This window comes from Homalodisca vitripennis, chromosome 2 (genome assembly GCF_021130785.1).
Source record: "Homalodisca vitripennis isolate AUS2020 chromosome 2, UT_GWSS_2.1, whole genome shotgun sequence".
Classification (NCBI taxonomy): domain Eukaryota; kingdom Metazoa; phylum Arthropoda; class Insecta; order Hemiptera; family Cicadellidae; genus Homalodisca; species Homalodisca vitripennis.
In genome coordinates, this window is record NC_060208.1 from 179,722,093 (window position 1) to 179,794,181 (window position 72,089).

Genomic DNA, 72,089 nt, shown 5'->3' on the forward strand with positions numbered 1-72,089 from the left:
GTATAGTCAACGTGAATAATTATAAAAAAACTTTATATTGAATACACGTAAACTTAAACATAATTTAATTGCTCATAATACTGTTGAGTGTTGGTGACGGTGACGGTGACACTGACACTGATATAGTTTTTTTTTTTTAATCTAAATGCCTTACGGCTGACTTGGAATTACACTAAGAAGTCAATTTTCACTTAAAAGAATTTTTTGCACTGGTTTCATCTGCAATTGCCTTCGATCATTATTTCACTATTATGCTATACGTTTCTTTTTATGGTTGTCAGAAATTGATTTATCTCCTTATACAATCTTGCATCAAAACTAGATAAAATTTTTGTGAGTTTTTCTGAGGTATCGTCATCAGGTATTCTTCTAATTTGTTGGAAACATGACTTCCTTGCATATTCAAATTGTGGACATTTCAGTAGTAGATGATCCGCAGTCTCATTCACTCCTGCAGTGCAATTTAAACACAGAGGAGTGAAATACAGTTTCATTAGATGAAGAGTTTTGTTAACTGTGACATGTCCTATTCTTAGTCTGATTATATTAACTATTTCCCTTCTGCTAAGTCTCATATCTTGGTACCATGGTAGTAAAGGACTGATAGGTTGTACACTCCTATACCACCTGGCCTTTGTTGTATATAGCAACAAGTTGTTTTTTTTCTTCAAGTATCTTCCTCTTTTGGAAAGATTTGAGGTCAGTTAATGGAAGGGCGATGTCTTGAACAGATATTCCATTCACCACTGCCTCTTTTGCGAGCTTGTCAACCATTTAATTATATTTCAAACCCACGTGTCTAGGTATCCACTGAAAGGTTATTCTATTCTTGGAGTCTACACAGTTTTTTATTATTTCAAGAGACATGTTATCTTCTATTATGTCATCACATATACTTTGTAGTGATTTGATGGAAGAAAGAGAATCAGTTCAGATTAATATGTCACAGTTGGGGAGGTTATTCATAAACTGAGAACACATGTATAGAGCAAAAAGCTCAGCTGTATAAATCAATGCATTTGGTGAAAGTTTATATTTCTTTTCCACATTCATTTGTGGTATCAAAATTGCTGCTCCTATACCTTCGCCTGTTTTAGAACCGTCTGTAAATATTTTGATCCTGTCTCTATAGGTTATGTTGATCATTTGGTTAACTATCTGTTGGAAAACTTCCTGAGAATTATCTTTCTTAGTTAAAATTTTATCATCTATTGTATCATTATCTGTATAGAAATGTTTGCTAACTGAGGGGGAATTTCCCAATCAGTAGATCTGAATTTTTTCTTATTCATTTCAGGAAAGTCTGGGATGAAGTTAACCATGGAATCTATGGCCTCAATATAGAGTGGAGTCTTTTTACATTTCCAGTAAGGGTTGATGTTGATCAGTAGTTGTAGGTATAGGCATCTGTATCGATTTTGGTTATCAATATATGTGATAGTTTTATACACAAGTCTTTCTGTTAAAACTTTTCTTCGCAGGTTTAATGATTCTACAGCTGATTCAGATTGTAAGGCGATTATAGGACATGATTTGAGGGCTCCTAAAGCTATCCTTAGTGCTTGGTTTTGAATTTTTTCTATTTCAAACAATCTATGTTCTGAACAGTTCCCAAACAGAAACGAGCAGTAATCAAGTTTAGATCTAATTAAGCTTTTATAAACTGTAAGTGCGAAATGAGGATTAACACCGTTTCTTCCACAGGTCTGATCTTGATGATATTCAGATCTTTACTGCATTGGTTTATTAAGTTGTTTATGTGTTCATCAAATTTTAATTGATTATCGATCGTTATACCGAGCATTTTAACTCTTGACTCAATTGGGAGTTGTTGACCTTCAACTTTAAGATTTACAACATTGTTTATCCTCTTCTTTCTAGATACAACCATAGCTTTGCATTTACTCACACTTAAACTAAAGCTCATATTATTGAAAAGTTTATCAATATTAGTGAGTGCAGTCTGCATTTTAACCAGTACTTGATCAATTTTCTTATTACTTAAGTACAAAGCCACATCATCAGCATATTGTAGGGATATGACTCCTTCAGGCAAACAATTGTTTATTTCTGCCAAATATAATGAGAATAGCAATGGGCTCAAGGTGCTTCCCTGAGGCAGACCTTTACAAGTTACTCTAGATATGATGCCTTGGTTTGAAACCAAATTAAGTGATCTACCCACAAGCCACTTTTGACAATGAATGATAAACTTTTTGGGAACACCATAAATGTACATTTTTCTAAACAGATAAGGTAAATTTACACTATCATATGCACATGATATGTCTAGACTTGTTAGTATTAATGTTTCGTTAAAAGTTCGAGCAGTTTCCATATCCAGTATTAGGTTTAGTAGATAGTCGGCACATCCTTTGTTTCTTCTAAATCCATACTGAGTTGAGGGAATCAGATTGTATCTCTCTACATACCATTCTAGTCTTTTCTTTATCATACCATTCATCACCTTAATAAAAACGGAAATCAAAGAAATCGGGCGGTACGATTTCTCATGATCTTTCTCTTTACCTGGTTTAAGTAGAGCCATGACTTTGATATCTTTCCATTTTTGTGGTAAGCTTAGGTTGTCATTCCAAATATTATTATATACATTAAGTAGTACGTTTAAGGCCTCCTCAGGTAGGTGAGTTATCATACTATAGGAAATGAGGTCATTTCCTGGAGCAGTGTCTTTTTTCTTTGTTTTAAGAACTGCAATTAACTCAGTCATTGTGAAGTTTTCTTCAAGTATGTGATCTATATCCTTTATTTTTGGTGTGGATATCTCTTCAGCTTGTGGAACGTGACCTGGGACAATGTGTTTCATAAACTTCTCTGCTAGGTGCTGGTCTTCTTTGATGAGTGATATTTCATTATTGCTTTTGTTTGTTTTCAGTTTTCTTATGACCTTCCACGCAAATTTGCTATTTTTTTCTCACTTATGTTTGCACATAATTTATGCCATTCATTCTTTTTTGCCCTTTCAATTGTGTCTTTAGCTTTTAACTGAGCTTCTTGATATTTTTGGTAACTAACAGGGTTCATATCCATCTTGAATTTCTTAAAACTACGCCTTCGTTGAGCAATTGCATGAGTACGTTCAGCAGTCCACCATGATTTTGGTGTAATGCCTTTTTGGTTACTTAAACTAGGACTGTTCCATTCGGGTATTGATTTATCTGCTGCCATTGTTCATAATTTTTTCCAACATTTCTATTTGGATGTTTAAGGACTCGTCGACAATATTTTTCATATTTTCTTCCACTAATTTTGAATATTTTTGCCAATTTGCTTTCTGAAAGTTCTTTCTTGGTGTTTCTACCTTGGATGGTGAATGTTTAACAGAATTTAGAGTTATTACTATTGGAAAGTGGTTGCTCCCCATCGCATCAGGTAGGACTTCTCAGTTATCAAGGTGTGTGTAAAGTTCAGGGGTTAGGAATGTTAGGTCTATGGTTGACTGATTATGAAATAAGCTCGGAATGGTAGTGAAGGAATGGTCGTTAGCCAGTATAAAATTTGAGTTACTGAAATTCCTAAAGATGTCATTACCTCTTTTGTCAGGTTTTTTTGCAGTTCCAGAACTGATGGTGAGCATTAAAATCTCCACAAATCATTGTATTCCCTTGATCTAAGCTAAAAATATACTCTTGCCAGAAGGAGCAATTTATTGGTTTATTGGTACAATATACGTTTTATATATTTAATGATCTAAAAGAGTTTGTTATTGTTATGCCTAGGATTTGGATATTATTCTTATTATGTTCTTTGATTATTTTGGCGATCAGAGAGTTATGAATAACGAAAGCTACACCTCCACAACCACCTTCTCTATCAAGTCGTAATATTCTGAAATTGTTATCTCTGATCGTATCATGTGGACAAAGCCATGTTTCTTATAGGATTGCAATATAAATCTTGTTTTTTGTCATATCTTGAATAAGTTCTGCCCTTTTTTGTTTGATAAACCTTAAGTTCCATTGAATCAAATTTAATTGATTATTTTCTTTTCTGTTCATTGCAGAAGTTTCGTGGATTAGGACCAAAACACACTGTCTTTGGAATCTATTTGTTTGTTTTCTGATTTATTTAATGTGTTTTTATTATTGGATTGTATTTCCAGGTTTTTGAGACTCTAATAAATCTTTAAGAAGTTGTGCTAGTAAGTCATCTACCTTTCGTTTATTAATGACCCCTTCGCCTTGTATTTTGGTTCTCAATTCTTTAATTTTGTCATTTAGTAATTTTTTTTAATGCCCGCTATTCGCAGGCGTTTAGCGTTCGATTTTCGGATTTTTGTTTGCAGGTTGGTAAGATATATTGTCGATACTTGAACTGGAGGTCCTACTATAGGATTTTTCAGACAAGTTTTCCTTTGGTTTGACGAATCTTGGTTTGGAATTGATAGGTTTGTCAAGTGTTGTATTGCTGGGTTCCATTATATCACTGAGTCCTAGAAATCTATTACTTGAGAGCAGAAGGGAATGATCACTGACGGTAATTGATGGAGGTTGACTGTAGAATGCAGTCTGCTTTGTTATAGTTGCATATGATTTCCTCTGGATGCTGTATGGATTATGTTTTAGGTTATTTGTGGGAAGTGTTTACTTGCCGTCAAAAAATCTTCCCTATGGATAGACATCCTTTGCATAATGTTTTTTTGTCTCTCATATTCTTTGCATGACTTACTGTTGCTACTGTGGTTACCATGGCAGTTGACACATTTTTTTGACTGTGTATATTCACCATTGTGAAACCTCAGTCCGCAGTCTCTGCATATCTTTTCAAATTTGCAAGGGGACTTAGCTACATGGCCATATTGAAAACAGTTATAGCATTGCTTGATAGGCAACATGTACCGTTCAATGGGTATTCGCACATAATTTAGATACACAAAATCTGGAAGCTGGTCTGATTCAAATGTTAAAGTCATGAAATGTGTGTCTGTTACTTGTCGGTTTACTTACTTTGTAATTCTTTTGGCATGAACTATAGGATAGGGGTACTTACTCTCACCCATCACTTCTTGTTCAGTAATTTCAGGTTCGATATACACAACCCCAGTGATTTCCACCTTACTGGCTGGTATAAAAACATTAAAATTCTTTAAATGAACACAATTTACTTACTTATTTGCCGAAAAAGCATTTTCACAAATCACAGTTAGATTTCTGCCTGCGTTTAATATGGTCAATTTTACAGTCTCCATTTTTTAATATTTTGCCTACCAAAAATGGGTTGATTTTTCCCGTCCCTACTTTGTATGATTACTTCATACGGTCCTTTATTTGATTCGTTGTATAATCTCAACCGTCTAGTGTTAGGTTTTTTTTTGCCTCATGATTTGTTTCCAAACTGGAGGCATTGGGTCTAGGATTTTGTTCTGTTGGATTAATACAATTATCACTTTCACTGAACTTTCTTTTCTGTTGGCCTACATTAGTAGTGTTATGGTCTGATTGTACTGTAACATTTTCTGCAAAATCATGATTGACGTTTGTATTTTCCATTTCTAGACCTATAATCGAAGCAACCGCCAGTTGAGTTTCCATTTCCAATTTCTGTGATTCAATATCTCCTGGAGGGGAGTTTGCTGAACCTGACATCTTGTCAGGACCAACCTACCGTAATAAATAAAATGTGTGTAAATGTGACGTATAATTTCACAACATTTTAAAGGATAGAAATTTGATGCCTAATAAATGTCTAACTTTGCTAATAGTGGCACAGACACAACACACACCTCAGTTAAACCATAATTTTTTGAGGTTAATCAAATGGAAAATGATATTTAGGTAAGTTTTAAAAAGGCAACCACAGGTATAAAATCTAAAATCTCAAGATTTTATCTACAAATACACAATTCGACGTATTTAACTCAAATGATGATGTTCTTGAATATCACTCAATTATTCAATCTTAGCAACGCAACACAACAACGTTGTTGACACCGTGTAAACAATGATGAAAGTTTTGACTGATATAGTTGTATTGGCAATAATACATGACAGGCGATCAGACGCGATGTTTCTGTTTTGCATCACCAACCGACATTACCTAAAACATCCTAACCTCATTATATTTGTCATTTTATGTTTGATTGTTAAAGTGGAGGTAGTGGGCGTAGCGAAGACAGTTTGTTTATGTTTTATTATTTCGATTGTCTGATTTAGTTTGTGTTGATCCTCACTCCATCTCTATAACAGCATTTTAATATTTTAATTTAGTCTGTTTGGATTAGGTTTACAGTTTTATTTTAATATGAGCAAAAACCTGAGTGGTGGTGAATTTAAGAAGTGTGCTGCTATAAAGCAAAGTAAGGAACAAGCTCTTTTAAAGAAAGTGCCAAATATTGCGTCTTTCTTTGATCAAAGATTTGTTTGTACCTCGTCTACAGCTACTTCAAACGAGCACACTCTAGGCTTAAAATGTGCACTCTCAAGAATCGCGTGTGCTCACTACTTTGCCTAATAATGAAGCTTTTTTCTCAAACTGACTTTGAAATTAATAAAGATCAAGAAAATGTAGATGGGCATATAATTTTTGAGTCCAAAGTTGAAGATTTATTAGCTATTACTAGTAATATTGATATAAATGACCATGCAACGTGGGACGTCACTTTGTCTTCAACTGTTGATCATATTGCTATAAATACCCTCAAACAAAATTTTCAAGCTGATTTTTCTAGATCCGAGCGTTTATGCAATGACGGAATCAAACGTTCACTTTCTACAATGTTGTTCAATTGTACTCTTTCCAATGGACAGTCATATGTTAGAGACTGGTTGTTTTACTGTCAGTTATCTGATAAAGTCTTTTGTGAACCATGCTGCTTATTTCAACCCATCAACAAGAAAACTAATTTTTTACCGGGTTCAATGATTGGAAACATCGGAATGACTTAATTAAACAACACGAACAATCAACGGAGTGTTGCACAGAAGCTGTAGTGGTTTTTTATTTGTCCAAGTCCTGTTCACTTTTTTGTAAACTCATCTTATAGATGGGAAATTTTAAAGACATCTTTGGAGAAAAGTAAAACTTCTGTAATGAAATCCTTATCGGATATAAGTTCTGATGCCGTAAAGGCTCTTGTCAAAGGTTTTATCACTTAAAACATTACTGTAAACCCCACTCAGAAGCCTGCTGTTCAAGTGGAAGCTAAAGAGTTTGAAAATAAATTTGAAATATTCGAAATGCCTTTTCATGCCATTTCATGGAATGACATTTTGAAAAGGTTTGATAAAGTCAGCCACTATTTACAAAGTGAAACCCTTTGTTAGAATTTATATTGACCCCCCGATTCAATTAACCACAAAACATTGAACTATAACATTACATATGGAATATAAATACAAAGTATGGATTAAAAATAATCCTTATCTAAAATTAGTTACAAATAATTATGTTTAAAATAGTCATCGCACAGTATTAATCAGTTACTGAACTGGTAAATGTTAATAAGTATTATTATTACTGTCCGTCTATTTACATGTACTTTTTTGAATATAAATAGAAGCGAAGGTATAACTAAAGTCTGAGAATTACAATTTAATGAACAATATTTTACAATACTGAACAATAGGATGACTCAAATCCATTGGGAGAGATGAACGGCCAATAACAATAATTAGATTATGACACTGAAAAGTTTCTACTGTCCTGGGAGGTATATCATCCAGGATCTGGATGGGATTTTTATCCTCAAAATCAGACAAAATTTCAAAGCTTGCAAATAGAAATATTGAATTGAAATTGAAAATGTATTGTTTTTACTCAACGTCCAAGTCGCAATTATTATGAAAATGGTCATAGAGCCTCTACTTTTTACAATCCAATTATTTAGTATTCGACTATTTCTATTATACATGTGTTTAAATAATTAAAATAAAATACGATCGCACGAACAAATACCTGCCCAAACGACGTTTAATATTTATTACATTTGTATAAACGGCAATAGATTAATTTACTTTCAATAAAAATTAAATCTTTATTGAAATTAATTATATGTAGCCAGATAAAAAACATATTGTGCCGAGTTTTATAAGTGGCTTAATTACTTAATAATAAAACACTGTAATAAATCATGATCAATATATTTATTTCTGTATAGATTTATTGCTGAAAACTTTAAACGTAAATATCTTTACCCACATGAATAGGCTAATACACATTCCTAATGCTTGATTTTATGCAGATAATTTCTGTTTTCGACATTTATAAAGAATAATAAAACTTAAAATACAATATTGAATTTAATTAATAATAATAACTCTTTATACATATGAATATCTGAGAGACAGAGCTTTTCGGCCTTACTATTAAGGTGACATTGGCTCAAACCTGCCACCTAAGGTGAGTAGCAACACATGAGGAAAATGTCAGCTGTTTCTCAGCTGGAGGTTAACCTTCTCTTCCTGGGAAGTTGTTTTGTACGCTGTATGCTGTTATGTGCATGTACCATCGAAATGCAGTGCCGTACTGCAGTGTGCTTGAATGCATAAGTGAGGGTCTTGAGGGGCAGTGTCGTAACTCTGTATTATAAAAACAATGTTTCAGTCTGTGAGGTCTTGTGTACAATAGTTTTGCATGCATAATAATTCTACTAGTACTAATACCAACTCCAAAATGGAGTTTAGAATAGATTGGATCTTTCCTTCACTCCGCAAACCTTTTTTGTTTTGGAATATAGCAAGTACACTTACTGTTGCAGCAGTCGGACTCTTTAGTAAACTTTTGATTGGTAAGTATAGTTTATTAATCTAAACTTTTTTTATTCCTCTGGGGAGACAAGTTTTGGTAGAGGTTAAATTTGTAAATGCAAGTCATGAACTAAACATGTTGTGGAGGTCACTAACCTAGAAGGTTTGGGATAATTTGGTGGGATTATATTTTTTTATTGTTACTTTTAAAGCAGATGGGCATATCCAGATAATGTAGAAGGTGTCTTGTTGTATATTTATTTGCTGAAGCAGGAAGCATGTGGTCTGTACACTACACATTTCTGGGTTTTTGAGAAGCCTATTAGGGTAAATATTTATTTTATCCATTTCACATTAGGCTATTTGTTGTTTTTTCAAAAGGAATGCTTAAACGGTGGGGTAGGGTATGATAAACGGACCCGGTTTTTTATATAGAAATTGGCAAATGATGGCACATAATCATAACCATCGATATAATCAATCGATACTGAGTAATTATTTTGAGCAATTAAATTAAATAATCTATATTAACAGCTGTTAACACTTTTAGAAATCAGAAATTCTTTATTAACAGACAGAATAACACTGCAAAATAGCGTCAACAATATGTAATAGTGAATTAAATTAGGTGATTCAGAATAACCTAATTAAATTAAATATAAAAACAAAGTCAGATTGGGTACGGTCCAATAAGCGGACCCGGTTTTTTATATCGAAATTGGCAAACGATATTACTTAATCATAACCATCGATATAATCAATCGATACTGATGAATTATTTTTAACAACTTAAATAATCTATATGAACAGCTGTAAACACTTTCAAATAATACAAGGTATTATTTTAAATTTCACGTAACATTGTGTATTAAAATGGCCGTCAATCTTAGGAAGCTTCACGAAATTGCTTTAAAAGACGATAAAATATGTTTTTTATGGCTTCAGGATGTTGGGTTAGTACCTAAGAATCCATTATGTGATATTTGTGGAAAGGTAACAAATGTAACTGTCAGAGGAGCTAACATGGTCGTCTTCAGATGCAAAAAAAGAAGGTAATGGTGGACACAACTTTAGTAAAAACGTTTTCGTTCTGTTTCATTTAGTTAAAGTTATGAGTTTCCCTGATTTTGGTTATGTTCATTTATTATTTGTTATCATTAAATTCCATTTTAATTTAAACATATGATTGTTATTACTTTTATATCGATTGATAGTCTATGATTCGATATGCGAATATTAGGTATCGATGATTATATTCTTCGATATAAAAAACCGGGTCCGCTTATTGGACCCTACCCGTCAGATTAAATAAAATAGCACTAAAGTTTTTGTTAATACTAAAATAAACTAAAGCTTATACCTACAGGTGGCTAGTCTTAATAAAAAGCTCAATATAAGCTAATCTGACCAGAGCACTCGACAAAGTCCCTGACACGGTAATAAGCCCGCTGTACCAAATGCCGTTTGACCTCCCTCTCATAAAAAGATTTGTTTTTGTTTTCATAGAGTTTGGGAGAGCATTATATATAGGCTTGCCAGATTTTCTGAAGGCTCAACCGGGACAAAAAATGGGGGGGGGGCTGGGGGGTCCGCCCATCAGAAGAGCTGGGGTCTGGAAAAATATAGGTATATGCAGGAACAAGTAAATTAGACATTATATTATAATTTATAAATGAAAATGAATAAATTTTATTCTCGTTAACATGGCAAAAGACAAACACACATTAAAATAAATTTAAGATTAAGATTTTACATTTTGATTGTAATTTCGTTGGTTAAATAATTTTCAGCACTTCTTTCTTGCTTTTTATTTTGGTGTAAAATTCTTCACAGCTGAGGCCAACGTTAATTTTACAAGTCATCAAGCCTTTTACCGTTGACTCTTTCATCAAACCACGATCATCAGTCCACACATTGTTCATCAAGGAGAACACCCTTTCAACCGGTGCTGATGTCCCCGGCATGCAGAACATGTACTCAATAATTTTAAATAGGTTGTTTGCTGTTATATGGTTTTCTTTAAAGTGAGAAAACAACCTCAGCCATTTCTCTTCACTTGGAATACGCTTATCACTTAGAGCTTCTTCCTCTGCCCACTTCTCCCAGATGGATTGAAAATAGTCTTTGGCAAGAACAACTTCGTCAAACAAAAAGTCAACGTTCACTTTTAGATCGCCATGATTAGGAAGACTTCCATTGATAAGTTCAGCGGAACGTTTTCCCATGAAAGAACATTTTGTGTGGCCAGATTTACCCAGGAAAATTTCTCAGCGTGTCCAAAGCTATTCTCCCAAAGGTTCAAATAAGCGATGCATCTGTCATAAAATCCATCAAATTCTTGTTTAATTTGAATGCGATCTTGTTCATCAAGAAGCATGTATTTGCTTTTGGCTGTCATGGGGATAAAGTTTGACGCCTTCCTTTCTGTGAGATTTCTTTTTAGATTTTTAAAAGCTTCAGCGTTTGCGTAATAAAAGAGCCTAGGATAGGATCCAATTTCAATTAATCCGGGACGCGTAGTGAACTGGCCGGGACACCGGGATCGTAATTCAAAACCGGGACTGTCCCGGTCAAACCGGGACGTCTGGCAAGCCTAATTATATAGTTTAATGCCGCTGACTAATAAATGTCTTGAAAAAAAACTTGTTCTATGTGCAGGAATGGTAATTTTATTGGAGTGACATAAATTGTGACGATGTTGGTGATTTCAAATAATACACGTATGGTTATATTTCAATTTTACATAAGTAACATTTGATTATTGAAAATGGCAGTCAATTTTAGAAAACTACATGACATTGCTTTGAAAGATGTAAGACTTGATTTTTTTTTGTCTTCAACATGTTGGACTCGTACTGAAAACCCCATTATGTTAAATTTGTGGTAAAGAAATAACTAACTGTGAGAGGAGCATTTGGTCGTCTTCAGTTTTCCTAATTTTGGTTATAATAATTTGTTTGATCACTGTAAATATTAAATTCATATTTTAATTTAAAATATATGGTTGTTATTGAGGACTATAGTTACTATTATATCGATTGATAGTCTAGGATTTGAGATGCGAATATTAGGTATCGATGACTACATTCTTCGATATAAAAAAACCGGGTCCGCTTATCCAAACGGTGAATTAAAAAAGGGGATACTTTATAAAGAGGCCTACACTTGTTATACGATTGTTCTTATTGAAATATTGGGTAGAGTAGGATAAGCAGACCAGGCTCTTTATATAAAAACTATTCGTTAATTGTACTTTGCCGGAACGTTTTGATATATTCTCCAACTTTGTTGTCATATATAGTAATCATGTGAAAGAAATATAATAACAAAAATACAGTAAAAAAATTATTTAACAATAACATTAAAAATTTTAACCAACTTTAGTATACAGTAGATCTACATTTCAGAGACACTTCACAATACTTACAGATTGCACAGATAGCAGTGAGGAACCGCTTTTGTGAAATAGTGGAAAGAAATATCCCCATAAGGCATACAAAAAAATCACAAAGATGGCCTGCTGGAGAGTCTTGTTGGTAGTCAACTCAACTTCTCTGACCACTTGCCCAGAACGTTCAATTTCATATTCACCACTGTTTTAAAATATCCATAAAATGTTTACTTCTTGCTGTTTATTGTTTGCATTTAAAAACTGAAATGAATTATCAATATTTTGTATTACCAAAAGTACTGAACACATAAAAACCAAATTGTCAAATCGAGTTATGTTATAACTATTACAAATTAGCTATGTTTATATTGAAAAAAGGAATAATTTAGTGATGAATAAAAAACTATGTGTATATTTATTCATTGAAACAAACATCAGTGTACTTGTTACTTACTTTTTACTATCTCAAACTGTTAATGTATCAAATAAATTGTGAGACAAATAATGCAAGTGTATCGCTGTTGTACCTGCGTGCATTACTTTATATGCAAAAACTTTTACTTTGTTGTTTGAATTAATTTTAAACAGTATTGTTTACACTAAAAACAACTAGTAATAATTAACACAATGTTTTTGTATTCAATAGTTTAAATATTTCTAATCGATAATTAGGCCAGCTGATTCAATTGATGTGGTGGCTCTTTATTATAATGGAACTGTTTTGGAAAGCTCAAACATTTTTAGAAAAGGAACTATTAATTGAATAGTCTGACATTAGGCTTTGGCACCGGTGCTGCCTTGTGCTGTTGGTGACGAACGAAAAACATATCTCGATATATTACTAATTAGCAAAATATAATGATTCTGGAAAGCTTATCAAGATTGGTTAGAAGCTCAAACTATTACAAACTCACCTAGACATATTAATCTACATACCAAGAGGACAATGATCGCTACAATTGAACACAAAGAATTTAAATTCTAATTATGAAGTAAAAGACATATTTAAGTCTACTTTAATCCTACAAACGTCGATTGACCCATTTGGTGTCATTTGGGTTACATCATATGATCGGCACAGAAAGTTTTGATTCATATTTTACTGATAAAATATGAATCAGTCACAGACCTTCAAATTAATCATCAATTGAAAGCCTATTAGTAGTTTTTAATGTTTAGTGGATTTTTGTTTTTCTCTAATCATATTTCTAGTTGCCAGTTTTTGTGTTTTTCCAAAATATGATTTTGTTGTTAATTTCTGTACAGTGAAGATTGTTATTGCAGATAAATAGTTTTTTACTTTTGTTCATAAGGTTTTTTATTTAAATTGTGTACAGCACACAATTATTATACACTGTTGATTATAATACTTCAGCATGGCCGATCCTTGTACATCAAGTGATATTCATGTTCTAATGGAATATGTTGTGACTGACTTTGTTGAGTCTGAAGTAAAAGAGTTGTTGTATGTCACGAATGTTGAGTTTCGCTCCAGTTAACCTTCCTCTATATGCAGCATCTGAAATCTTACATTGTCAAAAACTTGACTTCTGAAATGCTGCACGTAAGTGGAAGGGAACAGGAGCTAAATTAAACATTCACATTGAATGAACCCTTCCCGCCATAGCTGCGTTGTTGTAAGTGGTTGTTTTTTTTTTTTTTTTTTTTTTTTTTTTTTTTTTTTTTTTTTTTTAAATAAAAACCTTCTACACGGTTTATTAGCTAATTCATTAAAAGACATTTCTTATAATTACTATAGAAATGATGTAACACATCAGGAAATGTAAAAAGTAAAAGAACATTAAGATGCCCAAAGAAATTATGAAATGGCAAAGAACACATAAATATAAAAGAGGGAAACACAATAATTAATAAACTTCACAATAGAAATAGAAGCTATGGTCAAATTGACAAAAGACAGTTCATGGTAGGAAAAAAGTCTTAAATTGTGAGATATGCAAATAATTCACATGCAATATATACTATTTAGGTGCACATATAAATCCTTTCTGGAAATTAAGTTATACTATTTTAAGAAACTGTTAAAAGTGGTTTTAATACATATTATGTAATGTAGTGAAAGTAATTATGAAGTATCCCCTATTGGCTGTAATAGCAATCTTTTACTTCTGGAAGCTTTACTGTGAAAGGACTATATTTTACCAAAAATCTCACTGGTCAAAATACACATTGTCAATATTCATATGTGATTCCTTCTCATTAATATGTTATTGTACAATGTGTTTAACCATTTAACCAGTTGTATCAACATTGGAATCCAGGGAATGGTTAAGTTTTCTGAATTGAATTAAGTACTTTGGGCAATTTGTTTGTAAACCTATTTTTAATACAAAATGAAAATAATTATATAATGTGTTGTTTCAGTTAAACTAGAGAATATTTTTTTGGAAGCATACAAGTTCATATTGAGCTGAAAAAAGATAACTCCAGCCATCAGCTGCTTCAGCTCCAAAGTGACAAACAAAAAATGTCTCTCAATATTGTACCTATTACTGTCTGGTGTGCCTCTGACCATTACTGCGAGCTGGTAAACTCAGCAAAGAAATATATCGTAGTCATCTCAAGCATAACTTCCTACTATCTTGTAGCCTAATGGTGTGAATAAGAACAAATTTGAAGATAATATAAGCAAATTTAACTCAGTTTATTACATTAAGCAATTTGCATTAATGTAATAAATAACAAAACCAATCTAACAAAAACTTGTCATTTCTTATGTATGTACTTAACCTACTAATAAATCACCTGGTAACCTCCGTTTCATCAGCTTTCTGATTTTTAAACAATACACAATCACATGACAGACTGACACTTTCATTCTGTAAAAATCATACGGTTCAATTATAAAATCAATAAATTAATTTGCTACAAATCTTAACTAGTCACGTAATCCACACTCAATCTACCAAAATAGTTGTCAATATAAGAGTTGAACACGTGAAAGCTGAATTGGATGCCATGGTTATGCACAAGGCACGGTTATGATACGTAGGACGGGTAGCTGATAACTGTACCGACTACAGTATGTTTTTAAAACATATTAAATAACCTATCAGGCACAGATAACACTGAAAAGCACAAAATATCAACAAGCACAGTATACAAATATATATATAACAACAAAATGACATTTTTATTGCCAATATTGAAAGCTGTGTTATTTGAAATTTCCACCACCTAGATTCAGGAGGACAAGCAGAATAGATTACTAATGTTGAAATTATGACGCTATTTGAACTAATAATTTCACTGATACCATAATTTGGAACAGTGTTTAGTAGTGTTTTCATTGCATTAGATAGTTTTTTGATCATTGGTGCAATTTAAATTTAAAATTAGGTAATAGCTTTGTCTATGCAATCTGCATTATACTAATGATCAAGCACTTTACAATAATAATTTTCTAAATTTTAAATGTAAACAAATGTTTCTGCCTCTTTGATGAACTTCAGCTGAAAGTATTAACAGCTGTTAAGTATCAGTTCACTTTGTATTACGTGTTGGAGCGCAGTCTGCCGGTTCAAAGATAAAACATTCCAAAGTCAACAACAGTTTATAAATAAAACCTTAATTAAATAAACTATTTAAATTGTACAGAGTTGTAAATATAAACCATTCTCAAATCCCCTTCAACACGCACAAACAATTTCGTCCAAATTGGTCCAGTCGTTTAGGAGGAGTTCAGTGACATACACACTCACACAAGAGATATATATTGTAAAGGTGTGTGTGTGTTTTTATTATTATAGTAGTACAGACATCAAATATAGCATTGTAGGTAATGTAGAAAACATTTTCTTCCAGTACTTTTTGTAGGATCTTCTGCAGAACATAGGTGCTTTTGTCTCTGTTAAATACCCAAAACTCATTTAGCAGATATTATACAGTAATACTCTACCAGAAGTTAATATTTTCTTTCTTACTAAATGGGGGCTACCTCTGCAGATCACTGAGGCTGTAAGGTTAAGTTAGTTTATTAACCATATAGTAGATAGTGTATCCATATTTTAGACAATACCTTGTATTGGTGGGAGTTATGTATTGTTGGTGCTATAGTCTTGTTCAAGGTCAGGCCAACTCATCACAGCAATAATGGTTTATCTTATCACTGTCTATTAGTGTTTCTTCAATTCATCTCCTTTATGACATGGTAGTACAATAGTATTGAATGCACGGGATTGTCCCAAAGATCTGAGCGCGGATTTAAGTAAAATATGTTGAAATAGTAAAGGCAACTTACTGATTTGAGGAAGATTGTGTAATCTGAAATTACGAAAAAGTATAAATTTCATCAGTAACGTGTATTAACACCTTGGAATGCAATAAGGGTGACTATCGCATAGTAAGAAATTTCCACAAATTAAATTTGTCTATGACTAATTATTCTAAGATTAGTTACTAGTTACAACATTCTTTTTCTCATGACAACTACCAATGTTCAAAATGGTGTCCTTTGAAGATCATTAATATTAAATTTAAAAAATATCACTATTTAAAAAAAATGCTAGAATAATCAAATTCCTTGTATAATGATAATAAAATCCATTTAATATATTTTAGTTTTTTAGCCATTTGACTAAAAGAATTGTTTAGTTAAAAGAGAAAATGTGCTTTAACAATATTGATTGAATTTTATAATTTATAGCCGATTAAATGGTTAAAAAGTAGCGAAAACTCATTGTTTTAAAACAAGCTTTTGCTCTGCATAAAAGATCGAATTGGTTACAGGTAAATTAAAACTATGATGGAGATCATATGGATTGTCTGGTAATAATCAAATGCAGCATATTTTTAAATAATATAATAATATAATATATTTAAATTTATAATTAAACATTTTTTGGCAAAAAATGGCATTTTAATTATATAGAACTTATACTACAGTTTTTTAAAATCAACGAATTGTATTTCTTAACCACCATAACCCAATAAATAATTAATCATTGCGTAAACCTATATACATTCTTGAAACTCTTGACTTATTGGAAATTATATATTAACTAGCGGGCCCGGCGCGCTTTGCTGCGCATTTCAATAATTTTTTGCAAAAGTTGCCCGCGGCTTCGCACGCAATTTCCCGTTGAAAACAGTACACTATATTCACTTATTCTTTTTCTATCACACATTCTAAACATTGCTGAGATAATTGATAGTCGTTCCATCGTGAGCCTCTTGGGCGTATTATGAAGGTATGTACCATATTCCTGCCTCTATCTAGCTGTTACCCACGGCTTCGCACGCAAATCTTAAGAACCGAAGTCCTTATATTACTTAGTAAATTTTTTTTTTTACTATAATAAATTTTAGATTAAATTAGTTATATCTCCGATGCCACGATTGAGCTTGCTTTGTTGTCTCGATCGAGAGAATATGTACACACGGAGTTTTGAGAACCATACTTCTGTCAAAAAAAACAACTAAGGTTGATTTTATAACATTCTTTATATTTGTAGCCAACGTAAGATAGTAATTATGATATCTGCATTGCTCTTCTGATCAAGCATGAGCATGGTTTATATTAAATAAATATTGCAGTTAAAGGTGAATTTTTACGTCAAATTTGAATTGTATTATCTGGATAGTAAAGTCTATGTTTAACAGTGATTGCAGAAACAGTTTAAACAAAATTTGTCGTTTCTCTTAAGCTTACTCTATGCTTTAAAACTATAAGTGTAATATATGTTTACAAAACAGCTGATTAAAAATTTGAAAAGACGTTAACATATGTTTGCTGCAATGCATTTCTTATGGGTATTTCTGTAACCAGTGGGGCGGAATCCTGAATCGGGAAAGGGATGGGCATAGCTTATAAACCTTCTCCGTGGAAAAATACATATACGTACAAATTTTCATCATGATCGGTCCAATAGTTCACGATTCCATAAAGGACAAACATACAAACATTCATTTTTATATATATAGATTTAAACAAACTCTCCAATAATATAAACTTTATATTATTGGAGAGTTTGTTTAAATTAATATATAAACCTATATATATTAAAAATTCTCAAGAAATTGATACAATTATAGTTTTCATAAAAAATAAATTAATATCAGACACTTTCTTGGTTTACACCATCCAGAAAATTTTGGTAGCAGGAACACAGTGAAATAGTTTATTTTATTTGTTCTTTAAATAATTGAAAACGGAATCCTTTTTAGAGCTGTAGCTCTCTTAATTTTAAAAAGTAAATTTATTTTCAAAGTAGTGCCGATTTTATACATTCATACAAAACCTAGTTTGGGAAATTTGCATATTTCATGGTTAAGAATGAAACACTGGTAGCATAGGGCAGTTAACACAATTATTTTCCTTGCCAATTCATAGCCAGAAATTCTATGCATGGAATCCCACCTTTGACTCAATTTTCTGAATATTGCACATTTTATATAAAATTATTAATATAAAGATAAGTTAATTATTAATATAAACTAGATTGAATTTTTATTGTGGAATCTATTTGTCACCAATTCTTTTGAGTCAACATAAATATAGGTTTAAAACTTGTTTTATTGTTTAAAAGAGAAAGTGCATTTGTTTGAATTTATTGGTTAACTGATACTAAAAAACACTTTATTTATTCAAACCTTGGAGGAAGAACCAACAAACCGACAGGATCTGTTTAAAAAAGTTTTGTTAATAGAAATTCATATTTTGATCTTCAGCAATTCTTTGTTCTGGTAATTATTGTGTGAGCTCTCTAGAGTGAGATCTAATTAGATCTGAGGTACTATCTATGTATAACCATACGTTTTAACGTATTTCAAATGTGTACAATTTTTTAACATCAAAATTTGCATTAAAACCTTCATTTAGCATGAACTATCATCATTTACCACACAGACTCAGTTGGCATGTGCAGGTCAGTTAGTAGTTTGCTACAGGTCACCATGCTTTATAAATGAGAGAACTTGGCAGGTGGACACTTACAATGGCCTGATCAATACAGAAGTCAAGGTTGGGATGGATAAGCTCTTCAAGCAACTGTAGGGTTTCCGAGACTACTGCTTCGTTGCGTATTAGGGTCAGGTATTCATCACCTTTTGCTGCAGTGCCAAGAAATTAGGGTTAAATCCTATAAAATGGAATCAAAATATTCTTTTTAAGAATAAAATTTGATACCATCACAATAATATGAACATTAGATATCATTTGACCTGTTTCTAAAGTGTTTTATCTTCACCACTAATGATTTTATGGTTTATTTGTCATTATTGTGTATAGAATCTTGTACATTGACCTGACACCACTATTTACAAGTAAAAATTATCCAAAAAATGTAACCTTTGGGAAATTTTATATGACTGTATATACACAACGTGTAATAGTAAGTTGTTTGGTTGGTTTTGTGTTGGTTGAGCACTGTGCAGTATCTTGGTATTCTCATAGATTTCAAGTTGATCTCAGAACATGTGAGCAGGGTTATTTCGAAAGCTAGGAGGAGCTTGTGATGTGGCTCACCTAATTTTGTAACAACAAATTATTTTTCTTTGGTACTTTTTGGATCTGTGGTAAAAGCTATCTTGTGTAAACTACCATTTTCATGAATAGGAACTGAAGTTATTTAGATATTATAATTGAGGCTGTTTGTAATATATTCTTTTCCTGAATTGTCTGATAGTTTCTTGACATGATTATAGTTGATGTAAAAAGAAGCTTTAACTTCCAGCTCTTTCAGCTAGACGTACTGTGGTAAACTTGTGTTTATACAGACTTCTACATCATTATAGCCTATCGAGAGTTCTTAGTTCTGGGGTATACTTTTCATATGGTTCCATTTGTTAGTTCTTATTTTGAAGTTTTATTTGATTTGATAATGAAATGTAATGAAGTTTGTAAATGCTTTTAATAATTTAGATAAAAAATAAAGTTGCTATAGAGTCTGAAAATTATATGCCAGTTGTGATTGTATTACTTGTATGCCCTTTCATCCTTTCAATGAATTCCTTTTTCGACCCCCCCAACAAACTAGTGTGTTCTACTATTCTTTCTTAGGGAACATTCTTTTTGATTTCATGAAAAAACTAGGTTGTATGCTTAAAAAATACAAACAGTCTCTTGATTCCAGACCACATAGAGTTCTTAGAATCTAATCTAGGTTGAGATGTCATTTCTGGGTCTGTGTTTCAATTGTGGTTGTATAAAACGTTAAAATTAAATATTTTTAAATATAACTTATTATGACAATTAAGTGGGCTATACATTGAAAGATATGATTGAGTGATATGTTTGCTGGAGTCTTTTTAGAAGAACTACTTTTCAGGTTAAAAATAATCAACTTTTAGGCAAGAATCGTGATTTGTTAGTTGACGACTCTACAGTGTTCATTGTTGGTGATGGAGTATTGGCTGCTGCAACATAATCTCAACTAACATATTATGCCTTATCTTGCAAATTGAGCAGAACGTGTGCCAAGAACTGGTTAGTTAATTGGCGTGATATGGCTCATTAAATGCAGAAAAAGGTAATAGGCAATGACTTAATTTATTCTAATCTTTCTTTCAATACAGTTCAATTTAGTGTTTCAGTGAAAAGGATTGTTGTAACACTGTATATACTGTACTCTTCTGTGGGTAATTATTCTTTGTCTTCTTGTCTATTCCTAGTATTCATAACGGAAGTGACAAAAAAATTAACATTACTGTATAGTTTCAACACTTTAAATAGGTATATAACAGTTTACAGGAAAATATTTGATTTTGGTGAACCTAAAATATTTACAGGTGTTAGTAGAAACATGTTTAGTAGAAAGGAAGTAGTGATACCATGCAACTCGTGACTGTATGCTGTGTTGTCAATTACGTAATAAAGGGCCATGTTCTTCATTGAGTGTAATTAGTTTATCCCATCTCCAATCAGTGACAGCCAGCCATCATTGTTTCATTCATTCATGTTGGCCTAATTACTGTCACAAATGTTTGTAAACACCCACTATCAAGTGAGTGTGCTCTACATTGGGATGTGTAGACTAATACTGAGTATCATTTCTTTCAAATATGTTAATTTTGGTCTTTGTTTATCACTGTAATCTGCTGAACTTTGATCGATATAATTAATCTTTTTTACTGTACCAATAAACAGTTAACCTCAGTTAATTTACTTTAGCAATTTAGAATATTTTCTCATGTTCACTGGTCTTTTTATAATGAATTGAAATTAATTAACTGAAATAATGAGTTGAATATGTATGTCCTTATAGATAATTATGTTGGTTACAATATGACAATAGCTTTATAACCATAGCCACTGGTATTACCTTTGGAAGAAGACAAAGTCCTTTCCATTTCAAATTTAAGTTAAGGAAAACTACGGTACCTAAAATCTGCAAGGATCTGGCAAAATACCAAAACATTAATTTTGTGTTTAATGATTATTATACTTCAACAATTTAATAATGTCCAGATTCCAATTAATTAATAACCAGATAGTAAAAATATATATTTTCATTAATATGCCATACATTAATTGTTCTGAAAAAAGTTTTTATAAAAACTGCCTAAACAAACCAACTAAATATAATAATACCAAATTTTAAGAATAATATTTTTATGAGTTAACTAGCTATTGCCTACAGATTTGCTTGCAATTTCCAAAATTAAAGTCATACTATTTAGTAAAAGCACTTATGTTGTAATATAATGGAGTCATATGAAATTTTTAAAACGTAATTGTATGTAGGCATACATCAGGTACAACTTTAGTGTTTATGGTTAAGAGGATCAGATTTTAACCTGGCATCTTACACTCTTACGTGTGTTGTATGTGTTGGAGCATTTTGGTTCAAATTAATTAGATTTTCAATGATACAGCTGAGTTTGCCTTGTACCCCGGTCAAGAAAATACAAATACACAGGTCTTGGAAACCTAAGTCAGTCAAAAAGCATTTACTTTTAGCCCTTGTAATATATTCAAGTCTAAGATATTTCCAGTGCCATAGTTGAATTTGCCTTATCCCAATGCAGAAATATACATACGTACAGAGGATTGAAAAGCCTGTTACAGTATAGGTGAAAAATCCTATCTTTTCTGTTATAAGGAAGAAATCCTCATTAAGTTTGAACCATTTCAAAATAATCATTTATAAGGTTTTGCATATTAGAAGTCTTGTTGTTTGTCATACAATAGTAGTCTGAGAAAGAATGGATTATTGAGGCATGTTAGTGTTGGTTTCTCTGTTAAATGCCATATCACAATGTAAAGAAAGCCCACCAATTTGGAGTACCTTATGTGAAAACATTCACAGCTTTATTTATTAAGGTTGTTTTTATAACGGCATTTAAAGAATACTTCCAATGCATTCATTCAATGGTTTAATTTCATCAGGCGCAATCTGGAGTAAAAGTTAGATATTAACTTTGTCTTCGCTATATACATTATTACTGATCAACATCAAGCGATCAGTAGCGATGCACTATAGTGATGAACTATAATTTAACTATTTATATTTAAATTATAGTCTTTTAAATATAAATTGTAAACCAATGTTTTTGTCTCTTTGGCGAACTTCAACTGAAAGTGTTTATTGTTTAAGTTAAATTTGGATTATGAAACATAAATATTACCATTTTTCCGAATTCTAAAATATTCCAGGTAACTTTTGTATCTTTCTCTTAATATAAACCTTCCTTGGTTTTCAATGTTTAAAAAAAAAAAACAAGAGCCAAATTGGTCCAGCCGTTGTTAAAATTTGCTCTTAGTACCACATTTTGCGATTCATTTGTATTTATAAGATTTACTGAATATAAGAAAGTAACTTACTGTATAATATGTTTAATAGACATTAAATTGTAACTGTCTATTCTTACTCAGAATCTAAACATCTTTTGATACAAGATGTTGGAATGGAAAAAAGATTCTGTATTGGCAATAATTAGGTTTTAAATATTCAATCAAGCATATTTGATTATTTATAACCATATATAAGTTATATGTAATTTATTTATTATTAGCACATAACATTTTACACTATTACAAATTTAATTGTAATGCCTTGTCATAAAATGAACTTACCAACTAAATAAATAATAACTAAAATAATTTTAAAATATTAAAACATACAATTAAAATATAAAAAAAAACAAACTATTAAACATATTTACACATTTTGGAAATTGGCTGAATCTACAAAATATCCATTTACTAAGTAATAGACCTTATCTTAGAGAAGGTTTTACATTTTGTTTGAAAATTCTTGATATAATAAATTTTAAAACGATGTGGTAAAGAGTTGAAATGCTTAATTCCAATATAATAGTGTTTGCTGAAATAATTTTGCCCTATGAATTGGGATTGAAAAGTCAATGGACCTGTATGGGTTCATGACGTAGAGACTATTGCTATAGATTTGATTTATTTGGCTAAGTATAGCAGTGTAGTAAATAATCCACTATTCATCCTCAAAAATTTTGTTAAAGAAAAGATAACTGGTTTTGAGACTTGAGAAAGAGACGTCTGACTGTGTTTACAGATTCAGTTTCTGGAATGGTCTAAAACTTCAAAAATGAAATAATTGGATACCCAACTCCCTAAACCAAGATAAGACATTTTTTAATTCTTATTTTAACACCTAAACAAACATCAATTTATTATTCGTTATAGCAATTTCAGAACCCCAAAATTTACAAAATACAATTACAGAGAAAAAACCTAATTTCTTTTTATTTTGAAATTATGTGAAAAAAAATATTTTTATCTCTTGTACAATTATGAAATTGGTGCTTTTTCTGAATATTCCTTATTGTTTTAGTGTTTTGACTCAATTAAATATTGTTTTCTGTTGTAATTGTTGTATTTGTTTCAGGATGGATGAACAAATCAAAAGCTTACAATATTGACCTATTCAGTAAACTTCTGGAGAGTCGGCCGAGACATGTTCCTCTACTAACAGTCTCTAACCATCATTCATGTTTTGATGACCCAGGAATTTGGGGTGGGTTTAGCCTAAGTGAATTTGTTAAGTGTATCACTAAAAATATCAATGCTTTTGTTCCCAAAAAGTATTATTGTATTCAATGAAGTGTAATAAAATCTGGAGTGTAAATTTTTATTAAGGTTTGAAAATGTTGATTGTGGTAGGAATAGTGTAATATAGTTTATTTATGTTACAGAATTACTAGGTCACCCTTGCTTGAAGAGTACTATGGAATTTGTTTGTTGTGTATTAGTGTATTTGTAGGGATTTTTATTGCCACTACAACTCTTGTGTGTGATATTTAAAAAAAAATGCCATTTATGGTTTCTTTAATAAAAATAACAATTCAAATTTTAAACACCTCTGTTGAAATAATTTTCTAACTAATTATAATTATCTATCAATTGAAATAAAAGTTGCTAATTGCCATTTTTGTACTGAAGACTTATTTTACCAAAGGGGAGTAAGAGATCACAACATTGACATATTGTTTTAGATATGTATTGAAGACAACATATTAAAAGTTGTTATGTTTACAGGTAAAATACAAAATAATAAAATTGCAAAAAATATATGTATAATTTTATGTAGCTTTACATGTAATTAACCTTATTAAATCATGACATTAATGAGTGGTTTTGAATTACATTTACATATTACCACTATTATATACAGGGTTTTTAATACAGAGTGATTTGTTATTATTGGTTCAGACCATTATGTTTTGTACCAATATCTAAAAAAAAAAAAAAAAAAAAACTAAGTTATGGTTGTAACCTGTTGCATAAGTTGTTATCTTTCAAAGTGGTTGTCTCTTTCAAACAGTTACAAAGTGTTTGTGATGCGCATACATTATATCAATGAAATGGAATAATTTATCATGGAAAGTTATCAAAAGCTCAGTAACTACTGAACAGTATAACCTGTCAAATATTCACAGCATTGTTCTATTGATTTTATACTTCAGCGACAGAACTCATAAATGCCATCAATCAAACGTGAACATTATGGCACTGTCATAAAGTGTATTTATGAATGATAACTGTCCTGATAATGTTATTTATATGTATGATTCCTCTCAGTTTCTTTCATAGCACCCTTCTAGTTTTATTTTATAACTAGTATATTGTCTTACTGAACTCATGTATGACTTGTTACTAAACTTACTGAATGACATATAGATGACTTGTTACAAATGCCATAAATCACAGATCTGATCAAGGTACTTCCATGTATAGCTCAGATTCCATGTCAGGTAGTGGCAATAATAAGGACTAATCCACCTACACCACCATTTAACATGTTGAGACTGCATTTACTTGAAACGTTTGCTATTTGACATTGGGTTAATCAGCTGGAAGCATCTGGTGAGCCGTAACAAGATAAGGTGGTCCCTTGTAGCTCACATATGCTTCACCACCACTTGACATGTTGTGCTTGAATATACTTGATACTGTGCTATGTGACACATGTTACTCAGCTGGAAGCATATGGTGAGCCGTAACGAGATAAGGTGGTCCCTTGTAGCTCACATATGCTTCACCACCACTTGACATGTTGTGCTTGAATATACTTGATACGTTTGCTATTTGACATTGGGTTACTCAGCTGGAAGCATCTGGTGAGCAGTAACGAGATAAGGTGGTCCCTTGTAGCTCACATATGCTTCACCACCACTTGACATGGTGTGCTTGAATATACTTGATACGTGTGCTATGTGACACATGTTACTCAGCTGGAAGCATATGGTGAGCCGTAACGAGATAAGGTGGTCCCTTGTAGCTCACATATGCTTCACCACCACTTGACATGTTGTGCTTGTATAACATCTCAAATTTAAAGGGGCTTCTTGAAATTCAATCATGGGATCGGGTATACAACTCTCCAAGTGCAGAGGATGCCTACTCAAACTTCATTGGAACTCTGACTGCAGCATTAGACATTACATGCCCCCATACAACATCAAGAAACAGATCCAGGAACCGAACTCAAGAATTTAACAACCCTGAAGTAAACATACTGCGGATGTCTTTCATACAAGCCCACGAGCGCTACTTAGCCAGTGGACAAATTGAGGCTAAAGAGGATGCTGCCCAGAAGAAGAAATCCTACGACTTAAAACTAAAAAGTCTTAGAAGGGAAACAAACTCCAACTTCATCGCCGAAGCAAGCAACAAGAGCAAAGCAGTCTGGAGCGTCATTAATAGCGAAAGAGCACCAAAGAGAGAAGCTTCAGAATCCACGTGGAAATTAAAAAATACTGATGATGACACCTACCTAGACGACATTTTTACCATAGCTGAACATTTTAATACCTATTTTACAACAATTGCAGAAGTAACTCTCGGTCATAACAATGCTCCTAGCGCCAAAGACGTTAACTTATGTTCAAACTTCACAGGAACAGGACTTAACATGTTCAATCTTACATCTAATGAGGAAGTATTCAACACTATAAATTCTCTAAAATCCTCTTCCTCCTCAGGCTATGATGACATTTCTTCAAAAATACTGAAGTATTGCAGCTCTGTAACCTGCCAACCCTTAACGGATGTAATCAACAAGTCTCTGACTCAGGGATTATTTCCCTCAAAATTAAAAATGTCAAAGGTATATCCACTGCATAAGCAAGGGAGTAAGCACGACATCAAGAACTATAGACCAATCTCCCTTGTGCCCACTGTATCAAAAGTTTTGGAAAAAATAGTTCTCTCGAGACTGTTAGAGCACCTTCAGCGTAACAATCTGCTGCCAAAAGGACAACATGGGTTCATCCCGGGCAAATCGACTATCACCGCCCTTGCTGAGCTCATTGAGTGTATAATTGATAATATTGAGTCTGAAAATACTGTAACAACTGTTTTTCTCGATATGAGTAAAGCATTTGACTCACTGTCTCATAAGCTTATTTTATACAAAATCAGAACCTTGGGTGTCAGCGGTATAGCCCTGAAATGGTTCGAAAGCTACCTCTCTGGGCGACAGCAAATAGTTGAGCTGAAACACACAGCTAAGAGCTTGACGAAGGCTCTTCATTCACTTCCATAGTATGTTAGAAGAGGAGTTCCGCAAGGATCTGTGTTGGGACCCGTCCTATTCATTTTATTCACTAGTGATCTAGGTAAAACACTCGAGGCTTTTAGTCATCCTGTATCATACGCAGATGACACAGCTCTTATCACCAGCAGTTCAACAGCGGAGTCACTAGAAATCAACACGTATATATCTGTTAGCATGGCCCAACAATATTGCCTAAATAACGACCTTGTTTTCAACCCATCCAAAACAAAACTCCTTGCACTAGGCAGACATAAAGATCACATATCAGGCCCACCAGATCTAGAAAAAGTGGATGAGCTTAAACATTTAGGTATGATATTAGACCAAAATCTTACATGGAGTTGCCACATTGATTACCTTAGCTCAAAGCTCAGCTCTGCTCTCTTTGCTCTCAAAAGGATAAAAGCTACGGGCACAACATCTGCTCTAAAAATAGCCTACCACTCTCTCTTTGAGAGCCATCTTCGGTATGGAATCATCCTTTGGGGGAGTTCTTCAAATGGTAATCTCCAGAGGGTACTAATCTTGCAGAAGCGGGCCATAAGAATCATGGCCGACCTCTCTTCCCGAGACAGCTGCAGAGAATCTTTTACTGAACTCGACATTCTCACTGTGACTTCAATCTACATCATCGAAGTCATCATATATGCTTCCAAGCAAAACTTCCCGAGAAACAGTGAGGTGCACAACTACTACACTAGACAGGCTCAAGCTCACCGTCTACCAGCTCATAGAACAACGCTCTTCACCAAAAAACCATCATTTGCTGGAACCAAGCTTCTGAACTCCCTTCCTGATGCCATCAAGACCGGCAACGCTAAAACTCTAAAAAGAAGACTACACAAGTGGCTGGTGAAGAACTCTATCTACAGTCTCGATGAGTTTTATGACATTCTCAACTCCTGACTTGTAATGTTTTTGTTGTTAATTTTTGTTCTTTCCTTTCAATGTTATGTTTCATAACTTATTATTTTTATTATTGATTGACAACTATTCTGTTCTTGATGATCATGAATAAAGCTTTCTGTATTCTGTATTCTGCTTGAATATACTTGATACGTGTGCTATGTGACACATGTTACTCAGCTGGAAGCATCTGGTGAGCCGTAACATGGTAGGGTGATCCTTATTAGCTCATGGCATTTGCTTCACCAACCCTTGGCATGTTGTGCTTGAATATACTTGATACGTGTGCTATGTGACACAGGGTTACTCAGCTGGAAGCATCTAGTGAGCCGTAACACAATGAGGTGGTCCCTTGCAGCTCATGATATCTGCTTCACCAACAGCTTCCACTCGTATTTCTTCATGCTGGGAAAGTGTATCCCAGTCATACGAGGGAAGGGTGTCTATCAGGTAGGCCTGCTCATTGGTATGTAAGTTAGTGGATGATGTGTGTCTGTAGGCATACTTTAAACATTTTTAAAAACATAATATTCCTTATTAAATGTGTGAAATTTCAAATTATTTGCTTATAGGTCATTTTGATTTTTGTGTTATTAAATTAAATATTATTTCCTCTTGTAAGAGACTTATGTACAGCTTAGATTAATTTGTAACAGAATTTGGAAAAGTGTGAGAAGAATAATATACTTGGTCTCTTCTACTTTAAACGAGTTTGCAAGGAAATGAATGTAAATATTTATAGGGTTTAAAATGAGAGAAAGCTCAAAATGTTTAGATTTAAACCCTGAAAATTTTGACATCTTACCTGTATGCTATAAAAACTAGTGATAGAAAAAAAGGAGAATATTGTGAAAATTGGAGTACTTTGTGTTGACTCTATGTAAAATGACATCAAATTACTATTTGCTGCAATTTATACTCAATGTTATTTTAGTTATTTTGTAAATTAAAATTAAATTAACTACCTACCAGGACAGGACAAATTCAGTCCATTTCATAACATTCATTTGAAAGAAATGCATTTCTGATACGTCTAGTTTAATATAAAGTGTTTGGCGCTTGAACGATTGTAGGTATTAAGATGCTATCTACTGATATTATAATGCAGTCAATCTTACTGGATGTTTTCAACAATTTAATTTATTCAAGGAGGTCAAGAAGTATTAACTTGCCAATGGATTAATAAATGTACATTATTCCACATTGCTTTATATAGTCATTAAAGATTATGACGTGGTTTTGCTTTCAGTTAACTTAAGTACAGAGATAAGTTTTACGCATATATATTATTATTATTATTTGTAGGAGGATCTATTTTGACTTTAGACCATTTAATAATTATTATAATAAAACGATCTAACCATTAAAATTAAAACTGTAGCAAATTGTTAATAAAACCCATTATTTTATTGATAATTTGTTAAAAATTTAATTTAATTATCTGAGGTTGTTCTGTAACAAATGAAACAGGCTGAATATTTTTTCATTTATAAGGATCTAAGCCCTTTTAACTTGTCATTTAGTTTACGGGATTCTCTGAGGACCAAACTATTCGATTGTTATAGATTTTTCACTATCTCCTAGTTACAGTAATGTATTATATATGATCTTTATTTAGTTATACTTGATATTTCTCATAATATAACTGAAAAATATATAAAAATACTTTATATGTAAAAATTTACTTCAAACTCAAATGTAAAAATAATTGTTCATTTTTTATGACAACTTTTTTTATATGAATAAGATAGAATAAAACTGTTGCATATATTACAATTGCCTCATTTCGTTACAAACAAATAAAATAAAATAGAATAAAACTGTTGCATATATTACAATTGCCTCATTTCGTTACAAACAAATAAAATCAAATGTTTATCAAAATTGGTTGGTTAGTATTTTTTATACAGTTTTTCCTCCAGACACCTGCAGGAATGCAGTTTGGTCTGGCAATTTATGCATATTACTTGGGGAAATGACAGTGGCACTGAGAGAGTTAGATAGTGCATTTTGTTTTCTGTTATGGTGGGTTTTATTAGTTTTTTATATAAATGTAAAAATTAAATGATTATTATCGATTTATCATGTTTAATGCTATCTCAGATTTTGCCACTTCCTTTGTGATTGCTTCAATTTAATAATTGTGTTTATATTACTAAGGTATTACTCTGTGGTAAAATTAGTAGTAAAATATAATGCGACAAACATCAAACTGTAATATTTAACATTAGGATATTTGTACCTATTTTTATATCCTGCTTCATGTTACTATCATATCATGCCTCACTCATCAGCATATTCTTCCAAATAAATTTCCCTCCATTTCCATTCCAGCTGTTCTAATTTAAACATCTTGCAAGTTTCAGTGCGAATGCAGACTTTATTCCGTTTCTGACTTTTTTCATAGAGTTTTACTTGGCATACTAATGGTTTACCATGAGTGGCAATTTATATTACCCACGCGGCTTTACACGTGATTTCGTATTGAATAACAGAACATCATAGGCATATTCTTTTTAACCATTTTACCTGTTTTAGGAGCCAAAAAGCCCAGGGTGAAAAGGCTCTGTAGTGTAGACTTAAAAAAGAATGCATATAGTTTCCGTGTTGTTGAAGATTATTTTGAATTCTTTTTTTAAAAATTGTTGTTAAATAATTTTAAAAAGGTAAAAAGGTATACATCGAAAAAGAGAAAAACAAATATATGGGTCTCCAAGATATTACAATCCTTTTTTTTATTTTCTATGGGTGGTTGATTTTCATGAATAATCTTTACTGTATTGTTAGAGAGAATATGGTACATGTCTAAAAACTTTTGTTTCAGGATGCGGTAAATTTCTGTATAGAGCAATTGAGCCGAGGGCAGTGGGTTCATGTGTTCCCGGAAGGACGAGTTAACATGACTAAGGAATTCATCCGGCTCAAATGGGGTGTTGGCCGGATGATCCTGGACTCACCGGTTACTCCGGTGGTAATTCCAATATGGCATATCGGTATGGACGATGTGCTGCCCAATGAGCCACCCTATATTCTCAAAATGGGGAAGAAGGTGACGTTCAACTTTGGTGAGCCCATCGACTTGTCATCTCTCATTGACGAGTTGAAGACTTCAAATGTTAGCGCCGAAGTAGCAAGGAAAGCAGTCACAGACAAAATTCAGGAAGAACTGTTAAGCTTGAAAGAGAAAACAGAAAAGTTACACAATGCATATTTTAGATCTTGACCAAAATCTGGGCCTCAGCGCCGCCACTCGATCTAGATTCCTCATTCCCTCCCGCAGCAGCGTGTGCCTAAATCGTTTTTATAGTTTTTCATATTTCTTTTGGTTTTTTATTGTATTGTTTTCATAATATGGTGTTGTTCATGCCACTTTACAGCCTGACAACACTTAGGTGTAACTTTTATTTTATGATTATTTCAAAAATTGACCTTGAGAGGGTGAATAATAATTATGATTTTCAATTTCTAGACTAGGCTCTGTGCAGTTTTCAGTTGCATTTAATTGTTATTTTTTACTATTTACTTTAAAAATATGAAACATTTGAAAATTTATTTGCAGATATTTTTGCTAGCTTATTCCTGAAGTAGGATGTAAACCTGTCAGCTCACCCAGAGTTTATAAGGCAGATATTTAATTTTTGGAATGATTTTCATTTTAGTGTAGTGTAGTTGTTGAGAGTATACTTTTTTAATTTTTAGACATCTTGTTGTTTTTTCATAAAGCCTTTAATGCTTATCAGTCCATCACCCATTACGAGTAAATTGATATTGAAAGATTTAGTGTATTTATTGTTAGCATAGTTTCATACAATTATATCAGAAGAGTAGTTCATATTTCAAAATTTTACAAAAGATTTAAAAATTAATTAAGATTATTATAAAACTTGAATATTTACATTGAATTCCAAAACTTAATTTCTCCCATAGTATGGAATTGCCGTTGTGTCAAAAATGAATTTTAAATTTTTGGTTAGACATCCATTTTAGGGCACCACAAACCATTCAAGCGAATCTTTGTTTGATTTTATTTGATTTTGGTATATAAAGTATAGTTTATTATATTTTCATTCATTTTCTTAAAACTTTGAATCATTAATTCATGTTTCTTGTAAACAGTTCAAAATGTTCTAAAACTCATCTAATGATGATTGTGTGCTCTTTATGGGCCACTAAAAAAATGCTCGAGATTTTAAAAATATGGTATGATGATTGGATGTTGAATATTATAATATATTTAGTGTTCAAGAAAACAATATCGCCAATTTGAAAAAAACAGCAAACATCAATAGCAGAAAAATTAAAAAGAAAAATGACATAAATAAGAAATAGTTAGTAATCATAATAAATAATACCAATAAGAATTTTAAATATGTGTCCTTTATAACTCGAACAATGCGTAGTAATTAGCAAAATAAAAAATTAGATTTTTTAGAGCTGAATTATGGTAAGACATCAAGAAATCATAGATGATATTGCCACTGTATCATTGAGTCAGCAAGGTGGACTATTAGCAAAATCGATATATTTTATCCAAATTCTACACTAGCTACAAGAGTGAAAGAGACAGTCAATGACTTTGATTTTAGTATATTATGAAGAAAGTCACAAGAACCTTATCCCTTCTTATAATTGGTTTAGAACACTTTATTTTTTTACATACGTAGAATAATTAGTAATGCACTAGGAAGTGGAGAAACATTGTTGCAGTGAAATGAGGAAATTGATTAAAGCGGATTTTTCCTATTTACCGTCACATTTACTGTGTATAACAATAATAATTGACATTGCCTTGCCTCAGTCATCTGTTCTTCATTACAATACATAAATTATTAGTTGATGTCTAATAGCAAACTCCTCAAAACATTGTTATGTCTAGGGTTATCATTGTAATTATTGTACAAATAATGTTAAAAGAGAATGTAATTAATGGAAAACTGTATACTTTTTATGTTAACAGCATAGAACTAAATTTGATTGTGTAATAATATTTTATAACATTTGCCATCGTTAGTATTTCAAGTCTTGGTCTCTTTCTTGGTGAATAAATAACTTAACACATATCAAAAGATTTATATAGTGTAAGGTTATTTATTTATACTAGGAAAAAGATTAGGTTCTATAGGAAACCATGTTTCCTTTTTAATTAGACTTAATGATAGAAAATGTTGCAACTATCCTGTTATCCAGTTTTTACAGGCCTGCATACCTATCACAAAATTACACTTAGTTATCAGTTGAACATATTATCAGGAAGTTTTATGAAAGTATGAAGTTACTTCAATAGTTTTGTCACAAGCTTAGTACAGTTTGAATTATTGTTATAAAATTGAGTACGAAACTCAAAAAGGTTATCAAATGTAGCAATAATTCAAAATTTACAAGCACTGCTTATTTTCTCATTCCATAATATATTTAATTTGATTTCAGTTCAAAGTATGGTCAAGTTAAATGTTTAACCTGCAGTATTGTAGTTGTATCTTGCAATACCTGCAATGTAAAAATGAGTTCGCTCTAAGCTCTGTGTCTTAGATAGAATAATCACCAGCCTCGTCCATCGTACATGTATGTGACACAAGTAAAAACAGTACGTTAGTTCTAAAATATTTTAACTTGGCGAGCACATACTATACCAGAGCAAGGCATCCACATGTCTACATCTTACACTTAAACTGGATAATTGGACAGTAGAGTTCTCTGAGCAGAGAGGAACTTAACTGTCAAAGTAAGGTTCCAAAAGCAAATATCAGTGAAATTTTTAACTGCTAAGACAGCTTCTACGAAGAAAGCTTCAAATATCATCTAGCTTTTTATAATTTGGTTTTTGGCATAATTTGTTGCAACAGTGTTAGATACAGTTTTCATTAACACACTCAGAAAAGAATCTGTGAATTACTTTTATTTTAGAGCATAATGAATAACTTGGCATGTAAAAGAGTTGTTAATGCAGTGGAACCACATTAATACAAATCTGAGATGGTTAGTTATCATTTGTTGTACGGAGCAAGTGAAGTTTACAATACTGAAGTTAAAATGGAAACACTTTTTCGTTGAGGTTTGTACAGTGTCAGGTTGACGTTTCATGAATTGATCTGTGTCATTTTTGTGTGCATAAAAATTGGTTTTAAGTACTACTGTGGGATATTTTTTGTTATTGGGAGATAATACTGTAATGAGTTTGGGTTAATAAATTCTTGCTAAAAAGATTTATTGTTTCCTCTGGGGTGACATAAAACTAAGTTTATTGTGTACTTGACTAGAAAAACTAAGTTTATTATGTATTTGACTAGAAAGTTTTGAATTTGAGATGTGAATTTATTGTGAACCTAGTGAGGTTGAAACAATTGATGTTCCACTGTAATATATATTTAATTTGGGTTGAACTGTTGGGAAATAGATCTTAAACTAATTTGTATTAACACTTCAACTCCCAAGCAGCACAGTCAGCATGTCAGAGCGTGTGCGTATTAACACTACTCAGGTTATTAGTATACGAGATTAATACTTTAGCTCCCAAGCAGCACATGTGTAGTATTGGGCTAAGCAGTAATAACAAGCACAAGTATTATCAGCTTGTAAACGCTCTGGGAGTGAATGTGTTAAGGTGAATTGTTAATGTTTTTGTTTTTAGTAGTTAGTTACAAGTGGTTATTACATGCAAGGTTGTAATAAATTCAGTGTTTAAGTTTAATCTAGTGGGTACTCCTTACACAGTTGTGTATAATCAAGATCAATATTCATAATGCAAGATGCAAGTTTTGAGCTTGAAACCAAAGTATGTTTTTACACAGGAACAAAATTAATAAAGACCATTAATTGTAATGACAAAACATTGACTACACATAGTAATACATTAGTATTCCATTCCTTTGCAATTAATGAACGGACTCTAGATGTTTAATTTGTTGAATCATATAGTTAATTTAATATTTAATCAAGAGGACATGGCACTCGGTCATCATATACTTTTACTATTATAATATGTGTATAGATTTATTATTTGAGTATATAGTACTGTACATATTTTTAGATTTGAAATTCTTCCTCATTTTGAAATTAGAAACATAGCATTTAGATTCTAAAAGTACAAAAATAGTAGATTAATGTAATGTATAACAATGTACCACAATCTTATCTTATGACAAAACTGTATAATATTTAAACATAGTGTGTTTACAAGACATGAATAAATAGTTTATAAAGTAAGTTTTATTTTATTAAACTATTCGTAAAATTTCAGAGTTTACTAAATCAGTTGTAGAGTTAAATTTTCTTGCTAAGAAACTAACCCGAGTACATCCAGGATTGCTGCCTTTTGAACATAAGGTATCATTGAGAACTTGGCTATACTATCTTTATATTATTGTATTTACTTCATAATCAAACTAAAAATACACCTAATATTAAATTTTAACATTTGTAGGCTTCATGTCTGAGGTAGACATTTGGTGTATTTATCCCTGTACTCTAGGGATGCAATTATCTGAAGTTGATAGGACCAAGCCTATTTCTGATAGTCAACATTTTGGTAAAGGTGTCCGCCATTAAAAACTTGTTTCTGATTTAGTTGGTATTGATATCTGAACACAGAGCAGTGGCAACACACACACATGCGTGTATTTACACTTAACGTATGTACTGTAGACTTAAAGTATGTGTCTACAGGGTGGGTCAGTATTCACTATTTATAGTCTAGAATCTAATAAATCCCTAATGAAAAGTGAGCAAGAGCAAATAGCATAAGTATATACAGCACTAAGTCTAACCTTTTTACATAGGAAAGTTTACAAAATAACACATATTTATTTGTTTTTATTTCTTTAAACATAACAATATTCTAGAGCGTACACAGAATCATCGCTACGGCCGGCAACAGTCTGCCTTCTAGCAGCAGTCACAACATGTAGACTGCAGTAAAACTCGCTAAAGATATTTTGTAATCAGGTAGCATGATTTTCAATCTTTCATACAAAACTTTTATCTGAATAATGTTTTGTTTTAAAATGGATTTTTACCAATAAAAATTAGATTACAAGAGAGATGTAAATTCTATTTTAATGTACTTCGGTTAACCGTATATCAGATAATCGTGTCCCTATTGTATGTACTGGGTAGTAGAAAGGTCTGCCCATTCTTATATTAACAGTTTCAATTAGAAAGAGGAAGGTTAAGGAATGTTTGTATGAAAATAAAACATGTTTTTTTGGTGTATTGAAACTTTTTGGGGTACTCCATGGGGAGTTGTTGAGAATTAAGAGTTTTTTTATCTCTAATGTAGACATCAGCATTTCATTTTCAATTCCCAGTTGCGCATTTAAAATAATTTATGGAGATTTATTCGGTATTGTTGCAAATTGTACCTATAGTGCTGAGTAATTCATATTCACCTATTTTTGGATGGTTAAATAATTTTTTTAATTCAAAGTTTAATACTCCCAGTTTTTGTCAAATTCTTTGATTTTGATCATTTTCCAGTGACACAAGAGTTGACAAAAAAGTAACGTTTTGATATCCTCCATCTTGGTGTCAGTCACCTGTGGTAGTGTATGGACTATGCCCCTCCTACTTTGCAGTAGAAAGTCCTTCCAATTGTAAGGTGTTGTGTTCGATTGGAATTTATCACCACAAACCATTTGAAATTTATCATCAATTTTGTGGTGTATATGGAAAAGGAATAAAAAGAGAAAGTCAAGTGATGCATTGATTTAAAAATCTACTGTGAACTACAGTTGTAAACCTAGTCTTGTAACTGTTGAACTGCTGATGAGCATGAACAAGAAATTCATTAAAATCGTAATTTGATGAGTAGAAAACTTTTAAAGATTTCCCCCCAAATTTCATGTAATTTAATTATTACAAATTTTGGTGCCTGTCTACATACTGGTGTAAACCAATGGTTGAATCGTTGGTGGCAGATTTATACACAAACTGTATTGAAACATTTGTGCTATGATAAGTACTGTAATTTCAATAGTGATTATGCAGAAAAATAAGTAATGAATTGCCTTTCAAATGTATATAGTAAAATTGTTTTTTCTCATTTTGTTGATATGTAATTTCAAAACTTTTTTTACATTCTGGACAGCTCTTCTATACAACAAAGAAATAAATTGCTATTTAGTTTGGGAACTTCCTCATCCTTTCATATTATATCCTCCTATTGTAATTCTAAATATGCCAAAAAGGAGATCTCGTTAAGTCAGTAATGCTTCTCAAATTTTCTTTTTCTTTCTGCAATCATTAAAAAATTAGCTGGAGACTAACAGTTTGATCACTCTGTAGGCACTAAATTGTACACTGAGTGCAGTTAGATGAAGTTTTGAGGGCTTTGCAACAATCATCTTGACAATGATTAACTCTCATAGAACTGAAGTGTAATTACATTGCTGTAGCACCGAGGTATTAGTTAATTTGAAAATTAGTGATTCGAAATTCTCAAAACATACGCTTACGATTATTTATAAGCACATTCGCCTGCTTAGTGAAATGGGCATACGTTCACACTGAGATAAGTGTATTCAAAGTGTAGCTGATTTCTAAACTTGTAAAGCGATCAACAAAAATTTAAAAGTTTTGGTAATTACTTATCAATGTTAAAATTTTTCCCATGCACCAATAAAATCCGTAATGTTATAAATTATGTTGTAATTTTTAATAGAGAAAAAAAGGCGTAGATACATAATTTTTGTTGTGAATAGAACACCCTGTCAAGCGCTGTAATCTCAACAAAAGATTTAGTTTGTAAGCATCTAACACACGGAGCGCTGCTGCAGCAGAAAAAGCTATAACAAGTGCACAACAGAAAAGCTGTATCTACACACTACAGTCAGAATACTGAAACTGTGTCATTAGTTGTATGGATGCAGCTCTTTATGTTGTAAGGCACTTGTTTATTAGTACATACATCATACTCTTTTGTAAATAATCTTTGGAACCACTTAATTCATCATTCGAATAAGCAGATTAAAATAAGACACGTTCATTTTGAAATGTGAAATTCATGTTAATACAGCATTTTTTCTTAGTAGGGCACAAAACAGTCCAACCTGGACAGAAAACTATAAATATTTCAACTGCCTTCTTCTTAAGTCTAGCATGTTCTAAAAGCATATGTTATATTACTAATGCATGTTTAGTAACACTGCAAAACAGTGGTTCTATTCTCAACAAATGGGGATATACCATTCGAAATTTCATATAACTCTGTCTATACATTATTTAATTGAATGGTTGAATATAGCTTGTAAAGTTTTCCATAGTATCAATTTCTTACTCCAATGGTTCAACTTTTAGATACAAATTTGAGTAGTACACATAACTCATTTTTCACATTCAATTTCTTCTTATCTAGGAAGAAGATCCATAGATATTTTAAAATAAAAATAATGCTATTACATATCACTAGGTAGTAAATTAAATATAAAACACGGAGAAATTGAAATTCAAGTGTCATAGACATGATATAAAGGTTGTGCAAGTTCACTATTAATAGCATTTTAGTTTCTAAGTGTTTGTTTGTAATAGGTACAGGTGAGACTGAAGGTATTGGGCCTGTTAATGTACAGACAGTTGTAAAAGGGTATATATAGAAGAAATTACTTGTTTTGTTATTAATTTATTGTTATTATCAAGATTCAAAATGATTGCAACTTTGTGATCGTTGTTATTAGATAATAAATTTTGCAGCAATAGCAAAGTGAAAGTTTTGAGTTTTATTCACCTTCTTCCCCATCTATTACTGCTAGTATTTGAATTTTGGTATCCTTATGGAGCCAGTATTGGAGAAGAGATTGTGTTAGTACAAAATACTGATTTTGGTTTATGGAAATGCCAATTTTGGACTTCTGGAAAGTGGTGTTGCGGAAATATACTTGTACATCTACTTACGAGTGTAAGTAAGCATTGTTCATAACCATTTTGTTTAAATGGACCATTTAACCCAAAATGTAGGTAGCAAGTGTAGTTAGGTACCCATGTAAATATTTCAAAAAGTTTGAAAAAAATGGTTATGGAACATTTGAGATCACTTCTTATGAGCATAGGTTTAACAATGGGTCTGGTTAACATATAGCTTATTAAAAAGCAACCAAGCCCGACTTAGTATACTCTCTGGCATTCATCAACTAAATTTGATGTTAGATGTAGCAAAGCTTGCATAAAAACAAATTGGTTGGGCATGAATTCCTCTACGAAGATCCTATGGAAAAAGTGAAAGAACTTCATAGTTTGATAGTCAATTTTCAAAAAATTTGTAATTGGAAATGTTGAAATTTATATAACAGCCAATACACATTTAATTAATTAACTCACATGATAGTTATATTCACAAAATAAAATTAAAGATAGTTATTTTTTTCTGAGGCTTAAGAATAAATGGATTTAATAAATTCATTACATGAATCGCACACAAGTCAGAATAAATTACCCAAGTATATTATTGTGCAGGCTGATAATAGCAGTGTTGCCACATATAAAAGAGTGGTTGGCCCAAGCATGCAGCAGAGGCATTGTTACACTAACAGTATACATGATATATACTTCATTTCATTAATGGGCCTCTACACACATACTTATGCGTACATATACACACTTATAAATGTCCCTTTAATACACTACACAAGTGCGATACACAAACATCACACATTCAAGTAAATAATGTGTCTTCCATTTCAATTGTTGAAGAATATAACTAAGAGTTCTTATATCATTTGATATTATGTTTTGTTAACACCTTTGCTGCTGACCTATAGTGAGTAATTTTAGTAGCCAACACGTCCAAAGACATGTGCCGCAATCAATATTCTGAATTAATGTATAATATTTGTCTAGCAGTAAAACATATAGTTAACATCTTCAGTATAGATGCTCTGACTGGACTGAGTGATGTTGAGTAGTCTTAAGTGACTCCACTTCATTGTTATATTTACAGGATACATGATTTACACTCACTTCATTAATGGGCCACTACACACATACTTATGTGCGATAAACAAACATCACACATTCAAGTAAATAATACGTTTCTCATTTTAATTGTTGAAGAGTATAATTAAACACAGCTTCTTATATAACTTATTATTATGTTTTGTTAGGACCATTGCTGCTGGTCTATATGATCTTGAGAAGTCTTAATAGCCAACACATCTAAAGGCATGTGCCACAATCAATATTCTGAAATATTTTACAATACTTGTCTAGCCGTAATACATATAGTTAACACCGATGATAGTCTGACTGGACTGGGTAATCTTGAGTAGTCTTAATAGCCAGCATGTCCAAAGGCATGTACCGCAATCAATGTTCTGAATTACTGTATAATGTTGGTCTACCTGTAACACATAAACAAGTAGTTACCACTCTTAATGTTGGTTTGGACTGAGTGATAACAGCCTACATACTTTGAGTCGCCTTTCACACTCAATGCGTTTATTTAAGGAAACCTATTGGCATTGGTAGAAATTTTGATATTGATTTTCTTTAGCATTTACACAACATTGTATTAGTTTTATTTAAATGTCTAAAGAATGAATGATAACTGAACTTCTCCACGTATATGATTTAGTCTTTGTGGAGACTAATAACACAATATAAAATTGTACTTTAGTATAGTAATCTATAAATTTGATTTAATTTCATTTTGAATTTGGCGAGTCTTAATGTCCCTCCTTCAACAAAACAGATGACCGCTTTCATTAAAATCATGGATAAGATCAGAATTATGTTCAATTCTTCATGACCAAATCATCTGGGTCTCAAAAAATACACATTAGAAGAGGAAGATGAAATATGGATGACCGTTACCAGTGTAGGAGACTGCCGGTTAAGTGACACAAAGTCACCCACCATTGAACACAGATGGTTTTATCAAATTTCATTTTGCGGTATTCAACTCTGTGATATTGCCTTTTTTCTGAGGGCGATGGAACTGTGGCACAAGATCAGCTGTTTGGTATTGAGTATGAACTCCGTAAGCCTAATATAGATTGTAAGAGGTAATGAACGAACTGAGCCTCAGTGACAAGTCAGGTGGTTAGTGAAATTCCACGTTAAGTGCAGTGCAGGATTTACAGAATTTTAGTTCCTTTACCATGGTTTTTTGTGGTCCCCTCTCCCCCATGGGAGAGTTTTATCTACTAATAAAATTATCTTAAATAACATTAGATAGTTTTATTAGTAGCAAGAACTACGTTCCTACTGTATTAGAAAAACATATATACTTGAACAGATGAATGTTCTATTGGAGAAATTCAATTGCACTTTTATCTATATGGAGATAACATTTTTTTACTTCCTGAAAAAGTATGGCATGTGTCTATTAGATTTTAAAATGTAAGTAATTGGCTTGTTGTTCATAACACATTTTATTCTTTAAATGACCACTTAACCTGTGATATTAGTGCTTTAATTTTTCTAATAATTAAGAATTTGTTAATACTTATATCTCTTGGTATTTATTTATTGTTGTATTGTTATCTATTTATTGTTATTTATGAACTATGTAATTCATAGTATATATATAATTTTTTAGATATGTTACATACTATATTTAAATAGATGCTACTAACATCATATTAATTTTTTGTGTGCAAATTGTGACGTTATTGTCATTACCATGTATGTGTAAAATTTACTTTCACCTAATTTTGTAAATGTCTAAAACATTACACTCCTTTTATGGGATAAGGTGTGATAGGAGTAGGACATTTAATTATAAGAAAAAGTGACACAGTCTATTGCATTGTGTAAATATTTCTTGAGTTTCTTTTCTTTTCCTGTTTATAATCCAAGTATATAATTTATTTATAATAACAAAATAGAATGAAAAGTATAATTTTTTTAAGTGATTAAAAATATAACTATCCTAAAAATTTGAATTTTGTTTCTTTGTATGTGTGCCTGCGTGCAGCTGAATGAAAAGTAGAGTGACTGAATTTAGTTTTTAAGACATATACTGCGAAAAATTGGTATTATTGACTATTGCAATACAATGTAATATATATTGTCAACACAATAAATATATTCTATTGTAACCTAAAAATAAATATATATTTGCTTTATATTTATATTTATACAGAATATATCGCTAGCTGAGAGTAATATAGTTGTATGTGACTTGTTTACGTTATGATTATTTGAATTTTAAAGTTTGAAATTTTATCTCTAGCTCTATGTACGCCTTTTGTTTAATAAATAGTTCAAAAGTTATATGAGCTATATATTTATTGAACGGCAGTCAATCAGGTAATCAGAAGTGTAATATTAATCATTCTATAAGAATAAATATAAAAATGTCCTAAATAGAGCATTTTCAGTTAAAAACACAATACATTATAATTGATTCAATAAGAGTAATAGGGTTGTATATGGCTTTTCTATGTGTTTTGTGTTAGCTACAGTTACATAACTCAAAAAAGTATTTAGTTTGGCACATGGAACTAAAAAATTCAGTTTGCAACTTTTTTATTGGGTGATGATGTGGCCAATTTTAGCTTTTAGCTTTACTACCTTATATGATACTGAAGTCAAATCCATTTGAAACATATCATAAAATCCTATTGCTCTCGTAATGTGTGTATGTAAACTGATTTAAATTTATTTGAAGAACTACTCTCGAATGAAAAAGTTTTGATATCCGAGTTTGAAAGTCAATCCAGTAGAGTTACAATAGTTACAAATTATTGTCTTTCGTATGGAAAGAAATCTTTTAATAATTTTAGATTTGACAATAGAATTGAAAATAAATTATAGAAATTTATTTCACAATGAAAACATCTGGTGATTGGTGGGGTTTGAGTTCTGGTTGAATGTTCTTATAAGTTAGCTACGAGACCGTTAAATTTTCACTGTCATTTATTCCTTGTTAAGAATTTTAAACACAAATCACAATGTGACATGGAGAGTGTGGTGGGAGAACTACTTTATCCCTGTAGACAATGATATTCGAATTTCATATGTGATCCCTTGTTGGGTTTCTACCAACCTGTATTCTTGACCATAGAGTACAGAATTGTTGTCAGCAATAAATAATACCATAATTAATTTACAAGAAACATAATAACTGAGAATAAACAATGTTTGATAGTAATTTAAACTAAGCAGTGAGCCAGGAACTCGTTTGTCATGCAAGTTTCTCATCTAAGGTGATTCCATAATGTTTCGTTAAATGATTTTCATTCTGCAAAAGTAGCCATGTCTCAGACAGTAACATAACCTTTTCGTTGTACGTGTCCACTTCGTGCAGGATTTGGTTGACTCAAGGCATGCCAAAAGTTCTTTTTGACTTTGAGCCTAATGTGCCAGCTGTTACATGAGTCACATTAGGATTCTCCTTGGCAGCTATAGGATAAATAAAAGGGCCATCTTAGCTGCAGGTATTGTGGTGTTAATATGTACACCTTCTTCAAAGTTGATGTATATTGTGGATACATTTCCCCCTTTCCTTTCCTTTACATCTTCTTTTAATTCAAATATGTACTAATCTAGATTTCTGTCTATGTTGCTGGCTATGTAAAAAGGTAAAGTGTTGGATTTAGCTGTTTTCCAGGAGTGGTTGACTGTGGCGCTGATTCGTGCATATGGGGATTTAATTGGATTTGTGTACATCATCAAAATTGAGTATTTTATAATACATTTTTATGAAAATGTGGTTTCTGTCATTTGTGAACCATCTAAACAGTATAAAGATTGAAAACTTAATTAGGCACCTATTTCTATTTTTTAGAAATGTTTGTTTTATATGTCAGTATTATTTTATTTAAATCTAACTGTCCAAATTGGCTATTTAGGTTTTGTTTTTGTTTTTTTTTTATCCTGAATTAAATATTTTATAATTTTGAAAGAAGAATTTATAGTTGTAGTTTGTGGCATTTCTCAAATATATAAATTGACTTTTGAGTACAAAATCTTATCATTGTGATTAAAGTAGTACCGGTATTTGAAAACTAATGGTTTTTTTAGGTGAAGAACTAAAAAGTTCATTTAAAAAAATAGAAAGGGCAGGGTATTAGCAGATATGCACACGTGCTGAATTTGAGCAAACTTCACCAACATCACTTCACTCACACACATACACGCACATACGTGCGCGCACACACAGTACCAAATCAGTAAAGAATTAACCTACAAATGAAACAAAACATTTGAACCAACATAAATAAATAATCAAAATTTTGGCATAATAAGAATGTTTTCACCTCTTCATAAAAACACATATTGTATAGTGATTGTGTGGTTTATCCCATTGTAGTTACAATTCTTTAAAGGTTAACAAAATTGGCTTAGTTGATGTGAGATGTAAACTTTGTATGCTCTATATATTTTGTTACATTTTAATGTCTGTATCATTCATTAAGTTTACTGGTAACATCAATTGATACCTTGGAACAAATATAGCATTATATCCTTTTCCAGCCTCTAATACACTCGGGAATAAAAAACACTAAAATTCAAACATGTTATAACTATATTGAAACATTATAAATATACAGATCTAAACATAACATTTTTTTAAATTTAATCTTTGTAAATTAAAATTTTAACTTAATATTTGTCATGAAATATAATTAAATAATAAGTATACAAATAATAATTAATGAACACCTTAAAGAAACAATAAGTAATGACTATGATCAAAACATTTTACAAATTTTTGGTAAGATCTATACATAGTGATATTTATATACATTTTATAGTACAGTATAGAACATTTTTATTTATGAGCAAAACATTTGTATAACAAGACTTTTTATACATGAAAAGATAAATGTAAGTAAGATATATCTGTGTTATTATTGCTTAAAAACTAACATCAATGTTACCATACTTTATATTTTATTCCAGAATTCAACAAAACTTTGAGTTTCACTAATTATTACTATTTATTTTTAAATTTTTCATCTGAAAAAATGAAGAAAGAAACATGATTTATAATAATTTAAATCTATTTATGTTTGAACATGACAAAATATATTGTCATAGCAAGTATTATTTTTAGCAATAGGAGCCTAAAATAAAAGAACAGTTCTATTTTAGTTTTAAGGTGTTGTATTTCAATTGCTGCCATAGACTAGATTTTTTGGATTGGGGATTTTAAGTACTGTAATAGACCTTCCTTCTTTAAACACTTTGTCGATCCAGATGCTTGGAACTGTAGCTAAATAAAAAATATAGATTATGAAACATCACATTTTCTTTTTGCAATTGAGTTTTGTGAAGATGAAAGATTTGGAGGTAATCTGGTTCTTTTCACTGTTATTGAAGAAGTATTTGGCACGTACGATATCCTAGTACTTTTATAAGGTCGAGTTTCATGCGGTATTTGGTAAATAGTGGAATCATTACTGGAAGAACTAGTAGAACATGTGGAACAGGTACTTGCTGTATCATCTTGCTCGCTGTGGTGGATAATTGAGTTCTCAGAGGGGTTGTTTGGTTGTTGGGGTACAATTTGAAATCGGACACTTAAACTCTTTTTTGATCGAGCAGAAGAAGGAAGCTGAAGGGAAGATGTTGAACACGAATGATTGTCAAGTCGAGTTGTATCAACTTCCTTAATTTTCGAGTAAATTCCATTGGTTTCTTCTCCTTTTGACAACCATTTCTCCACTTTCATATTGGTTGTTGAAGGCATTGTTCGAGGCATTCCTGACAATTTTTTATCAGCTGGATCATCATCTATTCTCAAATCACCTATATGGGCATAAAAGTGGTTGAAGTCTTTGCCAGCATTAATAAAGCATGTACTGTTGTGTGCAGCATGACTCTGAAGAGTTAAATCTGGAGATTTTGATGGGAGGGATTCAGAATAGTTCAGAGTGGGTGTTGGGGATTGTTGGTCTGTTATAGAAGAAGCATGACCGCTGTCTTGAGGAGATGCTGGAGGTTGTGGTCTTCGAAGATTACTCACCATATGAACTGGATTTGAGGTTGTTGATAAATGTTTTTCTCGCTCTGCTAACCACTTTTCAACTTCTTCATGGATCACTGCCTCATCAACATTATAAATCTGCTCGACATTGATAGGCAGGTTTGTCGCAGAAGTCCATTCTTGCAAGTGAGGACTGGAACTGTTACAAGTGGTATACTGTTCATTGTGATTATTCTCAAATAGATTTCTAATAAAGTTTTCATCAATTATTTCATAATTTGGATTTTTTGCTGTATCGCTAGAAGAAATATTTGTCGAAAACTGTTGACAGGTTGTGTTATGTTTTTTTTGTGAGGACGTGTAGAGGTGATTTTGTTTTGCCACTTCATATTTAGAATCCATATAATATTCCCCCGAAAATCCTGAATGATCAGGTTTCTTGTGGCTAAGAAATGGCTCAACACTATTTTCCCTCTTAAACAAGCTTTTGTTATTAACCTGACTGCTGTTGTTAGATGAGGTGATGGGTTTATGATTTCTCAAATAAGAATTTTGAATTTCTGAACTGAGCCAAGGATTGTGATAATTTTGATCTAAAGTTGAAGAAGGATAACTGTGTTTGTTTTGAGATGTACAGTTCATCCCTTCATCTTGTTTTATAGTCATCGAAGACGTGTTTCCGTGACTACAACTACAACTTCTACTACAGTAGATATGACCAGAAAGGGGAAGGAAGGGTCGGCCCAGTAGTGAAGTTTTGCACGTATAGCAACAAAAGCATGAGTTGGTGGCGTGCCAGTGTTGATCTTTGTGGCTCATCTGACCTAAAAACATATAAAAAATAAAAATAATTATTTAAGAAAGATATTTTTGTTGGTTAATTCAAATATAATTTGTAGATCTCAGGTTTTTATAATAATGTATTAATGTAGACTTTTAAAATTAAATTATAATACACTAGGGATGCTATTATTTAACTAGATTTTGAATGATCAAAATTTTGGTTAATATGAATTGTTATTAAATACTTGGTTCCGGTTAGTATTTATATTTAAAAATTGAGTATCAGAATCATGCTCCCATGTTCGCTTAAATAGCATAATAATATATCAGCAGTAATTCTAATTTTGTTATCTACGAAGTTTACTAAATAACATCATTTCAATATTCCGACCCATGCACAACACTTTGCTATGGCTGACAATACAGTTTGGCGTCCATCGTCAGATACTTATAAATTATTTACTGCCGTAAAACTCATGAAAGACATTGTGTAGTTAGTTAATATGATGCTGCATAATATAATATGCTGCAGTGTTGCATGAAACAATTCATAAAAAGTTTTATGTGTGTAACTTTTAGTTTAGATTTATGCCAATAATGACTGGTTCATAAAAAATATTGAGCCCATGTTTTCTATGAAGACTCTGATTGATTCTTCCAAATAAATTTCTAAGATTTGTAAGACCTTTAAAAGGACTGGCTTTATGTCAAAACATTTTTACTAGAACTCTTTTAAAACAGTTGTTTGATTATTACAAAATGATTGGAAAGCGCATAGTAGAAGCTTTGAAAGGTGTGGTTGTGCATGGATGGATTTCCTCTCTTCTAGATACTGAGACATTTACCCTGGTCAATTCCAATGGGTTCTCCGCAGGAGTCACAGTACTCGGCGAACATGGCATGGAAGCAGGTGAAGCAATAAGGACGACCATCCCTCATCATGTACCTCTGACCTCCCAATTGTTGGTCACACTCCAGACATGCAAAGTGTTTCATGTGCCACGTGCAACCCTCCGCCTTTACTTGCTCGTCAGTCAATATCAGCTGTGGACAAGTTCATTGCTTGTGGTGATTGGTTGTTAATTTAATACAGCATTTTTCAGTCAACCCTCTATACAATTAATCATGTGTTCAATAGCCTACTAAGTACATAATTTTTTAACACAGATATTCTTGAGTCTGGGAGATCAATATCGCAGCACTGATGTGAACCCAGTAGTAATAAAATTATGTTATATTAAAGTGTTACACATTTTAAAATGATAGCAAATGTTCACTATGAATATTTGACACCACCCTCTAAGCATAGTTAGAAGCTTCTGTACAACAGTAGAATAAAGGACTTATAGTTCTTTAATTTTGTGACCATAAAGCTGTTATGAGAAGAACAGAATTACAATGTACAAAGTAATATTAGTCTAATTTTAATTACTGATACAAGATCAGAATCAATTCTTAACTACTCATATGACTGACAAGATTTATCTTACCATTCTATTGAACAAACAACTTGATCATAGACATCAAAGCGTATTATTTCAAATTTGCCAAACAGGAAGCTATAATTATTGTTGATACTATATTATTTTTAATTTTTACTTTCATATTGTTTGGATTTTTGTAATTACCTCATCACAGGCAGGACATCTAGGTTTGAGAGTCTCGGCGTGGTGGCGGCCGCAGTAGAGTTTGCCTTCCCTGTAGAAGTAGATGAGATCTACCAGAAGCTCCTGACAGACTGAGCAGACAAAACATGCAGGATGCCAGCAGCTGTTGGGGCCGACTCTGGAGGCGAACACGCTCATGTCTCCCGTCGATAGCCTCTCATCACACTGTGAACATAGTGGAACATCAAGATTGAATACTGCAAAAGTGACAAGGGCATAATGGTAAGTAAAAGAAGTCAATAGGCATACTCATTATAAATAACTGAGTAGCCTATATATAACCTCCTATAATTCCCAGCAACATAAATATGCATACAAACAGGAAAAGTGATAAGGGACGAACATAGAAGAAAGAATGATAGGATAGGCAACAGTACCCAAAAACTGAATAACTGCACATGACATGGGTGGACAATGGACTTACCAACTCATTCTGCACAGCTTCTGGAGTTGTTGTGGATATCTTCCACATGAATCCACATGATTGCCTAATGTGACTTTCATAAGTAAACAAGATACATATAAGTAAAAATGATTTAGATGTCTGTACTGTGTGACAGACTGTAAAGCTTTATATTAACCACTTGTGTACGGAAAAAGTATGAAATTATTAGAGTCAAAACTGGATTTATAGGACAGATATAACACTCTGATACTTGACCATCTTTGTGTTTATGTTAGATGTAACCTCAAGAACTAGTTAAGTTATTCTGATACTTAGCCATCTTTGAGGATGGGTCCAGGTGTAACCTTGATGACTAGTTACTCATCTTTATGGTGTGCAAACCACTCAGTAGGAACACCACACCGCTTAAGTGTCAATAATGCCCCTTTGTAGACCACATGGAGTTTATAATGTCCCTATCAGTGTTAATCTCATGTATGAAGCATCAGATAAAGTTGTTACCACAATGTTGCGTAAGGTCATGAGGTCACCATGTTATCAACATTGAAACACTTGTCCAGTTTTCTCCATTACATAGCTAATGGCAGAACAGCGTAGAGAAAACTTTATTTTTGTGAAGAGAGAGGCAGTTAATTTGAACATGAATGTATAGAACACAAGTACAACCCAGGATTTTAAAATGAGCAGAATCCACCCAGGCTGCTGAGAAGGTGACATTGTATTTAAACTGAATCCATCAGTCATCCAGCTCTGTGTGATCTTGTTCACCACAATTCCCACAGGAACTAATAAATTGTTATAGTTCTCAACAAACATGGCACTGAAGCAGAGCTGTAAGGACAACTACAGTACCCTCTGTCAGTAGGGAAGTATCTCTGGCTTCTCAGTATAGAGCTGTCCTGCACTTTCACAAATAAGGACATTCTGAGCCCAAGCAATTACCTATCTTCTAAAATCATTCAAGGTAGGAAGCACTGAGGATGATGACTACTTCAAGTTTTGCCTCTTGCCAAGCATCTGGGTTGGTGAAAGCCAGAAAAGACACATCTAGTCAATTGTTGCACAGTAACATTGAAAAAGCCTACAACTACACGTGTTGGCACCTGCAGCCACAATTTAAATTATTAGCAACTCAAAAACACCTATAAGTATAAATTAACTTATAAGTAAGTAGTATATTACCAGCAAGTAAATTTCAGATATGAAGAAATTAAATTTTAATGCATTAGGAAGTCAATATCCGAATATGCAATGTTTTAGAAAAACAAATTTTTAACACCTCAGTAACTGTTTTTTGCTTGCTTAGTAGCTTGGAGATGAAGCTACTAAATGAATGTTGGAGATCAGTTAAAGTATAAATATAAAAATTTCAATAAGAACCTGCCTTTATATTGATTATAATGTATTTTATGCTCAGATCTTTTTTTTCTTAAAACTGATGCCAGAATTTTGAATTCCTTAGAAATGGAAAGTGCTTGATGACACCTGTTTCCAGTATTTTACTGATCACTTTTCAAATAATTTGAAATGATTTAACAACCACAATTGGAATATTGTGGAAGGAAATGGTGTATTAATGTCTCAAATATGATTGATTATATTGTTTATATCTAGTATACAACTCAACTGACAGACAACCAAAGAGAGCAAAAACAAGCAAAGCGAGGGAGTTGGTTGTTTGGGGAAAGTGACATTTAGCAGTATAATATATGACATAAAGCGTTGTTCAAAGAGCACATGAGTGAAATATTTGTAGTACCTGAACTTTATGGTATATAAAAATAAAAATAACTTAACATTTATATATTCAAATTCCAATTTAATGTATAAATACGTTATGCTTTTGTAACTTAAAGAAGTACGTCTACAATGTACAGATGGCCTGAAGACATCCGATGTTTACTCACACTTTGACACTGAGAAGTCGTTTTTAGTCGGACAGCCTTTCCTCTCCCGCTAGATTCCTTGACTCGGAGAGTTATTAGCCTGAGCTCACTTCGCTCTTCCTCCGACAGCTGATGGTGACGAGTGAAGCGAGCTTCATTGTCTTGTGGTGGCATCTGTCGCAGCAGCTGGTGCACTCTGTACCTCTCACCCAAGGAATCCACAAATGGTATTTTGGCCGGGGGCAGAGCCGAGAAATATTGTCGGATCTAAGAAAATTGCCGGCAACTTAGTAAGACATGAATATTTTCATTTTTTAAACTGAATGAAAAACATCCAGCATAAAATGGCTGACATAAAGTAATGGCAAAATACAAGTTAAATGGTCAATGGTGAGTAGATGTAAATCAGTGAGGCTGTCCTGAGTAGTCCTCATTAAAATTCAACTGATCCTTAGGAAAGGTCATTAGATCAAAGCAAATGTGTAAACCAAGGTCATTAAACTGAACCATGGCCATACAAATTTAAGAATTGGTCAGATTGCACTGATTATTTAAGTATAGTTACACGGTACCATGCAGTCTGACTCGAAATGTATAAGTAGGTAATACATGTATTCAAATAATCAGAGATTTAGCACCAAATATATCTAATAAAGGAAATGTTTTATTTATAACTGATAAAAGAATAAATACAGAAACTCAACATAGAATACATCTGAAATCAAAACATAGTAACTAGGGTTGCATCAAACTGAACTCCTTTATTTGCTTTTTGTTAATGTTTTAAATAATTTATCATCAGAAATTAACTTTAAACAAAAAGTTATTGAATTTTTAGGTCAAAATCATATGGTGCTCATGCTTGAGGTGTTTGTAAAGGAAAATTCTCTAAACAAATCAATTTTTTAGGACTTCATTATTGAAACCTTTTCTGGATTATTATAAAAGAGTGTCATCTACAAAAAACAAATACAAATACAAAATAATAGTACCAAATAAATAGTACTGGTTATGTAAAAAATAACAAATTAAGAAGGTAAATCAAAAACGACTCCAAATTCAACTTTAAAAAAATTTTTAACTGAAGAGATGTAGGACATACATAGGACAGCACCAAATATGTTCAGTAACCTTCAAACAACATTTGAAGCATATAAACCTAAATTTAATTAATATTTGTTATGGTAATAAGATGCTTACTCTGTTTGAATTATAATTAAAATTTTAATCATGATTTATTATTAGAGGCAAAACTTCTTTTAATTTTTAGAGATTCAAGTTAACATTGCCCACCTCATTACAACATTTATGTACCTCATCATCTGTGAGTCCTGGAGGAACCCAGGAATACTGAAGAGCAATAAATCCTCCATCATCTTCATGGCAGTTCAGAAGATCTTGAGGTGGTTCCCGCCTCAGGAGATTTGGCTTGGGGGAAGGAGTGAACTGGCCACTCTCTATGGGCACTTCGATCTGCGATCTATTGGGAATTTAATGTTAGTAACACAAGTCTTAACTACAGGATGATCCATATCCTGCAAATTTTTTGAACAATTGGAAATATAAAAAAAATGGTACAATATAGTTAAGACTTAAGAGTAAACATTCTAAAGTACATTATTTATGCAATAATATAAAATATTCTTAAAGATTTTTACTATTTTCACTACAACTAACTATATAAAGTTTCTTTTACTTTACAGGTGTTGAAGCATTTATTAGTAATATACTAGCTTCCCAGAAACTTCTGTTTTCCTAGGCTCAAGGAACTATTTCTGGCGAGCCTAACAGCATTTCTGTCATCTCCTATGATTAATCTATTGAATCTTATTTATCTTACTAAAGGTACTGCTGAAGATCACGGCGATGCCCGAAGGCATGTTGTGTTTTTTATGAAAAAAGAAGTAAACCCTTCCATTTTATGAATAATTTCACCAATTCAGGTAATAGAAATTGCTTTCATATAATTGTGGTTGTAGAAAATTGTTTAAGAAATGCTGTCGCATAGTAGAAAAGACCCAGCTACTACTCAGGTTTCGGCTCGCCAAGAGGCGGAAATGTTGAAAGCTGGAAGGGGCAACAAGAAGACAATAAATCTAAACTCAAAAAGAAGAAAGGCGCCGGTCACAATGTTGTAAGTTTATTGCCCCAGGCTGAAGGACACGCGAGAGTGGGTTGTTGGGGAAAGTGACATCTAGCAGTATAATAGACGACGTCAAGCGTTGTTCAAATACGATACTCATCTTGAAAATTAACTATCAATTGCAAATTAAGTAACTGATACTCAGGGAAGCGCAACATCTTCTTAAAATAATGCAATTTCCACTTAAATTGACATCCTATTAGAAATAATACGCTTATTTGTATTTACCTATCACTTGTGCTTTTAAATAACAAGACTAGCACAAAAATTAAAATGTGTTTCGGATTTTCGAGTAAATTTTTAATAACAATTATAATTTTTGCAAAATGATGGTAATAAGCTAATTTAAACTCAATACAAAATTACTGCACATTGATGTCTCAAGGCGGAGTGTCAACATTATTTTAGGTTTACCAACAAGCAGTCCTACTTGCTAATAATACAAAATTAGTGTCAGTAGCAACAAACTAATATTAAATTACAATACCGTAATGTTATTTATGCAAATTTGATGCCCGAGGAAAGAAAATTATACATTTAATGAAAAAGCGGTTTTCTCGTAATAGTAATTTACATAAACTATTAAACGAATAACATATTATTTTAAGAACTGTATTCATACAAAATCATTAAGCTTAAATTCCCTAAAGATTATATATTGTTAATTGCAACTCATGGATTCTAGAAATTCTAAACTAATTATTACGTTGCATCTTTTTACCATAATGACATCAAATTGACATAGTGTTCAAATAAAAATCTCTAAGCAAATGATACATTAAAAACTTAAATTTTAGTCTTTGTTGAGATAAGAACAAAAAATCTACAGTAAGCTGATTTTCAAACTTTAATTACTTTTACTGAAAGTTCCAACAAATATGTTTAATCTTATAAATATAATTAGTTAGTAAGCTGTGAAACATATTAATATGATATAAAATAATATACTGTACCTCAAGGAATCTACGCAAACTTGAAATTAAAATATCGAAATGAAGATTTTCTCGTTAAAATATATGACAACTGAGTAAATCTTTGGGAATGCCCGGTTCCTAATGAAGAACAATAATTACATTTAACCCTAAGCAAGAGAAAAACATTGTATTTAAATCTGAATTCTAAAATGTTATCAATATACTGATTTACCATAAAGAGGCAGTCAGTAGCCTAATTTAAAGCACAGTTATTTAGGAGCGAGAAGAATCTGATAAATAACTTTTGTAATGATAAACATATAAAATATACTTGATATTTAATTCTTCGCTAATTCTGCAAACTTCATTTATAATATTACACTTAAACTGTATGGAAATGATTACGGAACAAAATTATGGAATGAAACACGTTACGCTTAGGTAATCTACACTGTTAATAGAATTTCTTGGTATAAATTGAAATATGTATATTTATACCAAAAGTCCACTCTAGGTATGTCTTTTGTGGATTTATTTGAAATACTTGGGATGTAGGCCTCTACCACATGAGATTTCAAAATTACAATGTTATAATAATAATAATAATATTTACAGCTGAGTACTAAAAAGTCACTTTAATTTACTTCTTTATGGTGGTTTACACTTTTAAACTAATATTAAGAACTAAATTTGTCTTTATGGTGTAAAATATCGTTTATTGTCGGAATTGATCAGAACATTTCAAATTCAATTTAAAACACAATTAAAATCTATATTTAAATATTTTTAAATAAGCTGCGTTAAAAATTGGTTGTTGAAAAATATTTTTTTATTTAAAAAGTTATTGGGTTAGACCTATTAAAATGTTTGGTTTCAGCGTATTGGAGAATTATTATTATTTTAGTTATATTTAGCATGTTTTAAAATATACCAGAATAAAACAATACTATACAGATAGCTAAAACTGTAATTATTTATTTTTATATCAATGCAAAAACGCTGAAACATCTTTATATTCTAAATAAAACATAGATATTAAAGAATTTTTAAGCAACCGGAAATAATTCTTTATTGTATTGTAAAAAATATTAGTATTTTGTGAAAATAAAATGATTACGATCTGTGCTAGAATTCAGATAATTAATTGACAAAGAGGAGGAATGATGAGGATTGATTACATTTTGAAAAGAAATTACGTGTAATCTTCGTTAATGTATAGGAATTAATTAGTTGTTAAAATACGTTCACGCTTGCATTAAAATTATGAACAAAATCTTGCTTCATGAACCTTCTTCTGTTACTACTTATCTTTACCGTTCATAATGTTAATATTGAGCAATCTTAATGGGAGGTACAATTTACTCAACGGAGTTGTAGCAGGACTCTAGGAATGTATGACGCCCCCGATCGCACATACGATCTTTGAGAGAAGGGCATAAAACCAGCTCATGGTTCAACGAAGTAAATATTTAAAGTAAAAACTTCAAAGGCAACAGAAATTTTGACGGAGATTTCAGTTCTGAAAGCAAGAATGTAGACAGGAAAAACAATTAGGGGTGTTCAGAAAACTGATATTTACCCGTAGTTGACAGACAATAAAGCCCCATTTTGTTCCTTAAAGAGTTCTTAACCCGTTTCTTTGTTGAGAACAATCTTCCAGCAGTACATGTCAGTCATACTGAATTATTTAAATAATAATAATAATCGTTTGATAAAAAAGTAATTGAAAAAATTGAAAATTTGGGGGAGGCCGACACCTTGGACCCTTCACTGGCTACGTCCTTGTCCGAAAGAAATCTGAATTGATCGTTAACATTAAAAGAAATACAAGCAACGCGCACTAGCTATCTATTTTTTGGAAATGACTACCCCTCTATTGATAGTAATGCAAGACCATTGCGTATAAGAATAAAATAGAGTAATTGAAAAGTGGGATGAATAGTTAAGGAATAGTGCTTTTGGATAGGATTATTGAATATTGAAATTTACTAATTAAATATTACACTATCATCATAAGCTAGCCAAAAACGTATTTTAACTACATGTTAAGGCTGAAATTTAATTTGTTTAATAGGATGTAACAGCTAAAAACTTTCGTCTTTGACGCAAAAAATGTCAAACGTTTTTTGGAGAAGAACCACCGAACCCCATTTTTCTTAAGGATAATTCCATAACTCCAATCCCTCCCCACCAGAGAAAAGGATATTTCCCAAGTTTTGAACATTTAAAATTTTGCCTGCCTTGCCCTACAGTCAGTACCTAAAGCATAATAAGATTATTACTGTCATAAACCAAAGGCACTTGTAAGATCTTACTTGTTTTGATTTCTTCCTGTATCCAGGCCGATCTGAGATATCGCATTTGTACGGCCGTAGAGTTGGCGATCCCCGTACATCCAGCAGACCTTCCACCATTTGGCCTGAGAGGGCCTGGTGTATACTCTGGCAGGCGTAGTTCTACTCATGGTGACAACAAAAATACGGTAGTACGTATCACAAAGATCTCTGAATATCACAGTTTGTTTCCTTCAATAAGGTATCATAATTACACAGAAAGACGTTTGGCCAAACATTAACAAACAAAGTGAAAATAATTAACCCAACAGAGAACAAAAAATAAGTCCACATACACCATTCACCACTTGGAATCACATCACATATCAATTATTCACGGTTCAATTTATCAATTCAACACTAAAACCACATTCATGATTTCGCGTGGATTTGTAACCATCGCAAAAACTGTTTTGAATGGATTTGTAAAGAAGAAAGTCACGTCGTTCTTGAGGTAGGAGAACGAATGTGACCCGTCACAACATTTCTGTTTTGACTAAGCGAACACTAACACGACTGTGACTCGAAACAGGGCGAAAATGAATGGTCACGGCTACGGTCACAGCATGGGATGGGGTTTGTGTTTGAGCTGGAGGGGGGAGGTTCTGCCCTAAACGCTCTACCTGACGTGAGGAATTCCTCACAAAAACGCTGGTTCGCGCCGCCCGACTTTACACTTGTAAACTTTTATTGGAGCCGCATTGTCGGGGATACCCGTGCCGACTGGGGCCGACACCTCGCCGGTGTTTATGACACTGTAAAGTCTACGGACGTGTCGTGTTGTTCCAATCGTCACGAGGCCAGTCATTAAATGTGCTAATTGCCAAACAAAACAAACATTTCTCACTTGAAAATGAGTAAGTTCATATTTTTTGTGATGGAAGACGTTACCTCAACATAACCAACACATTCAGCATATAAAATAGTAATATATAAAAATGAGATATTAATTATATATGAGTTAATCTAAAACTCGATAAGGTAGGTTTACTCGTAGTCGATATTTAAAATAATTATCATCCATCATTAACATCGTGATTAGGTTAATTACATCATTACATGGTCGTAAATAGTAATATTCATCACAATATATTTTAATATTAAATTAATTGATTTCCGGTAATATTATTACAAACTGGAATAATCTGAAAAAAGGAGAGAAAAACGAAATCAGAAAGAGGAAAAGCTAACCTAAATTCCACTTTTTTTACTTCCTCTTCTTTAAAGGTATTTTCTCATGCGCGAAAAACAACAGATTTACTCTCTGCCCTACCTACTTTTACATCTAATCGTAACTTTTACCTTATTACTTTTCCTACTTTTACTTGATCTTTTAATTGTTCCTTTTCAAAAATAATATTCTCCGTAACTAGTTAGATTTTTACAAAAGGAAGATGTTATAGTTTTTTATAATTTTGGCTTTGAATTGTCTACCTTATAAATTTTATACAAATGCACATTTAAGGGCAACAACAAGACAGTCTTCGCGATACCCTTTAATATTTCAATTTTTTTGTTATAAAAAAGAGTGAAAACATTGTTAAATTGTTAAAAAATTAATAAACTTAAACAAAATAAATTTGTTTGTTTACTGAACATTAAAAAATGTATCTCTTATTTAGTTTTAGTAACAATTTTGTATTTAGTACTAAATGGTGTCCTTATGGTAAGTAATCTAGTTGAATTTAGGAGGAACATTCTAGCAATTGTCTATTAGGAATAACACTATTACAATCTTTGTTATAGGCCAATGAATGTTAAGAAACTAACATTTCTTGTGTATTATCTACGTGCTTGTATTCATGCAAAGATGACATTTTAGCAGCGCAGTAATGACGGATGTGAAAATTTGTTGATTAGATGATGCATTTTATAAATTAATTTGTGACTAAACCTAGAATTTCAATATATGACAGAATTACAAAGGAAATAAAATTGTATATATTTAAAGACAATTAAAACAGAAATATGATAACTGTTGGTGAAAACCTTAATAGTTATAATTCTTCAATAAAATATATAATTATAATTAAAAATGTTTAATTCAATAGGTTGTATTTAAATTTGTTCAGGATATATAACATTTAATTTCTATTCACACGTCTCAGAATTTATGGAAACCAAACAAAAACTTATTTTCTAGACTTCATTTGAGATTAAAATTTGATTTTTGCTGATTTCCGACTTGTAGAGCAGAACTGAAAAACGTTATGACACGTTATGATTTTATACTTATAGTGTCACAAGTTTATACGTTTTAGGGATTATTATGCATTATTATCGAGAGTGAAAAATCAAAATGAAATAATATATAACGTTACAGTTTTATACAAGAAGCACTACCTAAGACTAGTGAATAGATTAACAGAAATGGATATATTGATAAATAATTTTGAGATATTAAACCCATAATGTGATTGGCTAACATGGTTACCTTCGTAAAACACTATAAAACTTGTTAATATAACAATATGAACTTGTCAGAAAACTACGAGTATATCTAGGTTATTTGCTCCGCTGAAAAGATGCAGACGCTCCGGGAAGCGGGAAATTGTGTCTTAAGGCGATTTGAAACACGATGAGGTGACTTCGGAAATTGCGCGGTGACCTTTCTCTCACTGTCTTGCAGATGCGGAAATTGCGAACAGGAAAGTCGTTTCTATCTAAATTAAAAGAAAGCAACTATCTGTTATTTAGTTTCAAAAGCAATTTAGCAGTAAAGCTAGATATAAATAAAAGACATTCCTGGATGAGAAATATGTAATTGCACGTGATTGTGATTCAACCAAAATGTTTTCACCTAATTGGCTGAGTGTAAGTGAAGCCTATTACTCGAGAGGCTGGGTAAATGCCATGTCTGTCTATCCATCTGTCTGCACGATATCTCGAAAATGAACTGACCTATAGACTTGAAATGTTGTATGATGCTTCATTTCTATACATGCAGCACTGAGTTCGATGATAGTGCATGTCACTCTACGTAGCATTAGTGAATATGTTTACATTGGCCAATGGGTAACCAAGATGTTACATTGTAACGCATGTAGCTTAATGAAATTAGGTATAGGCTTGAAATATTGCATGCAACTTCAGATAAGTCTGTTAGGCGACACGTGGTTTGGCGTTCTTCTACCTAGTTTACAGCGATGCTTATTCTCAAAGAATCACTGAATTTTGAAAGCCTATGAAGACTTCATGTCTGCATAAACATCAAGAATGACATAGATCTTGACGTTGCGTCATTTTTTGTGTCAATCTCTTTTCTGTACGATTGTCTGTCTGTCAATTGTTCTTAGGACGTCTCGATAATGAAGTGAGCTATGGATTTGAAATATTGCATGCAACCTCAGATAAGTCTGTTAGGCGACACGTGGTTTGGCGTTCTTCTACCTAGTTTATACCGATGCACATTCTCAAAGAATCACTGAATTTTGAAAGCCTAAAACTTCATGTCTGCATAAACATCAAGAATGACATAGATCTTGACGTTGCGTCATTTTTTGTGTCAATCTCTTTTCTGTACGATTGTCTGTCTGTCAATTGTTCTTAGGACGTCTCGATAATGAAGTGAGCTATGGATTTGAAATATTGCATGCAACCTCAGATAAGTCTGTTAGGCGACACGTGGTTTGGCGTTCTTCTACCTAGTTTATACCGATGCACATTCTCAAAGAATCACTGAGTTTTGAAAGCCTAGGAAACTTCATGTCTGCATAAACATCAAGAATGACATAGATCTTGACGTTGCGTCATTTTTTGTGTCAATCTCTTTTCTGTACGATTGTCTGTCTGTCAATTGTTCTTAGGACGTCTCGATAATGAAGTGAGCTATGAGCTATGGATTTGAAATATTGCATGCAACCTTCTGATAAGTCTGTTAGGCGACACGTGGTTTTGGCGTTCTTCTACCTAGTTTATACCGATGCACATTCTCAAAGAATCACTGAGTTTTGAAAGCCTAGGAAACTCCATTTCTACACAAACCTCATGCATAAAATACAGTATATCTTGAGATGCGTCAATTTTTTGTGTAAATCTCTTTTGTGTATGATTGGCTATCTGTCTATCTGCCAGATCTAATGACACCAACACTATTTAAATTGAATAATAAATAACTGATTTAGAGCAAATTTGAACAACATTGACATCATCGAGCACACATTGAGGTTCTCAGCGAATAGCTAGCAATACAGAAACTGAATAAACGGTAGATTTGTGATAATATCCTCTTAAAATTGTTTAGAAAATTAAAAGAATGGGCGATATTTTGAAAACACTAAAGATAATTTCATGATAATTTTTCGTAATTGACCTTGTTATCATACATATTCGAACGAAATTTGGTATAATTAAACTTATTAGTTTTAAGATATTAATTTTTTTATATATATATAAAAAAAAAAAAAAAAAAAAAAAAAACATAAAGAGAGACTGATGAGAAACTAATCATCGGAGAGCCATGTTCATATGGTAAAATATGTTTGTCTTGGTCTAAGTAATAACGTGATATACCTTTGTCCAGAGAGTTAGTACGGGACACCCTATATATTAAATTGAACGCTGTTGCTTGAGCACTACGATGATATACTGATTTTAAAAGGCGATTAAAAATCATGTATTCTACATATGGTACTTAAAAAGCCATAAGTGTTATTAAAATATGAACGAAAATATTTCTCAATAACACATTTTTGATCTATGCCTCTTAAATCCATTATAATTATTACAATTAAAAGAAAAACGATGTAACAACTCATTTTCACGAACAATTTCACCGATATGTTTCCTCCAATAATACATTTTCGTATATTTCGTGTTGTTATTTTTGTCAGTTTCGGCTGCACACGTATCACGTCCTCATTTATTTGTAGAGAAATACGCTTACGAACATTTCAATATAGATAGTTTATAGCCCGTATTAAAGAGCTCGTAAAGACAGCAATAGTCCAGGTTTTATCACCTACAATTACAGGTTTTATTGCTATTTGCAAGCTTATTTGCAGACGTCCGTGTCGATTGGGTCCTAGTTTATGGCGCATTCACTGATACTGCACTGATAATCTCGTGGTTTAATTAAGAGGGGAAGGATATGTGGGAAGATGGTGGCTGATGACGCCTAGCTTCAATATCAACTTAAGTTGTAGGTTTGTGGAATTACTTCATTGCCGTTTCAATTTTATTAGCTTTAATGTGTTTAACTGCTACTTGTTTACTGATCGTTAGCGAAGCTTATTACTCGTGGTGCTGGCAAAATTGAATATTCATGTGCCTGTCATCTGTCTGTCCGCATGATAGAACAAACTGACCAAACTAATTAACTAAAACGTAAAAGTAAAGATCTCAGCAACAATTAACGATGATAAACATATAACAAGTTAGCATATGTATTTCAAGAATGAACACTTAACAATAAAAATCATAATATAACAGAACACCAATGCCATACAAGAACGTAGCTAAGAAAATTTGGGGAGAGGGATCCAAACATCAGATACTTTCCCATAGTGTACAAGTAAGGCCCCATTTTGTTCCTTAAAAAGTTCTTGATCTGTATCTTTGTTAAGAACGATCTTTCAGCAGTAAATGTCAGTAATACTGGATTATTTAAATAATAATAATAGTTTACTGAAAAAGTAATTGAAAAAAATGAAAATACGGGGGATTTGGACCCCTTGGACTCCCACGCTGGTTGCGTCTTTGATACCATATGACAAAAATAAATAAATACAACAATGCAAGTTATCATAAAATAAACAAGTGGCCATTGCAAATAATTACAGCCCTAAATTTAGTGTTTCAGAGAATCAATATCACATTTCTTGAAGGAAAATAGTTAATTGCAAATCCAAGAAAGTTAATGAAATGAAAAACACCAAATCATTTGAAACTTATTCCAGAGATATGATACCTTTTACTGGCCATCACTTACCATACTGGCCAAACTTTGGAATACCATTTGACAAGAATTTATTCTTATTTTTGTTATATGTCAGGTAAATATATGAAGTCATTGGGTAAATAACTAGTAGGCTATGGAAATTTGGAGTTGTTCGAATTATGTCAATGCTTCTGATCCACGAATATCTTTCTCATTAACTAACCATTTTTCTCTACGTAGAAAAAAAACCTGGGGTAGGACAGTTTCAGATTCTGATCGAATAGCTGTAGATAATTATCCTAACACTCGTTGAAAGAATGACTCAGGTTCAGAAAAAATTGTGTACAGTATTGACTAAGCGTTAATGAAAATTTACATTTCTGTCTGTCTGTGAAGACGAACCGCCGTATAGACTTGCATTTTTATATGAAGCTTCATTTCTATGTAGGCAACATTGAGTTCGATAATGGTGCATGTAAATCCATAGAACTACATCAATATATGCCAGAGTAACACATGTAAGCATAATGCAATAAGTAATAGACTTGAAATTTCCGCGCAACTCAGCGACGACGTCTCTCACGCAACACGTGTATAACATGCTCCTGCCTTGTAATTAATCGACTAGCTTTACAAAACGAGGAAAGTGCTTGTAATGTGAAACAGGCGGAGAATTTTTCTTTGGGACAACGTTCTTTAATTCTACAGCGTAATACTTCACGCAGCAAGAATTATAAGGATGAGTTTACCATAGCTGAATGAAAATACTCGTATTAATGCTAGGTGTAACTTTAACTATTTTGCTTCCATACTTATGACTCAATGTTAGCGAAGACTATCAGTTAAGCGGCTGGAAGCTCCATTTCTATACAAGGCACGCTGAGTTCGATGGTGCATGCCACTCCATACGACTTGGCTGAGTGTCATAAAATTTAAAATTGATCTTGGCTAACCATAATGAGGACCAGAATTCGGAATAAATAAATTTATAAATAGAATTCAATATAGTCGTAGGCTATTATAGTTTAAAATGTGATGTTTGCTTGACTGGTTGCTAAGACTTCCGCTAGAGTCCATCGGGTCCTTCGATTCTCTTGCGCATCAGTTGTACATGCACAAGTTTGAGCTGTATGTCTCTCCATGGGATTTGACTGAGCGTTAGTAAAGCCTGTAGCTTAGATATCTCGAACTTCATATCTCGAAAATGAATTGAGCTATAAACTTGGCATTATTGTGTATTTTGCTTAGCTATCACTTAGGTTTGAAGTAAAATTACTCCTCTGCCTGTCTGCTTGTCTATTCGCTTTTGTGCCTGTTTCCGCTGGATATCTAAAAAACGAATGAACTATGGCACAAGATCTATTGGAAGTGATGTTTAACTGTTTAACTAAATCAGTTAGGAAAACATATAAGGTTAGTAGTACTACTTTAGAGCAATAAAAAACCACGTTATTTAATGGCATTCATACAAAGTAATAATATTCTGAGTACCGACTGATCACATCTACTTCATATAACGACTTTGTTGTTCTTGAGGAAAATCAGCGAATTTTGATATGTATTAAAATACATAATTTTGATAGCAAATATGCAAATTTGTAGGATTTCCGTACTCAAGGAGACTTCATGTAGTTAAGTTTTTGTCTACTTTAATTTGGTACAAAACTAAAATGTTAGAACAACGTGTTTTTACTTAAAAATTAATAAGAACTGATGTTTTGTATTTCCTTAATGGTTTGAAGTCAGTGAATGAGAGACCTATCAATTCCCCTGGGACCACACCACAACGACGGGATCTACCTGCTCGGGTATTTATGGTTGTCCCTTTCTCATGTGTACGCGGAAGACCCAAAAGTGTACGGTAGTAAAAAATCACCTATTTGACCGTATACACTCTCAGGCTTCCAAGATCGAGCTCAGTGTATACTTCAGTTGTATTGTTCATCTAATAGATTAAAAAAGTCGGTATCGTTCTTAACAGTATATACTTAATCACTAATAGTAACAATAAGTAGACACATAATTATGAACTAAGGGTTGTATTGTATCTTGTAGAATCAATAAATCATATAATATTTGTAGCCAGGAAGAAGTATAATTCGATTTTTATTTGTTACTAGCTGTTACCCGCGGCTCCATGCGTAATTTTTAAAATTGAAGTTCTTATACTACTTAGTAAAATCACTTATGATGTAATATGATGGAGTCCTATCATATGCATTTTGCAAAGGTAAGTACTCATACATCAAATAGGCTACGCATTGTTTCAGTGCTTTGATTTCTAGGCCTTGTCATGCACGTCCGGTCTAAGATATCTCCGTGCTATAGTTGAGTTTCCCTTGTTGTCCCGATGAAAATATAGATATATACGTAGTACTGAGAAGTTTAGTAAGGTCTAGGGGGAAGTCCAACCTACTTCATATTTACTTCAAGTATAAGGGAGAAATCCATATTAAGCTCATGCAACGTTCGAAAATAATCGTTTGAGGTTTTGGGTTGTAAAATCTTGTTGTTTTTAGGACTGCAGTATGGGAAAGAATTGGTCGTTGAAGAATGTTAGTGTTTATTATTCTGCTTTTTTTAGGCTACTGTTAAAATCCAACACCAGAATGTCAAGTAAGCTTACCAGTATGGAGTATCGTATGTGAAAACATACATTGTTTTTTTTATTAAGATTGGTTTTATAACAATATTTAGAAAACATTTGCAATGCATTAGATGTTTTAGACTTGTCACTGGTGCAATCTGGAATAGAAATTACACATTAAATTTGTACTTGGTATCTGCATTACAGTACTATATAATAAAGCACTTGACAATAATTATGATTTCATACAAATGAAAGGAAAACAATAATTATGATTGAAATAAAAACAGATGTTCCAACCAACGAACTATACTACTGGAACGCGCACTGCCCATAAGCAGCATGTTGTGTTTTCCGGTCGCACACAGCTGTGCGTTACTGGTGTATCCATGGATTTGCAGGCGCTTAAAGTGGGCAAGAACTCACCAAGTTCTGTACTCCATGCCAATGATGCTGATCTTAGAACACATTAACTTTTTATTGATTTTAAATCTAAGGGTAAATTAAGTAGATCAAGTGATGATGTACGGTATTGAAAATTGTAAAAATATTATTATTTACTCTAGTTATCTCAAACAAATGCGACCACTTCTAAATTGACAGGAAGCCACGAGTTACTTTGAATTAAAACTGTGACTAAACTATTTTTTTTAAATAATATCTCATCACATCGAAAAAACAAAAACTTTTGACATTAAAAAAGAAACCAACTTAGAAATAAGGCAAAAATATTGGTCAAAATAATTTTATTTTCTAACACGTAGATTAAGTGTGTCATGTTTGTAAATTTTTTTGTAGTTTATTTTGAAATAAAATACTGTCAATAAAAAGTTGTTTTTTTTTTTCATCTGGGTAATATTTTAATGCCTGTAATATTTGTTTCCGACTTTGTAAGAAAAATAAAAGTCAAAATCTCAGTTATTTTGATATTGCACAAAAATCAGTTTTTTTAACAGAAAATAAAAATCCACGGTAAAAAGCAGCTACTAACATTTGTAATAATAAATAAATTGTAGTATCTAACAATTGTATTAAGTCTACAAGGCGTTTTAAAGTGATATTAGATCATTACTATAATGCCTGCCATATGGGCGGAGTTAGTTCTTGCCCATTTCCAGCGCCTGCAGACTCGGAACGCAGCCCAGGATTTCGGCTCGGTTTCTCCGGCCCAGAGCGCGTTCCATTATTATAATTCGTTGGTTCCAACCTACTTGTTGAAATTCAGCTGAAACTGCCAACAGCTGTTTAGTGTCAGTAAAAATGTGGATAATGAAACATAAATAGCATTTTACTAACAAGAATAACAGTGTTTTCGTAATTTAAAAGTAATGTCATCCTGATAATTAAAAAAGTCTGCAAATCTACATGGTTAAAAATATACGTTTAACATCTCTAAAACCAAAAGGCGTAGCATACGTTCACATACATTTTATTTATATATGGTCCATCATAATTATATTACATCAAATTAAACTGTGTTTCATAAAAATTAAATAACTCAACACATGAAAATTTGAATGTGTTGAAATTTAAAGTACCTTAAAGGGGGGAGGGATTTTGAAATATAAACAAGCATTTAACTAATTTTCAGATAAGTATTACAGAATTATATAAAAAATGCATCCTTTTTTTCTTATGTGAGTAATAAAAATTATGGAAGCAGTCGCTGCTAGACGAGTTAATAATACTGAATAAAAAAACTGATTGTTTAAATAAAGAAATATAACAGTCACTTGTAGCTCTGTTCGAAATGTAAGCTGTATGAGCTGCGATATTACGCTGTATATTACACGCTTTATAGGTATGGTATTACGCTGCATAGCTGGGGTATTACGCTATATAGTTAAGATTTGCGCCCTACTGGTTGGCTATTATATATATATAAATGAATGTTTGTGTGTTTAACCTTTATGGAATCGTAAACTATGTGGCCGATCATTATGAAAATTTGTATGTATATGTATTTTTTTTCCGCTGAGAAGGTTTATATGCTACTACGCCCATTGATGTAACTCGCCACCAGACGGCGCTGCAAAACATAAAAGTTTTCAAATCGCCTGCACATTATAAACTGCAATTACAAGGCAGTTACGTATATTTAACTGCCAAATACTATTTGAAGGTGCTAAGTTATAATGTATATTTGTCTTTAAAATAAGTTTCTGGTTGAACTTAAAGGTTGAGTGTTAGACCACTTTATAATAAAGGACATGTACGTGTACAATACACTTTTGATAGATTTTCATGATTCGTGACATCAAGGCAAACTCTACATTGGCGATGGAAATATAATTTACTTGAACCAGAAATGCTCTTACACGGGCAAAGCTTACGAAAAGCGTGCGAAGCCGCGGGAAACAGCTAGTTCTATATAAATGTGGTGTATTCCGTCGCATAGCGGGGTATAGGGAAGTGCAATCAATTTTGGGTTTGGAACATGTTCCATTAATCTTTAATGTTAAGTTCATAGTTCTTTAAGATAATTTCCCTAAATACAAAAAATAAGAATTTTTTATCACAAAAGATTCTGAAAAAAAATGATTTTGCTAAGAAAAAATACAAATTTTCTAAATTATATAATTAAAATACAATGTCTTTAAGCCATAAATGAATTAAAAATATGTCACTTACCGAAGCTATAACTCGTGTACATACTGAAGCCTTTTTATCTTCAGCAATTTTTATTTGAGCCTGATTAAAAAATTGCCTACATGTACTATTTTAAACGCCTGTAATTTCACGTGTGGTAATAAAAGTGTCTAATGTTCTTTTAGTTGAATTTGTCTTAATGAGCTAAAAGTTTAACATGCAAAGTATTTTCCACATCCAAAATCGATTGGAACAAATTTAACTGTAAAACTATGTGACATGAAGCGGCTTTAGGACGTTCTTCATCAGTGTCATAGTACTGCTGCTGAGTCGTGTTCTATACAACACCGATATTGCATCGTCAATAACACGCAAACCTTCCATCGTCAATAACACGCAAACCTTCCATCGTCAATAACACACAAACCTTCCATCGTCAATAACACACAAACCTTCCATCGTCAATAACACACAAACCTTCCATCGTCAATAACACACAAACCTTCCATCGTCTATAACACACAAACCTTCCATCGTCAATAACACACAAACCTTCCATCGTCAATAACACACAAACCTTCCATCGTCAATAACACACAAACCTTCCATCGTCAATAACACACAAACCTTCCATCGTCAATAACACACAAACCTTCCATCGTCAATAACAAACTTTAAACGTAATATAACAGTCACCACAATGACGTTCACTGCACAACAATATTTGTAAATTTTAGAATGAGTTGTGCAGCAGAAACGACAACGAACTCGGCACTGAAAATCCAAATGTTTTCTTGTCATGAACCTGTTAGGAGAGATTTGATTTGAACGCGAATCCTCATGGACGGAAATCTCTGTCTATTATGGCCGGAAATCCCTGTCTCTTATGGACGGAAATTCCTATCTCTTATGGACGGAAATCCCTGTCTCTTATAGCAGGAAATCGGGAATTAGGATTTAGCTCTAATATATTTGCTTTCGAGCATACGGGTTACATGAATACAATACGAGAAATGTAAGTTATTTTACATACAATTAGATAACTAAAACTAATAAGTAGCCTATTGGAAAAAGTATAAATTGCTAACCATTAATATTTTATAATTCCCACCAAGCTTTAAGTTAGGAGTACGCCATACCACGTGTTGCGTAACAGCCTTCACTGATGTTGCTCGCAAAATTTCAATCGTAGGGTATTTCATTCTCAAAATGTTCTGCGGAAAGATAGACATACAAAACATCATTTAGAGAAGAAATTTTCATATATATCCTGTAGACAATAAGAAATTTAGCAGCCTCTTGATTCAGCCTGGAGATGGGCTTCAATGGCACTCAGCCAAATTCCATGTTTGGCATGCACCACCATGTTCATTCTTGTCTATGTAGAAATGAAATTTTATGCAAAATTTAAAATTTGCAGATGAAGTCTTTCTGGAGGTTTATTGCACATGTTAAATCCTCATTTTTGTTTTTAAGTTATGTTTCTTAGCAATGTTCAAATAATAACAGTTTTAGTGAGCTGTGGAGGGCACTACAACACCAGAGTGATCTGTAATCAAATATTGTCACCGACTTTTAACATCGACTTTTCGTCCTTTTTTTTGTTTTTGTTTTGTTTAACTATGAATAAAATTAACATCATTCATGAAATTGAAATGAAGTTGAAATCTAATATGATTATACTCTATTTATTTACTTTAAAATTTTCCGTTGCCATCATAGGTAGCCTACTCAAAAGACCAATGTAAAAATATTCGCTATCGCTAAGCAAAACCCAATTTAGTGTCATCCACTATCATCGAACACAGGGATTGCATATATAGGAATGAAGCATCATCCAAGCTTTGAAGTAGGTCGGTTTGTTTTCGAGATAACATGCGGACAGATTGACAGAAAGAATAATGTGTTCATGTGTTCGAGTGATATGCTTTGTTAAGGTTCAACCAATAATGTACATACATTTTAACTAGACCGCAGCCATTCCATGAACGCGTGTCAGAAGTTTGACCTACAGCTATTCGATAAAAAAATGTAAACCGGTCCCACCCCACACAATTTTACAAAAAGAAAAATAAGGTTGTTTCATTAAAAATACATTCGCGGATCAGAAGTGTTGACATCTTTCTAGCAAATTCCGAAATTCGATAGCCCACTTGTTATTCTCCCATTGTCCTCAAAAAATTTACCCAAAAAGTAACATGCGAGACAAAGGCTGTCTTGTCAAAGACCTCAAAAAGATTTCTTAAATAGGTAATAGAAAATAGAAGGTACCCAATCTCTGGGAAAAACTTGCAAACGATTTGATTTTTTAAATCCATAAATTTGAAATTAACTATTCAAGTTTCCTTCAAGAAATGCGCTATTTATGGTATTAAAACAATAAAATTAGGACTGTGTCTGTTTTTAAGTGGCCACTTGATTATTTTATAATAACTTGTATTTTGTATTTATTGCTTTTTGTCTTATGGTATTGTTTTTATCTTATGTTTTTGGCAAATTTTGATTCTTGATATATATACATGTTAATTTGTGTTATGTTTATTATTGTTGAAATCTTCACTGTTATGTATAAGTTAATTAGTGTTACGCTAACTTTGGGGAATGTGCAATATTCAGCACTTTCCAATCTAAAATACTAACTCGTTCTTAAAAAAATAATATAAATTAATTTGTTACTAAATTCTCCGCTCATTATTTGGAATTCCGAGTTACTGTGTAAAAATTGTGTTTTCGTTGTAAAGAATTATTAAATCTATACACTTTTACCATTTCGTTCTAGGTTTATTGACAGTAAAGATCAGGTTAGTAAGTAACTTTAAAATTGAATTTACATCCTTTCAGTGAACTGTTCAACCTAGAAAGATGGCTAAAGATCTTTTAAAGTAATCAACAATAGTAACCATCTTAGTCCAATTCCCCCAGTTACATAACTGGGTGATAATTCAGAAAAGGAGGTTTATGGTAATACTGACAAAAATGTGGTCTGTAGAGATAAAAAACACAGGTACGTACACAAAAAGTGTTGTATAACATTCAAAACGCAACCCAGAAGCTCGATTAGCATTGGTTCTCAGCTGGAGTATTGGTGAGATCTTGACCACCATAATAGCAGAATTCGCTAAAATGGTAAAAGTGCCTGCATTTTCTGTCTGCAATAATTTTACACTTGTGCGGAGATTTAGCGATCCTCTCGAAACCGGGCGTCAGCGATCTTTAATCAAATTAATTCCTTTGAAAATGGGTTATTTGTATAAATTATCAATGAGTGTCAAAACCGAAAATAGATTTCAGAAGAATTCTTTTCTTCTAGCAGATATTGTAAATCGTGACCAAAGAATGGCGCTGGAATAGAAGGACGGGTGAACTGGAGGATAGAATAGAACAGACAACACGTGTGCGCTGTTAAACTGACAGTAACATCAGCCACGTAAAATACTGCTCATTGTAGAAGAGGGAATTACTCCTTCGATGAGATCTGGCAGAGTAAACTTTTAATGGGCAATAAATCGACGTTGAGAAAACGTGACGGAAGTACAGTAAGTAGTAAAGTAAAGTATTATATTTAATTACATGTCATATTATACTATGCTGTATACAAATAGGCTACTTAAATCCAACACATTTGTAAAAGTAACAAGTTCTAACATAAAATATAGAAAAATAAAAAAATACTAAATTTTATATTTAATTACTTAACTGATAATTTTGACCATACTGTTAGTACATTTCATTAGTCACAATGTTTTTTTCGTGGAGCCATGTGTTAGCTTGATAAAGAATTGAAACAACAAAGCCTTTGCATGAATCTGTACTCTATTAAAACTACATATGAAAAATTTTTCCATCATAAAGTCAACAAAGTTACAATCTGTTTTAGTTTGCTTGTTAGTTATTTTAATTTATTGGGTACTAACGTTGTTAAATTAGTATTATTTCAAGTTAGTCCAAATAAGATAAAAAGCACGGAACCCAGATTTGGTTTGGAAATCTAATCACACAAACAACTGGATAGAAGAACGCAGTAGATGAACAAACTGAGTTCACGTGCACGGGTTTTCTTTTGAAATTCGAGTAATTGATAGTTTACATATACAGGTAATATGTGTGTTTAATATTAGTTTTCTACCTAATTACTCTAATATTTTCAATTTTCACATAGCTGAAGATCGGCTGTATTTTTATGTAACGTAATAAAATCTCAGAGCTACAAAAAGTTGACAGAATAGTAGCAGTTTTTATCGTGGTTTTGACGTAATATACCATACTACAATTCTTTGAAAAACAGACCCTCTCGTGAGATAATCATAGTTTAGAGAAGTTCCCTAAACATTGGCCAAACAAATATTCATATAATTTAAAAATCTAACAATCGAGGAAGTGTAGTAAAGAAGAAACTGAGTATAATATTTCGCTTGATACTAACGAACTCCTTTTTAAAACCACCAAAATCTAAACGTTAACTTTTATGTTCGAATAGAAGTGAATACATTTTCAATTAGGTTAGTGTACGTTTTCTTTTGATTCAATTGTATGTTATTGAAACATTTCATATTGTTCGAAACATTTTAGTAATTACGTTACTCATTATTACGTAAAGGATTTGTTATTTTTATATCAGTATCAAGGAAAGCAATTAAAAGAGGCGTTAAAAAATTTTCAACCAAATCCAGCAAAGTGAAACGTAAGTTTTTAGATGATTTTAAAAGTAAACATTTGGGGTTATATAAATATCACCAATTTTGTTATTTTTATATCAGTATCAAGGAAAGCAGTTAAAAGGGGGCATTAAAAAAATATTTCAACCAAATCTAGCAAAGTGAAACGTAAGTTTTTAGATGATTTTAAAAGTAAAAATTTGAGGTTATATCACCTTATATCACCAATAAAAATTACGGAACTTTGTCAAATATTCAATTTTGTTGCATCTCAATAATTAGTCTTTGAATTTTTATAGGCAGGCTATTCATAGTACATTATGTAATATGTGAATCTTAGTTTACACTCTCATGGTAACTACTGTAGTAAAACATACGGTGTTGCTA

The 72,089-nt window shown here is 32.2% G+C and overlaps 2 protein-coding genes across 3 annotated transcripts; one reads left to right on the top strand and one right to left on the bottom strand.

Moving 5' to 3' along the window:
- The first annotated feature begins 8,418 nt into the window (after positions 1-8,418).
- LOC124355115 (tafazzin) lies at positions 8,419-38,697 on the top strand. Of its 2 annotated transcripts, none has more exons than XM_046806071.1 (4): positions 8,419-8,746; positions 23,922-24,050; positions 28,300-28,448; positions 30,823-38,697. In XM_046806071.1, the coding sequence occupies exons 1-4, from the start codon at positions 8,593-8,595 to the stop codon at positions 31,219-31,221; spliced, it is 831 nt and encodes a 276-aa protein (XP_046662027.1). In that variant the 5' UTR covers positions 8,419-8,592; the 3' UTR covers positions 31,222-38,697. The 2 variants fall into 2 exon arrangements, with proteins under 2 accessions (XP_046662027.1, XP_046662028.1); XM_046806072.1 differs by lacking the exon at positions 8,419-8,746 and adding an exon at positions 19,592-20,694.
- An 8,772-nt stretch (positions 38,698-47,469) lies between these two features.
- LOC124355922 (protein prickle-like) lies at positions 47,470-56,124 on the bottom strand. The gene is made up of 5 exons (XM_046807073.1): positions 55,976-56,124; positions 51,918-52,083; positions 50,625-50,870; positions 48,273-48,476; positions 47,470-47,688 (listed from the first exon to the last, which is right to left on the bottom strand). Exons 1-5 carry the CDS (start codon positions 56,122-56,124, stop codon positions 47,470-47,472), a joined length of 984 nt encoding a protein of 327 aa, XP_046663029.1.
- Between the last annotated feature and the right edge of the window lie 15,965 nt (positions 56,125-72,089).

What these genes read in the sequence shown, in the direction of transcription:
- LOC124355922 (XM_046807073.1), bottom strand. Translation starts at nt 56,124, where the DNA reads ATGAGTAGAACTACGCCTGCCAGAGTATACACCAGGCCCTCTCAGGCC. An exon ending in ACAGGAAGAAATCAAAACAA is followed by an intron (nt 52,084 to 55,975) that starts GTAAGATCTTAC and finishes AATTCCCAATAG; the next exon opens with ATCGCAGATCGAAGTGCCCA. An exon ending in CGACTTCTCAGTGTCAAAGT is followed by an intron (nt 48,477 to 50,624) that starts GTGAGTAAACAT and finishes CTATGTTCACAG; the next exon opens with TGTGATGAGAGGCTATCGAC.
- LOC124355115 (XM_046806071.1), top strand. Translation starts at nt 8,593, where the DNA reads ATGCATAATAATTCTACTAGTACTAATACCAACTCCAAAATGGAGTTT. An exon ending in TGATGACCCAGGAATTTGGG is followed by an intron (nt 24,051 to 28,299) that starts GTGGGTTTAGCC and finishes TATGTGACACAG; the next exon opens with GGTTACTCAGCTGGAAGCAT. An exon ending in GAGGGAAGGGTGTCTATCAG is followed by an intron (nt 28,449 to 30,822) that starts GTAGGCCTGCTC and finishes CTTTTGTTTCAG; the next exon opens with GATGCGGTAAATTTCTGTAT.